This window comes from Neovison vison, chromosome 5 (genome assembly GCF_020171115.1).
Source record: "Neovison vison isolate M4711 chromosome 5, ASM_NN_V1, whole genome shotgun sequence".
NCBI classification, from domain to species: Eukaryota; Metazoa; Chordata; class Mammalia; order Carnivora; family Mustelidae; genus Neogale; species Neogale vison.
Window position 1 is genome coordinate 91,502,808 of NC_058095.1, and position 72,089 is coordinate 91,574,896.

The window sequence follows — 72,089 nt, forward strand, 5'->3', positions numbered from 1 at the left end:
TGTGCTCCCTGCAGCTCAGTTTCCTCATTTGGGAATCCTTGTGAGATTTATACAATGCAATAATTCTATTAATACAAAAAATCCTGGGGAGATGTCATCTCTGTCCCCAACTCCCTCATTTACTCAGCAAATATTTATGGACCTCCCATGAAGCTCCAGGAACTATGCTAACCATTATACTTATCAGTTGTTTCTATAGAATAGTATTTCAGGGTTCAGGCTGGGAGTACCCCAAGAGTGGGCTAATATTGCCAACATCGTGTTCCTCCTTGACCCTGCCTGTGGAACTTCCTTGTCCAGTTTACAAGGGGATGTTATCTTCATAAGCTACGTGTGATTTTTTTCAAAGTTCTACATGAGCTGGTGTTTGCGTAACTCAACTCGGCTCTTTGGTCTTGTCACAATTGTTATAGAACCCAGAGCTGGTGTGGCCAACCCTGGGGTGACCCCAAACAGGGCTGTCAATCCGGGCGTGTGGAGAGTGAAGGGAAGCCTCTCCCCACAAGTTCTTCTAGGGTAATTCTATGGATTCTTCATCCCTGGGGAGTTACGTCTGCAATTAGAAGGGCTCTCTGTTTCGATAGCTTATGTCCTAATTCCATTGTCCCGTGCCTGAGGTGGTCAGATCCAGGCCTTGCAATAAGTCTCCAAAATCAGGGCCAGAGGGAGTTTAATGGGTAAGGTTTCCTCAAGGATTAAAATAAGCAAAGAGGATGGGTTATTACATAATCAATAACATTGACCCCTTGATTGAAAACACAAATGTAATTTATCTCAAAATCATCCTCTAGCTTGTTGTTCTCCAAAATTAGATTACGCTAGCAAGTGTGTTGAGCCTCTTGAACAGACAGTAATTCTCATGTCAATAGCCTCCGGAAGAATAGTCTTCCCAGGCCCAGATTCTCTATGGATGGAATTTAGGGAAAAAAGCACTTCAAATCCAAACATTTGCCCGATAGTTCTTACAGTCACTGAAGGCTGAGAGACAACATGGCCTAATGAGGAAAGCTTGAACTTTGGAATCAGATAAACCTAGATGGAGATACTGGCTTCTTTACTAACCCATCTGTGTGAATTTTGTTCAACTTCACCTTTCAGAATCTGTCTTCTTAGCTAAAAAAATAAAATAAAACACTTAAAAATGAGAATAACAATGATCTACCTTACGGGATTATTTGTAGGTTTCCGGTACTGTATATGGACGTACATGACAGAGTATCTGGCACACATTAAGGCCTCAGTCTATAGTAACTAGTAAGTCTACAAGTGCTTAGTAGAATACAGATCAAAAGACTGAATCGGTTCCAAAACCTGAGGGCTCTGTCTTAATCTTGGAAAGAGAGAGACACATAGCCAGTGGTTCTCAGCTCCAGCAGCTCAGAATCTCCCGGGGGTCTTCTAAGAAAGGCTACTGTCCTGGTCCTGCCCCCAAAGATTCTGCTTCTAATTGATTTGAGCTGAGGCTGGGGGTTGGGATGCCTCGCAGTGCCAATCGGAGAACCTAGCCCACATCTTCATCGCTGGGGCTGGCGGACCACACGTGGGGAAGCCTCACAGAGATGTTTATCAGGGGTCTGGCCTTCAGCCTCACAAGTTCAGAAACCCTCTTATTAGACCTTCAAGGTTATGGGACTCAGACACATGCTGAAAGGGAAACGGAGAGGCTCCTAATTTATCATTGAAAATATACCTACCAAACAGAGCATGTTCTCCCTTTAAGCAAACTCCAAAGGAAGCCAAATGATGGAGAAATGACTCATAGCCCAGGAAGTGGTTACACAGATTAGATGTTGCCTGGCATCTGGTGTTGAGGTCCCAGCAAGGGCTTGTGCCCTCCAGGCAGGCTGGAGGCGCTATCTACTCATGTAGCAGCCCCTTCTCACCTGTGAATGGGGCTTATGGGTCACGTCCAGGTTTTGCCACTGGAACAACCCTTTCTGTGGGCTTCAGAGGTTCCCCTGCCTGCCACCATTCTCAGGTCATTCCAAAGTGGGCCCTGTAATGTCAGTCAGAGCAGCAGAACTGGCTCACATCTGCATCTAACAAACTGACTTGCCAATGCACCAGAGAGGGCAGGGTGTGAACCTCAGCTATGGTCTAATGAAAGCAAGGGTCATACACATGCGTGGGAGTGCCCCAGAGGAAAGGATTTTGGCTTTGACCATCATCCTTCACATTCCACAGGAGGATTTGAAAGCTGTAGCTGAAACGCCTGCGGGATCATAAACATGGGATGTTGCTTTTAGAGCCCATTACTGATCCCACAGTTTCTCACCAGTAGGGAGAGGATCTCAGTGAATGATTGGATGGTGAGGGTGCTTGGGGAAGAGGTCCATAGCCAAGGCCAACATCTGCATCAGCACAGGGGAGATGGATGGGCACAACAATAGGGTTGTTGAGACATCTGGGTTTGGTATAAAATGTTACCAGGTGAAGAAAGCAAGAATCCAATATTAGGGTCATTCTGGGTTCAGAAGTCTACATACCTGGAGGGAATAATTTATTCAGGATCGAGAATCACTGTTCTGTCCTTCTTCCCAGAGAGTGAGAACTATGTTCTGTTTATTAGCTGATGATACGAGATAAATACACCTATCAAAACCAAACTTTCATCATGGCTATAAGCAAACTCCAGTTCCTTTGCACGTTGGGTATTTCCTTGGCCAGGAGAAGCAGAAGGAAATTTCTTGTCCCGTTCTGTTTGGATCCCTGTTGTACTGAGCTGACCTAATTTTGCTTTGCCCATTCTCTTGGGTGGGGTCCACACTACTTTCCATCAGAGCAGCCATGTGCTTGTGCCAGGAGTTTTATACAGCAGAACAGGCTTTAGTTTCCACCCTCCTCTGAGTTGATGTGCCAGGCCCAGTGAACGTGGCAGCCCTCCAGCTCGCTCACACCCCTTTGAGTTGTGTGGTGTCTGTTCCTAAAACAGTTTATTCCCACAGTACATGTTACAGTAATTAAGTGATTTAGTTACCTACTATGTCAACCAACTTAATATTATGTCAACCGATACAATGAGTATGAAAAAAAAGGGCTATTTCTTTGAGAACTAAGTGAAATTATTTGGAAAGACTCAATAAAGGAAAATTGATTTAAAGATTTCCTTTAAGTGTGGGGAGGTTGGGGGAAAATAAGAAGAATATGGAAGAATTCTGTCCTGGAAGTCTTTTTCAGGACTCTAAGATTTCATGCCAACTCTTAAGAAGTTGAAATTTAAAACAGTGGATAACACTTTATAGGTGTGATTTATGCAAAAAAAGAAACAGCAAGGATCCCAAGTGAGGGCACCAGGCTCAAAGAAAAGGCTTTGGTCCTATGTCAAAATGTTGGCAAATAGGGGCGCCTGGCTGGCATAGTTGGTAGAACATGTGATTCTTGGCCTTGGCGTTGAGTTCAAGCCCTACGTGGACGTAAAGTTTACTTTAAAGAAATATATGTTTGTTTTTTTTTAAAGATTTTATTTATTTATTTGACAGAAAGATCACAAACAGGCAGAGAGGCAGTCAGAGAGAGGGAGGGGGAGGCAGGCTCCCTGCTGAGCAGAGAGCCCGATGTAGGGCTCGATCCCAGGACCCTGAGATCATAACCCGTGCTGAAGGCAGAGGCTTTAATCCACTGAGCCATCCAGGCGCTGCAGAAATATATGTTTTAAGTATATATTTTCATCCTTGATTCATCATTTAACATATATTATTGAGTGCCTACTGTGTATCAGAATTCTAGGTTCTGGAACTGCAGAAATGAATAAGGCCAACAAAGTCCCTGCCCACTAATGAATATTCTGGTGAAGGAGATGGTGGCCAACGGCGACTTATAGGCTATAGGTATGCCGCGATGCACATCTGTGAACTCAGTGTAAACTGATTCATGATGGGGTAGACAGGCAGTCACAGAACAAGCCTTGCCAATGAGGAACCAGAGTGGAGATTCAACTCCGTGGGCAGAGGGGAGCCATGTGGAAATCTAGGGAAGACTCCAGGGGCAGAGGGGCCAATGAGGCTGAAACCCCGAGCTGGGCCTGAGCTCATATTTAAGGAACAGCAAGAAGGCCAGTCTGCCTGGAGGAGCAGGTTGGAAGGGGAGAGCCCAGGGGTGAGGGGAGCCCTAGTCCCATCCAGGGCGTTGGGGACTCTGGGGAAGACTTTGGATGTGACTCTGAAGCTGAGAAGCAGCCACTGGGGGCTTCTGAGAAGGGGACCGGCCCGGTGTGATTGTTCTGTTTAAAAGGTACACCTGCTGCTCTGTGAAGAGAACTGGCAATGAGGGGCAAGAGTGGATGCTAAAAGCTGCAAATGAGGCAGACAGGAAGAGTCCGCGATGTGGGCGGGGGCCCGTGGATACCGGCTCCCAGAAAGCCGAGCTGGGGCAGCGTCCCGGGCTCAGTGGGACTGGAAGGTGCTCTGGAGGCCCAGTGAGGCCAGGGGAAAAGCCTCGGGGGAACCAGGGGCCAGAAGCCACTGCAAGGAGCGCCGGGGAGTCTGAGCCCTTTCGAGTGGCTTGAAGGGAAAGGGCAGGAAAGACAAGGGCTGGAGAGAGAAGGGCCCCGGAGAGGGGCAGGTAAGAGGCTGTCGGGAAGGAACCTGGAAGTGGCCCCGCAGGCCTCCCAGAGTCCTCTGCGGGGAGGCAGAGCTTCCAGAGAATTAGCAGAGATGGCTTTGTTTACGGCTGGGAGACAACCAGGCGGAACTTGGCTTCCTTCACCATCGGAAGCAGTTGGCCTGACTTAGGAGCTATTTCCTTATTGTCTTCTGCTCTTCCGGTTTTCTTCTCCCTCCTATGGGGAGGACTGACTCAGGAAGCCCACAGAAGCCTGCTTTTGTTTGTCTTTGCAACAGACTTGACTGGAGGGGAGAGGGAGGGATCTGGGTGCCTGCAGTGGGGTCTGCAGAGTATCAGGGAGATGGCCTGCTGCCCAAGGGGGCTAATCTTGCCCATTTTTGGCAGTCACTGTTAGGGAATGCTACTGGGCAGGGTTCCCATGTCAGAGGGAAAATAAGCTCAAGACTTACATTTCTCAGGCTTTAGGTAGATTCTCCGTGGTTTTTAAGCTTTTGAAAAATGTCTGTTTATGGGAATCTATTTTATATATAGGCATCAGAATCTGACTGGAGAGAAAGAAGTTCCTGGCAGCCTTTGGACCTGGCTGGGCCCCCAGAATGGACTGGAAATGTCCAGGTACGGGGTCACTTTTGAGGATCGGATCTTTCTGGCTGGGGAATGGATGGAGCCTGGTTCTGAAATTTTACCCTAAAGACCTGGTCTGGCCTTAATTTTTCACCATTTTTGCCTCTACCCCTAGGTACTGACTGGCCTTTGGGAACAGATGAAAGAGGGGGTTGATCTTCAGGCTTGAATTCTGCCCCAACACAGCCCTTCCTCCTTTTGAGGTGCCCAACAAAGAGAGGTAAAGGCAAACATGTGCTTTTGATGACAACAAAGCCCAATGTAGACCCTTATAACCTAGTGTTGGCCCATGTGGAGTGTGCCTCCTTCCTGGGCTGGAGGCAGGCCTAAGGCCCAGAGTCAAAACGGGCTAAGTGGACATTCCCTCCTAGCCCACACTAGAAACTTTCAAATAGGCATCCCAGGAAAGGCCTGCACACTGGGGAGTAGCCAGAGTCTGAAGTCTTCCCAGCCAGACCTGTAGTCTGCTACTGTGCCCTAGGCTACCTAGGGGTAGGGGGAGGACTCATGTGGGAGTCATGGTGCACATGTGCCCAGGTTTCTCTGCAGTGTGCACGTAGAATTGGAAGTTCTGGGTTCATATATCCATAATCTTAGAGATAGTGCCGAACTGTTTTCCAGAAAGATGACTTGGGTTGTCCAAGTCTCTGTCCTTGCTGTTTCTTCTCTGTTAATTCCTGAGAGAAATGTGTCAAACCTCCCACTATGTTTGTGGATTTGTCTGTTTACCATGTGTGTTTTGTTGGGGTTCTTCTGCTTTTAGATTTGAAGCTATGTTATTAGATACATAAAATTGTTCTATCTTCTTGGTGAATTGATTGTATTCAAAACAGTTTGGAGGTTCAAGAATGTTTCTAAGAGCATTATGCTTTGCCAATGACACTGAACCACAGCCCCAGATGGGAAATTGTCCAAATGTTATTTTTTCACTAGGAAATGACCTTAGTTGTCTCTGTTGATGCTTTTTGCGTTAAAGTCTATTTTGGACTTCTAACCTTGTAGCCTCCAGGATCTTGGGAGAAAGGGAGCCCAAGGCAAAGTGAAGCTGATACAAGTAGACCAAAGAGGGCTGGAGAGGGAAAAATAAGGCTTACTCCCCAGTGAACCACCCAGCCCCTCTGTGCTCAAGGAAGTTGAGGGATCCTCAGTTCAGTGCCTTGAGGGCACTGGAATGAGGCAACGGAGGAGGAGTACAGCCTTGAGGACAGCCTTCCCATCAGAACACCTGCTAGACTGGGGATCGGAACATGGAAACTCAGCTGTGTGCATACACGGCGTCTTCATCTGTTCACCCTGCAGCTCCGGGGGGTTTGTGGCCAGTGGGAGAGCCTGAGTGCTCTCAGGTGTGTGCGAGGATGTACTTCCTGCCAGCCCACAATAGAACTCCAGATATTTCTGAATTTGTCATTCTCTTCTTTGTGGACGTACTTATCCAATCAACAAAAATTTTTTTTAAAGGATAAAATAAGTTTTTATTTATAGTCTTATAGAAAAGGGGAAAGACTTAACTTGCAAGACAGTTCTTGGGCAGTATGTACAACGTACCTTTTACTTCCACGTGAGGGAATCAAACATGGACTGAGACTACACAGTACATGCTGGAAATCAGCAAATGCCAGGAATGGAGTAGGAAAAAGACAAAGAAATATGGCCTACACACAAAAACCCCTTCACCGGGATCTGCTGACAGAAGCCAGCCTCAGGGCTGGTCACACACTGGGATCGGGTTCCAGGACAGGTAGCAGGGGAGTGGGGTGAGGGTGGGGAGGGGTCTGCTCTGGGGGACAGGTTTAGTATCCGGTCAATTGCTCTTAGTATTTACATACAAAATCAGTTAGCTCTGTTTCTTAGAAATGCACAAGGAAAGAAATGAAAATCTGATCATTGCTTTATGAATTTGCCACTTTGCAATACCGACATCATCAGAAATAGAGACAAGTCACTCAGATACAAGTTTCAGTAGCAGGAAAGTATATCAAAACATTGTCACTGGCCCCTAATCCAAAACCTCTCCCTGACCTGATCCTCCCTCCTTGTCCCACCCCTTACCCTCCCTTGGCGGCTACCATTTCACTGCTGCCTGCTGTCCCCCACACATACCACACGAGTGTCATGCACCACCCCGAGGCTGGCTGAGAGAAGCAGGAGTGAAACAGGCCGATGACAGTGCTGCAACTCTGTCCCCATTTGTTTTTATACCACAGAATTCTTCAAGGATCTGGCCTTTCAATAGGAAGGTAAATAGCTTTTTAGAAGAAAAAAAAATCCTCAAAAAATAGGGGGATTAATTCTGATGACTCCAAACCAGTCATCTTCTTAAAGTAGAGCAGTCCACAGATTCACCAAGTCTATCAAACGGAGGTGAGGGGGGCCCCTGGAGGAAAGGCCTGTTAGGGGCAGGAGTCCTTGGGGCATGTGCCGGGGGTGAGGAGGGGGGCGGCAGTGGAGGAGCTGGCAGCCGGTCGGAGGCCCGGCCATCTGTCCTCCAAAACAAAAGCTGCCAAGTTGGGGTGTCTTGGTTTAAAAATTCCTGGTGGGGACAGAGAATCCTTGCAGGGAAACATAAAAAAAAAAAATTGTTGAGATGGGGAAGGAGAATGAGAGCTGTTGTCCAAGAGCTTCCAAGTGAAGATCAAGTTTGAGAAAAAAGAGGGGGAAAAAAGTCTCTTAAATGATGGGAGGATTCTAGGGAGGAGCTGACAGGTGACTGGGACCATGGAGGAGATGGTCCTTAGCTGGAGCTTAGCTGTCTCCATCTGCAGCTCCTCCCTGCTCTGGGGCTCCGTGCCTGCCCCCAAACCAGAGTCAGAGCCTTGGGCAAAGACAGAGATGGCACTGCCCTTGGCACTGGGGTAGAAGCTGTTGTCTGAGGAGGGGTGGTTGGCCAAGTTGGGTACTGCACCTCACCGTCTCCAGTGCATGGACTTGTTGCTCCAGAGGAACATCCTGCTGTGAGGTCATCAGTGTCTTCCTGGTGTGTGTGGTTTTTCCTTCACATTTCCTGGATGTCCTCTGTGGCTTTGTCTAGGACTTGGGCCCGGGACGCCTTCTGTCCTTGGAGTGACAGGTACTGAGTACCGCAAACTGGGAAAGCTTTCTTAATGTGCTCCCTATGTTTTCATTCTGGGAAATTATGATGAGCGGGCTTGTCAGCCATAGATTGAAACCTCGGTTGCTCTTTGTCACTCTCCATCTCAAGGTCATGTCGTCCTTATGGGTCATTTTCTAGGGTTCCCTCCCAAGGATGGGGGGCACCTCCCTGACAAAAAGCCCAGTCCCCCCACACACTCACTCACTCAATTGTGCATGCACGCACGCACACACACACACACACACACAACATGGACAAGAACCACCTTCTCAGTCTAGTCAGCAGGTACTTATGAAGTGCCTACTGTGTGCAGACACTGGGGTCCATTCAGACTCTTCTCTTTGAGGTTCCTGGTCCCTGTTCAAGGGACACTGGACAAAATCTCCCATCCTTGAAAGGCCCAAGTTGCTCTCTGGGGGCCTGAGTTGACCAGGAAGGCCTCAGCCAGTTAGCAGGGGAGAGCAAGATACTAAGGCTTCTTAATCCCTCAGACCCCTCTCTCTCCTCAAAAGCTAGAACCCTCTGAAATAGACATTTCTTGCTCTGGAAAAGTCCTCTGGTCCTACGAACTAGAAAGACTTATGACTGGGAGATGCCATCCGAAAGCGGCTGAGATCTCTCCAGTGTGAAGGTGGTATGAAATGAGTTTTATGCCTCCAAATGTCCCTTATTCTTTCTCCTCAAAGTGACAAGATCTTCATTAGGCTTCAGCCCAGGGGAAAACTCAAGAATAAACCAACTGCCAATGCCACGGGGCTCTAGAAGTTCAAAAGTGTCACAGCCATCAGCTAGACCGAGGATAGCCATGTAAAGTTGTTGCCAAAGTAGAGCACTTGAGAATGGCAAGGAGTGCTGTTAATATGCGCACTGAACAACCACCAGAAACCCAGACCATCCTGGGCCAGCTGAGAGGTATGGTCACTCACTCTAGATTGGAGTTCCTCAGAAACGAACTGCAATGGAGAAATTTGGTTCCCCGTCAGCCGTCTCAGGATGTGACTCAGAACTCATGCTAACTGAGAGGAATCTTTCCTAGACAGGCCCACTCCCTTTTTCCAGAACACACGGCAGGAGAGCCTCCCCAAATGAGTCTGGGGTGGGCCACTTTAGAGAGCCACCCTGAGGGACCTCGAAGGCAGAGAGGGACACGGAAAAGATGCACGCAGGTCTCCTGTGAGGAAATCGCATCAATGCTGGAAACTTAGGGGCTCTTGAAAATATGCTGGCCAGAAGGAGGAAATTCTTGTAGTCAGTGAGGTTCAGAACACAGGCCTCCGCTCCACACTGACACTTTTCTAGAAGGTCAAAAATGTGTTTGGGCTTTGTAGCTGGTTTAGAGGAAGTTTCAGGCTCTGAGATTGAACTTTCCAGGCTCCCGTCTCTTGTTTCCATGTGGTGATGCGTTTACAGACTGTATTTTTAGAAGAAGATATTTGAAAATGGGAAGGCATTCATGACAGTGGAGTGACTCAGCCCTCATTGGCCGTGCCTCTGTTCTGGATGCCTTGGGATGGGATGGCATTCAGGACATGAGTGGGACTCAGAAGGTCCCAGCCTGTTACTATGAAGTGAGTGGAACCTAAACATTTTAACCAAGAGGCAGGCTCCCCAGTAGACCGGAGGCAGGGATACACTAGAATCCAGACTTACCCACGGGGCTGGAATGGAGCCGACCTGAAGTGTCTCAGCTCCCATCTGAGCGTGAGTGTCCAGCAGATCATATGCGTATGCGCCCTTCTCAAGTGAAAACCTTCCAGATCTGCTCAGCTGTACACCCAACCAATAAGTGTCCTCTCTTCTTTAAGTACTGCAGTCGTGAGATGCGTCACGCTGCTCTCGGCAGAAGAGGGTAGCCCTGCAGAAGAGCTGGTTGCTTTGGACAAGGGTGGGTGTGGGCTGATCCTCTAGGCTGAGGGCATGGCACCAGGGAACAACTGGCTCTACCTTTTTTTGTCTCTAAAAACTGAAAAGGAAAACCCAGGGAGACCAAGAGAATAGACTTGATAATTAATTCTTACAACTAAAGATAGCTATACTAATAATAGCGTTCATGGTAATAATTACTGGGCACAGTAGCCAACATTTACTGAACATGCTTAAATGCAGGGTTTTAATGAATTCTCACGATAACCCTCTGAGGTTGGTATCATTGTCCCATATTTTAGATGGGGAAACAGGCAGAGAGAGGCTATGTCACTAACCTGATCTCCAACTGCTGGAAGTGGACCTGGGTAGACCCAGCCTCCTTGGCAGGACATAATGGCCGTGGGTCAGATGGGAGTGTCCTTGGGCTCCCACCACCAAATCCCATGGCTTTCCCTCTGCTTCTTCCCGTCCTTCCCGTTTCTGATTGGTGAGAAAGGAAGAGGCACAGCTTACCAGTCTGAGGGTCTATCCTCCTGGCCTGGCTCTGTCTTCAGCCTTTCCCTCCCTTACAGGTCCTTCCCATCACAAAGAAATATATGCAAGTCTCTCAGGAAAAAGAACCGAAAACTAAACCCTCTTCTTGGAGCCCATTCCCTTCCACCTCCTCTTCTTTCTACCCCCTACCACTAAACTTCTAGAAAAATTTGTTTGGGTTCTCTGTGTCCACTTCATTTCCTTTTATTCCACAACCTGCTATAACCTCTATTCTGCCCCATCCCCATCCCCTCTCCACCAATAACCTTACACCCTACCCAGCGTCCATCTCTGTCTCTACTGTACTTGCCTTCTTGAAGATTCCATCCCTGTTGGCCACTCTTTCCTTATTGAAGGGCTCCCTCCCTGTGACTTCCCTCCTACCACCTTCTTTTAATTTCCTCCTGTTCCTCTAGCCTCCCCTTTGCTGGCTTTATAGGCTCTATCCTTTCTGCCTACCTGTGATGGTTAATTTTATTTGTCAACTTGATGGGCCCATGGGATGCCCGGACATTAGATTAAGCATCATTCTGGGCATTACTGTGAGGGAGTTGGCCTTCTAGAAAAGGGTCAGGATCAGATTAACATGTGAATCAGTGGATGGAATAAAGCAAATGGCCCTCCCAATGTGGTGGTCCTCGTCTAATCCACGAAAGGCCTAACTAGACAAACAGGCTGAAAAAGGGAATTTGGTATCTCTGCCTGCCTTTGAGTTGGGTCATTAGTCTTCTTCTGCCCTTGGACTTAGACTCGGACTAGAAATTATACTGTTAGCTCTCCTGGGTCTCCAGCTTGCCCACTGTAGATCTTGGTCCTTCTCAGCTTCTAGAATCACTCAAGGCAATGCCTTATAACAGGCCTATCTCTCTCTACCCAGTACTCCTATAATATATATGATGTCCCACTGGTTCCATCTTCCTGGAGCCCTCTGACCAACAGGCTGGAGCCCCTGAGCACTCTTCAATTCTTATCCCCATCACATTATGTCTGTCATAAGAGAATGTGTTTCACATTTTCGTAGCCTAATGAGCTCCTAAGGACAGAGATTGTGTTTTGTTCATCTACCCAATCCATAATAAGTGCTCGGAGTTGTTTGTTGAATGAATGAATAAACCATGAACTTGGACGCACATAGGACTAAGTACGATGCATATAACCACAGGTGAGGCTCTTTTAATGTCCACGTGATCTTCACGTTGGCAGTGCGAACCCGCCATCTAGGGTAAGTAAGCTTCATGTACCTTAAATCCAATCTAGAGCTTAAAGTCCCTCAAATGCATTACCTCTGTCAGGCTTCCTGTGCTTTGGTCTCAATGGCCAGGCATGCTTGTCGGCTCAGTAAACAATCTTTGGGAAGGAGAAGAATAAGCATATATTTTCTTTCTGAACCTACAGACATGATTTCAAAATCTCACCTCCACCCAAGGCCCCAGATTCCCTTTCACTGTGCACTCTGTCACTTTCTTTCTCCACCTGTCCCCTTGCTATCACTCCGTCATATTTGCAAGACGGAGTTCTTGGAGAAGAGACTAAGCCTGCATGCCTCTTGTCTATAGCTAGAAATCATTTGGCAGGTTAACAGTCAGCCTTAGGCCTTATTCTCTGTCTTGAATTTATAGGGGAAGTACCTACACTCCTCAGGCTGACATAAAATCACAAGAACCTGTTTTGGCCTTTGTTGGGGATAAGCAGGGACCAGTGTGCAAGGGACCTGTACAAACAGGGCAGGGGAAATGTTAGAAGGCATGTCCAGGCCTGAGGGCTGCAGGTGGTGACAGCAGGAGAGAGTTTTGACAGAAGCCTATAAAACAGAAAAGGGCAGAAAAACAGGCTGTGAAGGTTCACAGGTCCATTAAGTAGAACATTCCATGACGTTCCTTCTGTGTTTTTCCCAGCCACATAGAACTAAATTCTCCCCTGTAGGTCATATACCCCACTTGGGACCCAAGGTGGGGTGTGAAGTGATAGAGAGGAGGGGTAAGTGCTTGCTTCCAGGATGGGCAGCCTGTGGTATAGGCTTGGACGGGGCTGCAGCAACTCCATCTTTGAAGAGAGGTAGGAAGCACCTGCCTCCAACGTCCACTGACTTCTGACATACAGTGTATGGAGATCTGCTCCTTTCCCCAACGTGTTTATGATCCACCATTAAGGTCGCTGCCTCTAGCTAAAAATTCATATTGAATGTTCATTGGTGAATATCAGTGTTAATCAGACCAACGTAAATCCGTGGAGCTGGTAAAAGCTGAAATACTTCCTTAATTCTGAAAGAAGCCCTAGGGAGAACAGCAAAAATGCCTGCTGTCCTTTGGTACCAATGGACTCCACCTTTTTTGGGCCGGATTTCTCCTGAGTTGTGATCTGTGTGGCTGAGCTAGTTCACTACATCTCTGTTGGGGATGACTCTGAGGCAGCATTGAAGTCGGTCACTTGCAAGTTTGAAGTTGAATGCTTGGAGCGCCCAGTGCCCATACCAAACAGTACAGAAGTAGAGCCTGAGGACCTTCTTGACTCTGGTGACACTGAAGCCACCTCCAGTGACGGCCCCTTCAGCATCAGGCCCTTTGCTCCTTGGGCTTATTCCTAATCAAGACAGATCTTCTCATGGCTGAGACAGTCTGAGCCTGGAGAATTCTCCCTCTCACTCGTGAGGAGCAGAACGGAGGGTTAGAACCCAGTGCCTCTCACCCATTGTGATCTCCCTATTATTTCCACTCCGCCTATTTCCTATGACTCCTTGGGTCTTTTTCATTCTGTTGTTCTTTTTCCAGCTTTCCAGAGAAGCTACAGAGAAGAACCCCTTGCTTGCCTAAAGTGACACGTTCCTGGCAGTCTTGAAAAGCCCAAACACCTGTCAAAGGCCTTTCTACTCAGAGATCTCCTTTAGGCACGTCTGATCCCTTCCTGCCCACTTCCTTGCACATTTGATCCCTTCCTGTCTGCTTCCCTGCACAGGCACTGTGCCCCGGGCTGTGGGGTGCCAGTCAGCAGTGCCTGGCTCTTGTTCCTCTTTGCATTCCAGGGCTGAGCCCCAGCAGAACGTGGTGCATGCTGGGTACGGACTGGACTTTCTCCTTCCTCAGTCCCAGTCCTGCCGGCCTTTCCTCCTATGTCCCAGTGTCCTGACTAGGACACTAGGCTAGAAGTCTGAAATCAAGGTGCTGCTGGTGAGGCCATGCTCTGTCTAGTGGAGGTTCTAGAGGGCAATCTGGTTTTTGTTTCTTTGGTTCCTGGAAACTCCAGGTGTTCTTTGGCTTGGGGTCACATATCTCCAAACTCTGCTGCCTGGGTCCCATGGCCTCCTCTCGTCTCTCTGTGAACTTTCCCCTGGCCTTTATCTTACAAGGACACATGCTGACATTTAGGCCCCACCGGGTACCCAAAAAAAGTCTCCTCACCTCAGAATCCTTCATGGAGTCACTTCTGAAAAGACCTCCTTCCAGCTAGGTCAGATTGACAACTTCTAGGGATCCGGACTTGTCACCTTTGGGGGCCATTACTGAGAGGACCACAATCCTTCAAGAATGGGCTTGGAGGGATCCCAGGTGCAAGTGGGGGCATGAGGTGGGTGGCAGCAGGGAGCCTATCACTTGGAGGAGGAGTGGGGGGCACTGGGATCCGGGGAAGTGTGGGAAAGGAGTCATGGGTGAGGAGTAGGGGCGGGTACTGGTAGGAAAGCGCCCACAGGGAGATTAAAGAGAGTGTGAAATCACTTCTGAGAGAATTAGAAAAGGGACTCGAGACCCGGAGAAGAACTGCCAGCAGCACCGAGGTCGCTGGGGGCTACAGGCCACAGATTTGTAGTGACACCAAACTCATGCCTGGGGAACACTCTCTGATAGTTTAAGCCTGTGTCTGTGTAAAAGAGAGAGAGAAAGAGAGAGCATGGCACAGAGAGCCCACCATGTCTTTGGCCAGGTAGGTTTGCAAGGAGGACAGGGAGTGGGGCAGTTGGTGGCACTGGTTCAAGTATGGGCTTCCCAGGAACACCCAGGAAGGAAGGATCACCATGAAGAGCACAGAAAGACAGGCTAGTGAGTGCCGTCAAAGAGCAAGTGTGGTGCCTGCTGCTGGAATGAGTGTTTAAAGTTTTGGAAAATTGCCAGCTAGGCAGAATCCAAAGTTTGGGATGATGAGGGCACAGGATCGTGGGTATATTGAGAAAAATGGCTGAGATAGGGGGCGGTGGAGAGAGGGATAATGGGGGAGGGCCAGAGCTCTGGGACCAGCCTGCTGGATGTGACAGCCCTGGGGTAGGACTTACAAGGGAGGAATTATGGGCTCATGGTCCAAGGCCTTCCTTGAACACGGGAGGGGTGGATGGGCAGCCTCAGGATATCTAGGGGGCCCGGTGGGTGGGGTGATCTGCCTCCAGGCTGCAAACAGAACTCCAGTCTCTTCAAGGCAGAGCTGTGCCAAGGCCCTGGGGTGGGGTGGTGGAGTATGGGGGTGCTGAGTTAGCCTTGGAAGTTTCTGTTCCTTATTGGCTGATGATGCTCTGTTTGAGAGAGGTAGCTAAAGTTGGCATTCGCTGCTGAAAGGCACTTGCAGAACAAAGGAAGAAGAGATGGTCTACTCTTGGGTCAGGGCCTGATGTCTGTTTTGGTTGCATAGGTTAGTCATTTATTTGCCAATGCTAAGGTCTGTGCTTGAGAAGCCCCTCTAGTCCGCAGAGTTGATGGCAAGCTCCTGCCATCAAGGAGAGGAGAACTGCAAGCTGAAAGACTGCTGTGGCCCTTTGGGGTCTGCCCACAGGGGACCGAACAGCCCCCCTGCCAGAAAACCACCTTTGTGGCTGGACAGACCCACTCTGCTCTAACCTCTATTAGGGGCAACAACCCCTCTTGGTGGAGAGGTGAGGGTCCAGGCACCTCCAGGGACCGGAGGTGCAAACAAGGGACGACTTTGTACTGAGACCTTGTAGTAAAGGGTGGCCTCGGCTTAGGCAGGAAGTGACTTTCAACTCGCATAATTTAAGGTTGTTGCTGCAGAAATAAATACGAAGGAGGAAGACAGGGGCTTCTTTTTTTAAAAAATTATTTATTTATTTTTAAAGATTCTATTTATTTATTTGACAGACAGAGATCACAAGTAGGCAGAGAGGCAGGCAGGGAGAGAGGAAGGGAAGCGGACTCCTTGCTGAGCAGAGAGCCCAATGCAGAGCTTGATCTCAGGACCCTGGGATTATAACTTGAGCCAAAGGCAGAGCTTTAACCCACTGAGCCACCCAGACACCCCTTTTGAAAAATGTTTTATTTATTTTTTTAAAGATTTAAAAAAAATTTGGGGGGGGGACAGAGAGAGAGTGAATCTCAAGCAGGCTCCCCACTGAGCACAGAGCCTGTCATAGGGGCTCCATCTCAGGACCCTGAAACCATGACCTGAGACAAAATTGAGTCAGATGCTTAATTGACTGAGCCACCCAGGTGCCCCTAAAGATTTTATTTATTTATTTATTTATTTGGCTGAGAGTTGCTTCTCCATCGTTGGCTTTTTACTATTTTGCCATGTTCTCTCTCCACAGTTGCCAGTGCGGGGGATTGGCGGAGCACAGTGGGCTTCTCCGTGACGTGTCAGACTGCATGTTGGGTGAGCACTGCCGATTTGGGAAGAAGAATGTTGACTCCCGGCCACATGTGCTATTTGCAGAACCAACCCGGGCTTTCCTCTTAGCTTCCAGATGCCCAAACCTTTGGCCTACCCAGCCTGGGGTGACAACAGCCAGATGTCAGCCCTGGGAGGAGCACACACGAGTGTGAAGTAGAGAATTCTGAATTCTAGTTCTAAAGTAGAGATGTAGAGTTTGGCAAAAGGAAGTGCTTGTGTTTTTATAAACACAAGCAATCCGAAATTGAAGAACACATCCTTCTCTTACACCTGTCAGTGGTGTCCCAGCTGTACTATTATAATCACCTGTTACCTTTCCTAGCTCTCCCAGAAGGCTAGGAGGTCCTTGAGGGCTGAGGCGGTTTTCTCGTATCCCTAGAACCTAGTACCTAATAGATACTCAATAATGAATGAATGAATGAATGACTCCAATGTCAAGGGAAAAAAATAATTCACAGTGCTAAGTAGCCTTATGATAACCAGGTCTTCATGTGTAAATGTGTGTGAATATAATACAATTTTATTTCTTGACCTAAGACTTAATACTCTATTATAACATTTTTCCTGTTGTAAGAACTCAGAGCAGCTTTTCTTAAACCATTGCACAGTATTGAAATGTGTGGCTAGGTCACGTTGGACAGTCAGCCATCCTTCACTGGTGAGCGGTTCCCATCTGCCCCACACCCTGAGACTTTCCACCTGCCAGCTTCTTCCGGGTTTTTCCTGGCCCATCCTGTGCACTCTGCTGTCTCACCATCCAGAAGTTCTGTGATGACTGACCGGATGCTCTCCTATGACCTGGCAAGAGGCAGGCAGTCTGTGAATTCTGGGAATGGAGAGGCGGAGCAAACCCACCCTCGTTCCCCTAAGTGGGTGCTCTCAGGAAGTCTTGCTCGGAGGACTTAGACACTTTGGCCCCCCTGAGGTACAGGAATCACCCTGCCCCACCCTGTCGCTGCTCACCTGCGTTTTCCCAGGGCCCCCTAGCCCAGCTGCTGGCTCTTATGAGGGGGATTGGGTCTGCCGGGCTCCCTATTTGATTCCCAGTGCTGGACATTCGGCCTGGCCTGCAGTAGGCACTCCGTAGTTGTCTGCTCTCCCTCTCTGTGGCTCTCCCCCATGTGTCTACCTCACACACTGTGTCGGGTTATCTCATTACACCAGGGCTCCCCTTTCTCCTCCATGCCCTGTCCCTTGCTGTTGTGACCACCATGGGGCTTCTGGAGACAAATTCACCTGAGCTGCCTTTTTTTTTCTTATTTAAGATTTTATTTTTAAATAATCTTGACACCCAGTGTGGAGCTCAAACCCACAACCTTGAGATCAAGGGTTGCAGGTTCCCCTGACTGAGCCAGCCAGGGGCTCCTCTGAGCTGCAGGTTTTCCCTCCATCTTCAGGCAGAGTGTGGAACCAGTGTAATTAGCATAACAACACGGAGGCAGTTTACAGAGTGGGGGGCTGGTGAGGGAATCTGAGACAGCAGAGGGGAAGCATCTGATGGAAATGGACATCCGGAGGTGGGCAGCTTTCCACTCCTGCACCTTCCACTCTGAGGGCAGCTGGTGCTGTTTTCTGAGATAGAAAGCAGCCCCAGAAGAGAGTCACTGAGCCTAGCCACATCTGTGCACCTGTCAGCCTGGAAGGCCAGTGCATGGGTGGGTCACGAGGTTCTGGGCCAAGCATTCCCCAGTGTGTCCTCTGCAGGAAGGAGACAGCATTTCCTAAGGGCTGGATTCTGTCCTGGGCGGCTGGTTTTTCTCTGGAGCCACTTAGGTTCTGTCTCTGCTCTCTACTTACTGAGTTGGTAACTTGAGGGCTAAAATCAAATATGACTTTAGAAGAATTCTTAGCCTGATACAAATGAACGTATTCCAGACACTACTGATGTAGTCTTTAATATCTTTAATGTGGGCACTATTGATATGAAGAACATTTTCCAAGCTTCTAGGGACTTTCTGGAATTAAGCCTAGATATGTTAAGAAGGGTGTATAAATACACGCTCCCTCGCCCCCCCAAACGTGTACCAGCTTCCAGAGGAGATGCAGCTTCTCCTTTGGTGTTTCTCCTCCCTTCCCTCCTCCTCCTCCTCTTCTCATGCTCTTCTCCACTTTTTAAAGTTGTGGGTTTTTAGTTTTTTTTTTTTCTTTTTAAGTAAGCTATGCCTAACATGGGCCTTGAACTCATGACCCTGAGACCAAGAATCGCATGCTCTAGGGGGCATCTGGGTGGCTCAGTCAGTGAAGTGTTCAACTCTTGACTTCAGCTCAGATCAGGACCTCAAGGTCCTGAGATAGAGCCCCGTCCCTGTTGGGCTACGTGAGGGGTATGGAGCCTGCTTAAGATTCTCCCTCTCCCTCTCTCTCTGCTCCTCCCCCTGCCTTCTCTCTCTCCAAACAAACAAACAAAGCCAAAACCCACCCAAAACCCCCCAAAAAACAAAAAGAGAATCACATGCTCTACCAACTGAAGCAGCCAGATGCCCCCATTTTTAAAAAGATTTTTAATGTCTATTTTTTTCTGGTTAATGAAACCCATATTCAGGAGTATTGTGTTTATGAAATAAAGGAGATCAAAATCAATAAATACTCCAGTGCAATGACACACCATGGTGTTCAGTAGAAAGGAAAGCTCTGTGGGAACAGTCATTTTCACTTACAGTGGGTTCAGCTATGGCACTTGTGAATTTGTTTCAAAGCAATTGATAGATTAGGGAACAATGGAAAATTACACGCATTCTGTGTTTGCCTATGAACAGTGATCTGCACCCAGCTGAACTGAGTTGGGTAGGAACACACAAAACACGTGCACACGTGTGCACACGTGCACATGAACACACACGCGCTCACACCTCAGCTACTAGCTACCTCGGTTCACCACGTGCACTCTCTCAGAAGGTGATCCTTTGTGATGTTTTTGCACATGCGAGCTCTTCGATATTACAGCAAACAAATATTCATCCAACATCCCAAACATGTCTAAGCCCGCTTGCTCCAAACCCCAAAGAGTCCCAGCGGTGAGGAAAGCATTATTTATATACGAAGATCTTAACGGCAATTGCCGAGTCCTGCAGAAGTGACTCCGTCCCAGTGCCAGGAACGGCTCATTTCGTGGTTTCAAGCAAGCATTGCTACAATTTCCAAAGCACTGAGTGCAGATGAGAAAAATTAGAAACGGTGATAGAAAATTGTAAAAGAAGTCTATAATGTTGGATTCGATTTTCCCTTTTGATGAAACCAGTATTTATCAGAAACACATGCTGCAAGGGACCTGAATCTCAAAGGCAGAAAAACATGTCTCAGGATTTAAGGTTACAGAAGGTTACCTCTGATATTTGGTGCCAAGGGAAACCAAGGGCGATAAACCCACCCATCATCAAGGGTGCTCCCTCTTTCTGATCAATTTCAAATAATGCTCTTTCCACTGTTCAGGATCACAGACATGCCACAACCCTTCCGAGCCTCCTCTACAAGTACACCTCAGGGTCCTTCTCAAGGGAAAGTGCCCTATTCACTGTCATGTTTTCTGTTATTTATGAACCACTTCACATGTTCTAACCATCCCTGTTTTTATTCAGGTCCCATCTTCTTTCTTGGAAGAAGTCTTGGTGTCACTGATGGCATTTAAAATCGTGCGGAAATCACATTGACTCCCCTGGCCCTGAGCTGTTTAATTTTGCTTAGTCTGGTGATTTTTAGGAACACCTACATCAAGAGAAAGCACAATGGACTGTATTTGGAAGTGGTTTTTCAGCTGCATTACTTAATTAGACTTAGTAATCTTGCCACATGGCCGTGAGTGACTCATGAGGTGTGGGGCAAGGCGAGGGTGGGGGAGTCTGAGCCAGGGTTAAACTTCTGAGGACCTCACATTTATTTACTTTTTATTATGTGGTTTCCCAAACATACACAAATGTTCCTTTTCTTTTTTTTTTTCTTTATTTCTTTTTTTTTTTAATGTTGGAAGCTATCGACCTGGAGCTTCTAATGTAAAAGATCCTGGAGCTGGCAGAGTCGGCAAAAGACACCAGGGCAGGCACTGCAAACCCAGAGAACCCACAAAACGAACCGAAGATGATTCAAGAAAACGCGTCAGAGAGGTGTGTGATCTGGGCAGACTCTCCAGAAGTGCAGCAGGGTCAGAAGTGTGAGCTCAAAGTGCGGGCTGGCGCTGGTGGGCTGTACATGTCTGGTGGCGGGGGGGTATCCTGGGGAAACAGGGGCAGAGCGGAGGGTGTGGTGGAACAGGTGGGAGGTTACAAGCAAGAGAAACAACACATCTGAAGGGCTGGGTGCGAGAAGGGGGGCCACATACCACATCTGGACAAGACCAGTGACTCCTCTGGGCTCCTGACATCCAGTGTTTGTTTCTGTGAATGATGTCCCCCTTGCTTCAAGGTCTCAGTCAGTCAGAGTGTGGAGCCTTGGGCTCTGCAGCCAGAGGGAATGTGCTAAGGTTTGTGAGGAGTACCCTGGGAATAGCCACCAAATCCCTCACTGAAGGGAGCAGAGCGAGCGCAGAGCTCTTCTCATGGCAGGTCATAGCGGCCTCCTCCCTTCCCTGGACACACAGTTTTAAGAATCCGAGAGAAGCTGCACAAAGCAGGAAGGGCAGAAGGAGAGGTGGAGAGTGGGGCAGGATGCTGACGACTGGCCTCACCACCCAGGCTTATCCCACAGGAGTGACTGGAGGAGCCAGAAAAGGATCGCAGCCAGGAAAGCTCTCTCAGGTCTCACATTGCTCACTCCTTTGTTCAGCTTTTGGGGTGTGGGTAGAAGCAGAGGGGATAATCCCCTCTCAGCTATTCTGTCAAAGCTTCCTCACATTCCTCTGGGTCCTACCACTCCCTCTGGCATTACTTCCTGCTTTGGTCTTGAGGCTAGAGTCCGCTTGCTTGTCTAGAACTGTGGGGGTAAGGACCACCTCTCCTCCTCCATGGGGGTGACGGGTGACACCAGTGTCCTGACAACTCTCCGCTAAGAAATTCTTCCTTCCCACTAACCACCTCCATCCATTCTCCTCCCCACATCCCCCTACCTCAACTGCTCTCTCAGACGGCAAGGGTGTCAGGGGGCACCTCCGAGCAATGTCTGACGTAGGTAGTCCAACATCTCTAGACTAAGTGGGCACTTGTCGTCTGTTATTTTCAGCTGGGGAGCCTCTGTTGAAACACCACCACAGTGAAAGATGTCTTTGGTTACAATCCTCCACACATGGACCTTCTGTGAAATTACTGTTCTCTTCCCTTGCTCCTTTGTTTGTGCCATGTCATGACTACTGTGTTTTTACTCTGAAGACCTTGTTGCATTTCTGATTCTCTAGAAATGTGGCATATCTGCGACCTTGGAATATATTCTCAGGTTGAAAAGAACAGTAGAGAAATCTTAAATTACATTCAGTTTTATTTTCTGTAGTAATATTGGCATTGTAATTTTGAAACTCATGTATATTGTAGGATAAAATAGGCAAATCTGTGGATGCAATGAGTCAAGATTTTCAGGGAGAGAGAAAACACATATAAAATTAAGGAAGAAAACCTTCTTTGTTGATTTTGAACTGATAATATTGGTGTAAATTCACAATTAAAAATAAAAAGTATTTCCTAGCTTTGTCCATTGAAAGGCACCCAAACTATGACACACAGTAGCAATGAGCACATTTGGGTCCAGACCCTGGTTTCTCAGTATTAGGCTGAAAGCTAGAAAATTGTCATATGGTATGGTATGGTATAGTATAATTCAGTCTAATATTGACCTAACTAAAGGAACCAGAGCTTTTAGAGATATGGCTGATTTCAGATCTAGGCAGAAGGATAAGGGGACCTTGATGTGTCATGCGCCAAAAAGTAAGGAATCTGTCAAAGATTAATGGAGTTGTACCAAAAATACACAGATTTGAAGGTGTTTCCTAATAGCCAAATTTGGGACAGTCTGAGCACTGGAAGAAAAAAAAATTAAGGTTGATTATAATTAAATAGATAAATATTTTGTTAATAGTTTAATAAATAAAAATCAATGGCTCCATAATTTTACAGACAAAAAGAGAAAAAGAAAATCATTTCCCACCATGGGTTATGACAGTTACACAAATTTTTTTCTCTACATATCTGTAATTAAAGGGAGAGAATTAAACATGTATCCTGCCTTTTAAGGAGAAAGAGTTTTGCATTTCTCATTGAGAAGAAGCCATTCTGTACAGAAGAATGTCAGTTAATATGGGTAGAAGAGCAATTGAATGAGAAAATTACCATTTGGTGAACACCAGTGAAATAATTGGCTTGGGAAATAACTGAATTCTTTAAAACATGGACTCAGGAAAGTTCCTTCTACCTGTCAAATCCAGCCCACCATCTCTCTGATATTGTATATCCCATGAATTGAGAATGTTTTTTAAAAATTTAGATAGTTGACAAAATCCAAAGGACAGCAATACGTCTTGACACATGAAATTTTTATACAAATTGAAATTTCAGTGTCCGTAAGTAAGGTTTTTTTCTTTTTAAGGTTTTATTTATTTATTTGACAGAGAGAGAGAGACACAGGAAGAGAGGAAACGCAACTGCGGGGAGTGGGAGAGGGAGAAGCAGGCTTCCCGCTGAGCAGGGAGCCTGATGCGGGGCTCAATCCTAGGACCCTGGGATCATGACCTGAGCCGAAGGTAGACGCCTAACGGCTGAGCCACCCAGGCACCCCTATAAGTCAGGTTTTACTGGACCACCGCCATGCTCATTCATCACTGTGTTGCCAATGCCTGCGTCTGTAGTCCAATGGCAGATTCACATAATTGAGATAGAGACAATGTGGTCTACAAAGCGTAAATTATTTAGTATCTGGAACTTCACAGAAATACTTGGCTGACTCGTGCTGCAAACATTTGTAGAAGGGGAACTGAGGAAGAGGGTGTTTGCACAGGGCAGATGTATCATTCTATAAATCATTCATTAATTGCAAAAGGAAAATGCACTTTATAATGGTAAGATCGGGCAGTTGCCCCTTGCCAAGTTATCAGCACTTAGCATCACCAACAGAGCAACAACCTGACGGTCTGTACCCACTGGTGGTGAGGCGATAGGATTCCCTGTACCACCTCAGGAGCGCTCTTGCCAACCATGTTTAATTTGACAATTTTAAAATAGTTTCATCGAGGTAGAGTTGACAGACAATAAACCACACGTATTTATTTATTTATCTTTTAAAAAAAATTTTAAAGACTTTACTTATGTATTTGAGAGACAGAGAGAGCATGAGCAGGGGAAGGGGCAGAGGGAGAGGGAGAAGCAGACTCTCCGCTGAAGAGGGAGCCCCACGTGGGGATCGATCCCAGGACCGCAGTTTTAGGACCTGAGCTGAAGACAGATGCTTAACTGACCCAGCCACCCAGGCGTCCCTAAACCACACGTATTTAAAGTGCATGATCTGATATGCTTTGGCTCTTGTATACCAGTAAGTGAAACCACCACCATCAAGATAATGAACATGTCTGTACCAACAAATGGTTCATCACACCCCTTTTAATTCTCTGTTCCCACCCCCCGCATCTCTCTCTATCTCATCGATCTGCTTTCGAGCACTGCAGGTTAGTTTACATTTTGTAAAACATTAAATAAATGGAATCCTACAGTGTGTATACTTTTTTATCTGGCTTCTTGAAGTCACCGTGATTATTTTGAGACTGAGCCCTGTTGTTTCATGAATCAATATTTTATTCCCTTCCTTCCACCTAAAAATAGGGATATATTATTATATTCATTTTTCCATTCACACGTTGATGGGCATTTGGATAATTTCCCAGTTGGGGCGAGGACAAATAGAGATACTGTGGACATTCATATATAAGTCTTTGTATGGGCAAGTACTTTTAATTCTCTGGGGTAAAGATCTAAGAGTGGAATGGTTGAATCATAAGGTAGGTTTATGTTAAGGTGTTTTTTTTTTTTAAAGATTTTATTTATTTATTTGACAGAGAGAGATTACAAGTAGGCAGAGAGGCAGACAGAGAGAGAGAGAGGAGGAAGTAGGCTCCCTGCTGAGCAGAGAGCCAGATGCGGGACTCGATCCCAGGACCCTGAGATCATGACCTGAGCCAAAGGCAGCGGCTTAACCCACTGAGCCACCCAGGCGCCCCTATGTTAAGGTTTTTAAGAAACTTCCAAACTGAATTCCGGTTACTCTGTATCCTTGCCACCCTTGGCATGATCAGTCTTTTTAGCTTTGGTCATTTGTGGTTTTAATTTGTCATTCCTGTAATGACTAATGATATTGAGTATGTTTTCATGGGTTTTTGCCATCTGTGTGTCTTTTATCCATTAGAAAAAAAAATTAAGTGCTTTTCTTCTTCTTGAATTTTGAAAGGTTTTCAAAAAGAATACATTCTATTTGCAAAAACATGGATGGAGCTTGAGGGCATTATGCTAATTGAAACAATCTAGACAGGAAAACAAATACTTGTTTGACTTCACTCTCATGTGGAATCTAAAACAAACAAACAAACAAACAAACAAAAAAACCCCAGAAACCAAACTCATAGAAAAGAGATCAGATTTGTGGTTACCAGAGTTGGGGAGCTGCAGGGTGGAGTGGGAAACTGGATCTGGGTGAGGTGGTCCAAGGTACTAACTTCCAGTTACAGAATAGATAAGTGCCAGGAGTCTGATGTATATCATGACCTTAGCTAACACCGCTATGTGGTTTAATTGAAAGTTGCTAAGACAGTAGATCCTTAAAGTTTTCATAACGAGGAAAAAAAATTTTTTTCCTTTTTTTTCAAGCATTTCTATGAGATGGTACATGTTAACTAAGTGTATTTTAATTATTTCACAATATGTGTAAATCAAACCATTATGCTATACACCTTGCCCCTATACAGTGATACTTATCAATTATATCTCAATAAAATTGAGATATAAGATTAAGAAATAAATACATGTTCTGGAGACAAGTTTCTTATCAGATATATGACTTTCAAATGTTTTCCCCCAATCTGTCTCGATTTTTAGTCTCTTACTGTTTTTTCAAAAAGCAGAGGTTTTAACTGGGACAAAGTCTAATGTATCCCTTTTTCTTTTATGGACCATTTCTCCAGAGTTGCCTCTGCATCTTTGTAAAAGAAGTTGTCCATATGTATGTATGTGAGTCTGTTTCTTGAATCTATTCTGTTTCATTGATCTGTGTGAGCAGTGCATTCTCTTGTACAGGATTAGGTAAGTCTTGAAATCTGGTAGTGTTAATTCTCCAACATTGATTTTTTTTTAAGAATTTATTTACTTATTTGACAGAGAGAAAGAGATCACAAGTAGGCAGAGAGTCAGGCAGAGGGAGAGGGGGAAGCAGGCTCCCCACTGAGCAGAGAGCCCAATGCGGGGCTTGATCCCAGGACCCTGAGATCATGACCTGAGTTGAAGGCAGAGGCTTAACCCACTGAGCCACCCAGGCACCCGTGATCGTTTTTTTAAAAGTCATTTTGGCTGGTCTGGTTTCTTTGGCTATTCTTCACATGTCCATATAAATTTTAGAACCAACTTGTCAATATCTACAAGAAAGTCTGTTGGGATTTTAATTTTGATTGCACTGACTCTATAAATCAATTTGGAAAGAGTTCATATCTCACAAATATTGAGTCTCCCAACTCATGAACATGGTATACCTCTCTGTTTACCTAGGTCTTTAATTCCTTCCAGCCATGTTTTGTAGTCTTTACAGTGCAAGTTGTGGTTGGCAGAGTTCAAAGATGTACCCCAAGGGACGCCTGGGTGGCTCAGTCAGTTAAGTGTCTGACTTTGGCTCTGGTCATGATCCCAGGGTCATGGGATTGAGCTCCACATCAGGCTCCCTGCTCAGTGGGGAGCCTGCCCTGCTTCTCCCTCTGCCAGCCACTCCTCCTGCTTGTGTTCTGTCTCTCTCTGACAAATAAATAAATAACATCTTAAAGCAAGCAAATGAACAAACAAAAACAAAGATATCCACCAAAATTCCTGTCTCCTGGGATAGGCACCCTGTGTAATCTCCTCCCCTTGAGTGTAGGTAGGACCCATGAGTATAGTGTGTGGGTAGGACCCATTACATGCCTGTAATGAGGTTACTAATGGTTGATTCTGAGTTAATAAAAAGGATGTAATCTTACATGGCCCTAATTTTATTAGGGGAGTTCTTAAAAGAGGATGAAACACTGAAAAGACTTTCCTGTTGGCCTCAAGGACAATGGCTTCCCTGAGGTCTCCAGCTGCAGTGAACTAAATTCTGCCTGCAAGCTGATTGAGTTTTTAAGAGGTCCCCAAGCATCAGAGGAGACCACGGCTTCAGTTGACAGTTTGCTCATGGCCTGGGTGACCCGAGCAGAGGATTCAGATATGCTGTGTCCAGACTCTTGACCCACAGGAACTGTGAGTAGATTTCTAAGCTATTGAGGTTATGATAGTCTGCAGCACAGCAAAACTAACCCATAGGCCTTGAACATCTTCTGTCAGATTTGTCCTTGTTTCAGATTTTCAGAAACAGCTAAAAATGTCAATGAACTTGTTTTCTTAATTTCATTAGATAGAATATGGAAATACAATGGATTTTTGTATGTTGATCATGGATTCTGCTGGACTGCTAAGTTCATTTCACAGATTTATTAGGATTTTCTATATGTAGGATAATAGAAAAAACATCCCATAGAGGGTCTACGTATAGAATAATGTGAAAATTAAAACGTTATTTTGTCCCTTCCAGTTAGCAAACCTTTAATTTATTTCTCTTGCCTACTTACTGCTCTGGCTAGATCTTTCAGTTCAGTGTTGAACAGAAGTGGTAAAAGAGGACATCTTTGCCTTGTTCTCATCTTAGGGAAAGGCATTCAGCTGCTCACTCTTAGTTTAGGGATTTTTTGTATATGTCTATTATCATGTTGAGGAAGTTCCCTTGTGTTCCTCATTGGGTTTCTTTTTGTTGTTGTTGTTGTTGTTTTTAATGAGAAATAGATGTTGGATTTTGTCAAAAATTTTTTGCATCTGTTGGGATGACCATGTGATTTTTCTCCTCTATTCCACCAATATGGTGAATTACATAAACTGATTTTCTCATGGTGAACCAACTTTGGATCCCTGGGACATGTATCAATAGGCTACGATGCATTATCCATTTGCTATATCATTGGACTCTATTTGTTAATATTTTGTTTATAATTCTATGTTCTGGTTTGTGCCTTTCTTTTCTTATAATTCTTTGATTTTAGTAATAGATAATACAGATCTCATACAATGAGATAGGAAAGGTTCTCTCTTCAGTTTTCTGGGAGATTTTGTATAAATGTGTATTACCTTTTCCTTAAATATTTTACAGAAATTACCAAATTCACCACTAGAATTGACTACCTTTGGGCTGTGGTTTTCTCTGTGGGAATATTTTAAGTTACCAATTCTATTTATTTACTTTTCAATAGGTCTTTTAGGGTTTTCTATTTGTTCTTGAGTCATTCTTGGCAATTTTATCTTCCTAGGATTTTTTTTCCATTTTATCTCAGTTGCATCATGTCTTGGTGTCATATTTTGGTTTATAGTAAGAAATCTGTATTTGGTCTTTGGCCTTGCACAGAACTTCTAAAAACCTTGGGGTTTTTCTAAGTAACGAGATTGATAAAGGTGTCTTTTTTTGTGAATAAGGTGACCTGTGGAAAGCCCCTAGACAACCTAAAGATGGGGACTGGTTACCAGGGGAACCAGCCCTGTGATTAAAAGATTCGAAATTTTGGGCCCCACCCCCACAGCACCAGGCACCTCAGGCAAGGGAAGAGGCACTGGAGATTCAACAAGTGGCCAATGATTTAATCAATTGTGTTTATGTGCATGAAGCCTCCATAAAACCCAAAGGAATGAATACACGGAGAGTGGCATAGGAGAGCTGAGCTCAGAGAGGGCATGGAAGCTTTCTGCACCTTTCCCTATACCTTACCCTCTGTATCTCTTTGATCTACACGGAGAAGTGAATCCAAAGCGACGGGAAGATAGACCCCGGGGGGAGGGGCCGGCTCCCAGCAAGCGGCGGAGCAACGGAGCACAAAATCGGGACTTTTAAAAGTCTTGTTCCGCTGAGGGACATCGCTCCGGAGGCTAAACCGGGGCGAAGCCCAAGCGGGGTTGGTGTGACCTCAGGTCCCGCGGGGTCACAAGAGGATCGGGGGTGTCTGAGTGTTGCAGAGCTTGCGTGTATTGGAACGGGAAAGCCGGCTGCAGAGACGGAGCCGACAGTGAGCTCGCAGCTCGGAGTTGCCTTGAACCGGTCACAGGCTCGGTGAGCTCAGAGCGCGGCCGGAGGTTAGGCAGACGCGAGTTACTAGGAGCTGTTCGCTGAGGGTGCACTGGGGAGCGGGGCCCCGGGCTCTCGGCTCCTCCGGGCTGGAGACCAGGAGGCCGCCATTTGTATTCCCGTCCTCCGGAACTCTACGGAAAGCGCTCAGGGAACAAAAGCTCCTGAAAGCAAAGCCGAGCAGATCACTCAGCCCGGCCCCTGCTAAGGGCGGTGCAATTCCGCCTGGGGCAAAGACACTTGAGAATCACTACAACAGGCCCCTCCCCCAGAAGATCAACAAGAAATCCAGGCAAGACCAAGTTCACCTACCAAGGAGTGCAGTTTCAATACCAAGGAGAGAGCAGCAGAATTCCAGAGGAGGAGAAAACAAACCACAGAACTCATGGCTTTCTGCCTGTGATATTTTAGTCTTGCAATTAATTTAATTTTTTAATTTTTCATTTTTTTCTCTTCTTCTGCTAAAATTTTTTATAACTTTTACCCTTTTCTTTTTTAACGTTTTTTAACTAGATTATCTAATATATATATTTTTTTTCTTTTTTATACTTTTCTTTATTCATTTACTTTTTTTTTAATTCTTTTTTTTTCTTTTTTTTCTTTCTTTCTTTTTGAACCTCTTTTATCCCCAAATCAGAAAGAGATCCCAATCAGAAGAGATTGGGAGATCCCAATCAAAGGAGATCCCAATCAGAGGAGATCCCTCACCCAATCGTAGGGGGGAGAAATCCGCCCTCACGATTTGGGATCTCTTCTGATTTGGTTTAAGCATATTTTCCTGGGATTGTTGCCACCCTTTTAGTATTTTACTTGCTCCTTCATATACTCTTAGCTGGACAAAATGACAAGGCGGAAAAATTCACAACAAAAAAAAGAACAAGAGGCAGTACCGAAGGCTAGGGACATAATCAATACAGACATTGGTAATATGTCAGATCTAGAGTTCAAAATGACAATTCTCAAGGTTATAGCCGGGCTTGAAAAAGGCATGGAAGATATTAGAGAAACCCTCTCCAGAGATATAAAAGCCCTTTCTGGAGAAATAAAAGAACTAAAATCTAACCAAGTTGAAATCAAAAAAGCTATTAATGAAGTTCAATCAAAAATGGAGGCTCTCACTGCTAGGATAAATGAGGCAGAAGAAAGAATTAGCGATATAGAAGACCAAATGACAGAGAATAAAGAAGCTGAGCAAAAGAGGGACAAACAGCTACTGGACCATGAGGGGAGAATTCGAGAGATAAGTGACACCATAAGACGAAACAACATTAGAATAATTGGGATTCCAGAAGAAGAAGAAAGAGAGAGGGGAGCAGAAGGTATACTGGAGAGAATTATGGGGGAGAATTTCCCCAATATGGCAAAGGGAAGGAGCATCAAAATTCAGGAGGTTCAGTGAACGCCCCTCAAAATCAATAAGAATAGGCCCACACCCCGTCACCTAATAGTAAAATTTACAAGCCTTAGTGACAAAGAGAAAATCCTGAAAGCAGCCCGGGAAAAGAAGTCTGTAACATACAATGGTAAAAGTATTAGATTGGCAGCTGACTTATCCACAGAGACCTGGCAGGCCAGAAAGAGCTGGCATGACATTTTCAGAGCACTAAACGAGAAAAACATGCAGCCAAGAATACTATATCCAGCTAGGCTATCATTGAAAATAGAAGGAGAGATTAAAAGCTTCCAGGACAAACAAAAACTGAAAGAATTTGCAAACACCAAACCAGCTCTACAGGAAATACTGAAAGGGGTCCTCTAAGCAAAGAGAGAGCCTACAAGTGGTAGATCAGAAAGGAACAGAGACAATATACAGTAACAGTCACCTTACACGCAATACAATGGCACTAAAATCACATCTCTCAATAGTTACCCTGAATGTTAATGGGCTAAATGCCCCAATCAAAAGACACAGGGTATCAGAATGGATAAAAAAACAAAACCCATCTATATGTTGCCTCCAAGAAACTCATTTTAAGCCCGAAGACACCTCCAGACTTAAAGTGAGGGGGTGGAAAAGAATTTACCATGCTAATGGACAACAGAAAAAAGCAGGAGTGGCAATCCTTATATCAGATCAATTAGATTTTAAGCCAAAGACTATTATAAGAGATGAGGAAGGACACTATATCATACTCAAAGGGTCTGTCCAACAAGAAGATCTAACAATTTTAAATATCTATGCCCCCAACGTGGGCGCAGCCAACTATATAAACCAATTAATAACAAAATCAAAGAAACACATCAACAATAATACAATAATAGTAGGGGACTTTAACACTCCCCTCACTGAAATGGACAGATCATCCAAGCAAAAGATCAACAGGGAAATAAAGGCCTTAAATGATACACTGGATGAGATGGACATCACAGATATACTCACAACATTTCATCCCAAAGCAACAGAATACACATTCTTCTCTAGTGCACATGGAACATTCTCCAGAATAGATCACATCCTCGGTCCTAAATCAGGACTCAACCGGTATCAAAAGATTGGGATCATTCCCTGCATATTTTCAGACCACAATGCTCTGAAGCTAGAACTCAACCACAAGAGGAAGTTTGGAAAGAACACAAATACATGGAGACTAAACAGCATCCTTCTAAAGAATGAATGGGTCAACCGGGAAATTAAAGAAGAATTGAAAAAAATCATGGAAACAAATGATAATGAAAATACAACGGTTCAAAATCTGTGGGACACAACAAAGGCAGTCCTGAGAGGAAAATATATAGCGGTACAAGCTTTTCTCAAGAAACAAGAAAGGTCTCAGGTACACAACCTAACCCTACACCTAAAGGAGCTGGAGAAAGAACAAGAAAGAAACCCTAAACCCAGCAGGAGAAGAGAAATCATAAAGATCAGAGCAGAAATCAATGAAATAGAAACCAAAAAAACAATAGAACAAATCAACGAAACTAGGAACTGGTTCTTTGAAAGAATTAATAAAATTGATAAACCCTTGGCCAGACTTATCAAAAAGAAAAGAGAAAGGACCCAAATAAATAAAATCATGAATGAAAGAGGAGAGATCACAACTAACACCAAAGAAATACAAACTATTATAAGAACATACTATGAGCAACTCTACGCCAACAAATTTGACAATCTGGAAGAAATGGATGCATTCCTAGAAACATATAAACTACCAAAATTGAACCAGGAAGGAATAGAAAGCCTGAACAGACCCATAACCAGTAAGGAGATTGAAACAGTCATTAAAAATCTCCAAACAAACAAAAGCCCAGGGTCAGATGGCTTCCCGGGGGAATTCTACCAAACATTTAAAGAAGAACTAATTCCTATTCTCCTGAAACTATTCCAAAAATTAGTAATGGAAGGAAAACTCCCAAACTCCCAGCATCACCTTGATCCCAAAACCAGACAAGGATCCCATCCAAAAAGAGAGCTATAGACCAATATCCTTGATGAACACAGATGCAAAAATTCTCACCAAAATACTAGCCAATAGGATTCAACAGTACATTAAAAGGATTATTCACCACGACCAAGTGGGATTTATCCCAGGGCTGCAAGTTTGGTTCAACATCCGCAAATCAGTCAATGTGATACAACACATCAATAAAAGAAAGAACAAGAACCATATGATACTCTCAATAGATGCTGAAAAAGCATTTGACAAAGTACAGCATCCCTTCCTGATCAAAACCCTTCAAAGTGTAGGGATAGAGGGCACATACCTCAATATCATCAAAGCCATCTATGAAAAACCCAGTGCAAATATCATTCTCAATGGAGAAAAACTGAAAGCTTTTCCACTAAGGTCAGGAACACGGCAGGGATGTCCATTATCACCACTGCTATTCAACGTAGTACTAGAAGTCCTAGCCTCAGCAATCAGACAACAAAAGGAAATTAAAGGCATCCAAATCGGCAAAGAAGAAGTCAAACTATCACTCTTCGCAGATGATATGATACTCTATGTGGAAAACCCAAAAGACTCCACTCCAAAACTGCTAGAACTTGTACAGGAATTCAGTAAAGTGTCAGGATATAAGATCAATGCACAGAAATCAGTTGCATTTCTCTATACCAACAACAAGACAGAAGAAAGAGAAATTAAGGGGTAAATCCCATTTACAATTGCACCCCAAACCATAAGATACCTAGGAATAAACCTAACCAAAGAGGCTAAGAATCTATACTCAGAAAACTATAAAGTACTCATGAAAGAAATTGAGGAAGACACAAAGAAATGGAAAAATGTTCCATGCTTCTGGATTGGAAGAATAAATATTGTGAAAATGTCTATGCTACCTAAAGCAATCTACACATTTAATGCAATTCCTATCAAAGTACCATCCATCTTTTTCAAAGAAATGGAACAAATAATTTTAAAACTTATATGGAACCAGAAAAGACCTCGAATAGCCAAAGGGATATTGAAAAAGAAAGCCAAAGTTGGTGGCATCACAATTCCGGACTTCAAGCTTTATTACAAAGCTGTCATCATCAAGACAGCATGGTACTGGCACAAAAACAGACACATAGACCAATGGAACAGAATAGAGAGCCCAGAAATAGACCCTCAACTCTATGGTCAGCTAATCTTCGACAAAGCAGGAAAGAATGTCCAATGGAAAAAAGACAGCCTCTTCAATAAATGGTGTTGGGAAAATTGGACAGCCACGTGCAGAAAAATGAAATTGGACCATTTCCTTACACCACACACAAAAATAGATTCAAAATGGATTAAGGACCTCAATGTGAGAAAGGAATCCATCAAAATCCTTGAGGAGAACACAGGCAGCAACCTCTTCGACCTCAGCCGCAGCAACATCTTCCTAGGAACATCGCCAAAGGCAAGGGAAGCAAGGGCAAAAATGAACTTTTGGGATTTCATCAAGATCAAAAGCTTTTGCACAGCAAAGGAAACAGTTAACAAAACCAAAAGACAACTGACAGAATGGGAGAAGATATTTGCAAACGACATATCAGATAAAGGACTAGTGTCCAAAATCTATAAAGAACTTAACAAACTCAACACCCAAAGAACAAATAATCCAATCAAGAAATGGGCAGAGGACATGAACAGACGTTTCTGCAAAGAAGACATCCAGATGGCCAACAGACACATGAAAAAGTGCTCCATATCACTCGGCATCAGGGAAATACAAATCAAAACCACAATGAGATATCACCTCACACCAGTCAGAATGGCTAAAATCAACAAGTCAGGAAATGACAGATGCTGGCGAGGATGCGGAGAAAGGGGAACCCTCCTACACTGTTGGTGGGAATGCAAGCTGGTGCAACCGCTCTGGAAAACAGCATGGAGGTTCCTCAAAATGTTGAAAATAGAACTGCCCTATGACCCAGCAATTGCACTACTGAGAATTTACCCTAAACATACAAACGTAGTGATCCAAAGGGGCACGTGCACCCGAATGTTTATAGCAGCAATGTCCACAATAGCCAAACTATGGAAAGAACCTAGATGTCCATCAACAGATGAATGGATCAAGAAGATGTGGTATATATACTCAATGGAATACTATGCAGCCATCCAAAGAAATGAAATCTTGCCATTTGCGACAACATGGATGGAACTAGAGCGTATCATGCTTAGCGAAATAAGTCAAGCGGAGAAAGACAACTATCATATGATCTCCCTGATATGAGGGAGTGGTGATGCAACATGGGGGCTTAAGTGGGTGGGAGAAGAATCCATGAAACAAGATGGGATAGGGAGGGAGACAAACCATAAGTGACTCTTAATCTCACGAAACAAACTGAGGGTTGCTGGGGGGAGGGGGGTTGGGAGAAGGGGGGTAAGGTTATGGACATTGGGGAGGGTATGTGCTTTTGGGTAAATTGGAAGGGGAGGTGAACCATGAGAGACTATGGGCTCTGAAAAACAATCTGAGGGGTTTGAAGTGGCAGGGGGTGGGAGGTTGGGGTACCAGGTGGTGGGTATTATAGAGGGTACGGCTTGCATGGAGCACTGGGTGTGGTGAAAAAATAATGAATACTGTTTTTCTGAAAATAAATAAATTGGAAAAAAAATAAGAAAGATAAATAAATAAATAAGATTTTAAAAAAGATTTTTTTTTCAATTTATTTATTTTCAGAAAAACAGTACTCATTATTTTTTCACCACACCCAGTGCTCCATGCAAGCTGTGCCCTCTATAATACCCACCACCTGGTACCCCAACCTCCCACCCCCCCGCCACTTCAAACCCCTCAGACTGTTTTTCAGAGTCCATAGTCTCTCATGGTTCACCTCCCCTTCCAATTTACCCAAATTCCCTACTCCTCTCCAATGCCTCAAGATATTTTTTAAAGATTTATTGATTTTACATAGAGAGAGAGAGGGAGAGTGTACAAATCAGGTAGGGGCAGAGGGAAAGAGAGAATCTTCAGAGAGACTCACAGCTGAGCGTGAAGCCCAATACAAATCCCCAACAGGGCTCTATCCCAAGACCCTGAGATCATGACCTGAGCCGAAATCAAGAGTTTTCTGTTTAACCGATTTAGCCATCCAGGTGCCCCCTATTCAAGATATTTTAAAATTTGTCTTGTGATTTCTGTTTTGATCCAGGGTTACTTAGAAGTGTATTGTTTAACTTCCAAATTATTGGTGATTTCCCTATTTTCTTTCTGTTTTTGACATCTGATTAATTCTGTGGGGACTAGAAAACACATGTGCTATTAAATAATTCTTCTTATATTTACTGAGACTTGTTTAAGAGTCTAGCATATGGTCTATTCTGGAGAATCCCTAATGTGTATTTGAATGTCTAATTCTGATATTTTGGGGAGGAATGTTCAAGTCTTTATATTCATATTGAGTTCTGTCTAGGTCAATCAATTTCTGAGAAAGGAGTATTGAATTCTCCGTCTATAATTGTTGAATTGTCTCTATTTCCTTTCAGTCCTGTCAGTTTTTTCTTTATGTATTTTGACTCTCTTGTCAGTTGCAAATACACTTTTTACTATGATATTTCCCTGATGGATTATTCAGCATATTTACAAAAATTTTGGAGATTGAAAAACTTACTTGACAATTACTTTTTCAAATAATTTTCCTATTCTTTCTCTTCCTTTCCTGTTTTTCTTAGACTCCCACTGCATGTATGTTGGTGTACCTTGCTGGATTTGAACCTCTGTCTATTTTTCTTCAAATCAATTCTTGCAGTTCTTCAGTTTGGATAATTTCCATTGATCAGCCTTCAATGTCACTGATTTTTCTGCCAACTCTAATCCCCACTGAGCCTCTCTAGTGAGTTTTAAATTTCAGTTATTGTATTTTTTAACTATAAAATTTCTGTTCAAATCTTTATAATAGTTTCTATTCCTCTATTGAGATTTTGTGAAGTCGTTGTATTAATATGTTCAGGCTACTATAATAGAATACCACAGATTAGGTGGTCTAAACAATGTTTATTTTCTCAGTATGAAGTCTAGATGTTCCAGATCAAGGACCTGCGAGATGGATGTCCAGTGAGGACTTTCTTCCCAGTTTGCAAACAGCTGCTTTCTTGCTGAGCTCTCGCACTGGTGGAGAGAAAGAACGAAGAATGCCTCTTCCTCTTCTTCTATGGGTACCAGCCCAAGCCTGTGATCTCATTTAACCTTCATGACAGGATTCCTCACTATCACTATGTCTAAATACAGTCACATTGAGGGTTAGAGCTTCAACATATGCATTTTGGAGAACACAAACATTCAGTCCATAACAGTCATTGATAGAATATTTTCTGTTGATTATTTGACAGTTTCCTTTACTTCTTTGAGCATATTCATACTAGCCCTTTCAAAATTTTTGTTACTGAATCAAACATCTGATTCCTCTCAGAGTCAGTTTCTGTTGACTATGTTCCTTCCCTTGAGTACAGACTGCAACTTCCTGTTTTTAGCATGTAATTTTATTAAGATATTCCATTTATTTATTTGACAGAGAGAGAGAGAGAGAGATCAGGCAGAGAGAGAGGCAGAGAGAGAGGGAGAAGCAGGCTCCCTGCTGAGGAGAGAGCCCAAGGAGGGGCTTGAACCCAGGACCTGAGATCATGATGTGAGCCAAAGGCGCCACCCAGTCACCCCTGCAGGTAATTTTTTTAATGGAAAAACAAACATTTTAGATAATATGAGGATTGTTGATGTTGTTTTAGTAACTGCTACCTGTTCATGTCCTTCTGGTGATAAACCTGGCTTACAATGGTGATGTGTGCCTTAGGATGGAGACCTCATGGTACTGTGTTCAGTTCTTGAGGACACCCATTTAGTGTCCCTCACAAGACATTCTTGTCTCAGATGGATCTTTACTACACTCTCCCCTGGCATTCTTAGCAACTGTCTTCCTTGTTGCAGTTACCCAGTCTTTGAGGTGTGGGGCATTCAGGGCCAGGGGTTCAGGAAAGCTCAGGGGCTAATCAGTTTTCCTTGGTTGTTATGTGTGTCCCCCACTCTTCCCCCTGGCTGCTATTGTTGCCACAAATTTACTATGGTGTTTCCTCATCACAGGGGCTGTAAGGCAGGCATCAAGCACCCAGGTCCTATGGAGGAGAAAGGAACACATATTAGTCTCTTCTCCGGTGGTGGTACTATGCCTGCCTCTGCCCAGGCCGCTCTGTACAAAATGAATACCCCCTCTCCCTTCCCTAAGAGTAAGTCACCATCTTTACTTCAGTTGTTCAACTTTATACCTTTTTCTTGCAGATCTTTGGCATCTCCAAGGTTGTACTTGGTGAAGGGGGCTAGCAATGGGCACTGGTTTGCCATCTTTTCAGGACTTCCTACTTCCTTGATTCATGCCTATCTTCTCTTGTAGACTGATGGCCTCATGAAGGTTGGCCTTGTCCCTCACTGCTGGGGCCTAGAACAGTGCCCATTACATAGGAAATATTCAATAAAAATGTCCCAAATGAATTGCCTACTTCCTTTTGGAAAGGCTCTGTTGTCTCTTGATTTTTTTACTCCTTCTCGGGGCCCTTTTCAGACTCCCTCCTCTCACAGGCCCTGAAATATTATTTCAAAGTTTCTGTCCTAAACTACATCCTTTCTCTTTCCCTGGGAATCTCATCCATATAAATAACTTAAATTACATGATGATGACTCCTGATTCTGGAATTTGTGAAAACTAAATTTCTTTCTTGAATCTAAGACTGTAATCTAACAATGATGGGCCTGGCTCGTGTCCTACCAATGATCCAGGTTCAATGTGATCAAAACTAAATTAACATGTTTCCCTGAAACTGGTATCCATCCTTCCATTCCTGAGTGGAGGGGTCTCTGTGGACTTTTCCCTCTCTGCCATCACTCTCATGTCATGTCTTTTGTGAGCTCATGAAATCCTGTAGACTCAGCCTCCTTTATGTGTTTTGTACTTATCTCCTTCTCCTCAACCCAGTGACCACTGCTTTGGATCTGACCTTGATCATTTTTCACCTAAGTAACTGCATGGACAATAGTCATCTTGCCTTTAGTTATTACTTCCTCTAGTTCAACCTCTGCATGGGTCCTAAAGAGAACTGTTACAAATGCCATTAATTAATTATGCCTTTATGTGATTAAATCCTATATCACTTGGCTCCCTGTGACCTTTTAGAGAACTCCAAATTCTTCAGTATGTATCTAGGATAACTCTGTGATCCATAAAGTAAACTGCATGAGGGTAGGGAGCATGGCTGTCTCATTGCATTCAGTGTCCAGGAAAGTACCTGGCACAGAGTTGCTGCTCGGTAAATATTTGTTGAATGATTGAGTGAATGAATATCTTTGCACACCACTCCAGCTTCATTTCTTTTTCTTTTTTTTAAGATTTTATTTATTTGTTCGAGAGAGAGAGAGAGAGAGACAGAGAGCACAAGCAGGGGAAAGGAGAAGCAGGCTCCCTGTTGAACAGGGAGACCAATGTGGGACCCAATTCCAGGACCCTGGGATCATGACCTGAGCTGAAAGCAGACACTTAAGTGACTAAGCCACCCAGGCGTTCCCTCCAACTTCATTTCTTGATGTAGCCTCCACTCCACTTTTAACTACACTAAAAACTACTATATAGTCACATATAGCTGAACACTTCATCTTGAGACAGCTGAGATCGGGATGTCTGGTGCATAGAGTAAGTGATATCTCTCCCCCACCCACCCCACATATCTATGGCCACTGGTTTAAATGAGGGCAGAGAAACTCCCTGTGGAAAACACTCCAAATATATCTGAAACTGAGCTACACGCAATTCAGGAGTCATGATCAGGTCATGGAGATGTGCTGGTAGAAGGGAGTCACAGTACAAAGAATGGCTCTGAGGCATTTGAGAAAATTCATCAGTGGATCCATACAAGACAGAAGGGGAGGTAGTGTTTTTAGGAACAGCCTGGAGGCTGGCATGTAGAGCCAGCCCTTAGGATAAGATGTGAGCTCTGGGAAGGGAAAGACCATGAGTGCTAAACTGTAGAACAATTCCCTGAACTTCAGCACTTTCCAGTCAAGCAAACCTGATAGGGAGCCATTCTCATTCTCCATTCTCAGGGTCTGCCAAGATGTTGGTTGGGTCACATCAAGTCTGGGATCCATCAACAGAGATCTACAGTGTGGAGCAATGGAGGCTGCACAGAAGAGCTGGGCTCAAGGAAGATACAGGTAGTGAGCAGCACTCTAGATTGCATACGAAGAAGCAACGGACACTGCTTTGGGATTACCAGAAATGAATGGGAGCATGGAAAGGGCCTAATGGTGGAGGTGGGAGCTGAGAACCATGGTTATTTGGATCTTAGTTCTGTTGCTTGCCTACCTATAGCCACTTTTTCTCTTCTTTTTTGCTAAAGAACCCTGGTTTTGTTCAGTTCAGCATTGGTGGAAGTATACATGTAGAAGTTGGGTTCAATTGTGTGGGATCAGTCATGATTGCTTGAAGCATCACAGAACCCTGTTTTTCTTTGGTTCATGGTTCATGAACTGGTAGTGAGTGGGCACATGACTTAGTTCTGGAAAATGAAACAGAGAGAGGGACTGCCAGGAGGTGTGATGCTTAATTTTATGTGCCAACTTGCCTAGGCCATGGGGTGCCAACATAGTTAGCCAAACATTATTCTGGGTGTTTCTGAAATGGTGCTTTTGAATGAGATTAACATTTAAATGAGTAGACTAAGGAAGGCAGATTGCTCTTTCTAATGTGGGTGAGTCTCATCCCATCAACTGAGGGCCAGAATAGAAACAAAAGCCTGCCTGAAAACCTTCAAGTTGAAACATTGGCTTTTATTGCCTGCAGATTTGAACCAAGACACTGGCTCTTCCTGGATTTAAGAGCCCACAGGCCTTTGAACCAAAACTTACACCATTGACTCTCCTTGTTCTCCGGCCTTCGGTCTTGAACGGGAATGACACCATTGGCTCTCTTGGGTCACCAGATTCTGACTACTTCTGCAGATACTGGCACTTCTCAGCCTCTGTGACTGAGCCAATTCCATATAATCTTTCTCTCTAAATACATGTATCTATCTATCTATTTACATACATATCATATATATTTTGGGAGGAAAATTATAATATAATATAATTTATTATATATATAATACATATCATATAATAATATATGTAATATAATATTATTCTGTGAGAGATTTTCCTCTCTGGTAAAAAGAAAGAGGTGAGGAGAAATGCCCTTTGTTGTCTTTGATTCTCTTGTGGGAGGATGGGAGGTCCAGAGCTTGTAATGGCCATCTTTTGATTATAAGAATATAAGATGAGGGGCGAGGTGCTAAGGATGGCAGGAAAGAGAGACAGAAAAGCCTGAGGCCGTGGTGACATTGTTGTGCCACCAAACCCATCATGGAACCACCTGATCCAGGTATTTTGCTGGATATATTAAGGCTTCCTCTTGACGTTCAATTCTTGCTGCCCAAAGTGTGGTCCACAGCTCATAGTGATTATATTATCAATTACGTTCTGCATTTCTTTTTTATTTTATTTTTTAAGATTTTATTTATTTATTTGACAGACAGAGATCACAAGTAGGCAGAGAGGCAGGCAGAGGGAGAAAGAGAAGCAGGCTTCTTGCTGAGCAGAGAGCCTGATGTGGGGCTCGATTCCAGGACCCTGGGATCATTACCTGAGCCAAACGCAGAGGCTTTAACCCACTGAGCCACCCAGGCACCCCACGTTCTGCATTTCTAATAAACTTGGCCCCACCCCAGATCCTCTCACTCAGTATCTTCATTTTAACAAGATCCCTGGTGATTTGTGTGTGCACTGAAGTCTGGAAAACCCTGGCTTGAGTGATTTTAGCTGGGTGTTATTTTTCTCACATCTGAGCACTAATATAATTGATATGACCTCATCTGGATCGACGGACTGCATTCTGTGACTGGATTATATGGTGTTCTGGCTAGGTGGTGCCCTTTCTCTCTTGCTTGTTCCTTTGGACAGTCTGGTCTCTCCCTTCCTTCCACTTATTCATGTACGAACATACCTCCTTCAACACTCTGCAAGACCTCACCTCCACCAGGAAGTCCACCTGACTCCCACCAGGTTGAATCGAAAGCGCTTCTGATTGAGGGTATGGTGTCATCCTTTCTTTGCATTGGTCCTTCTTTGACTCTCCTAGAACCCCAGTACTTTGAGACAATCTTTATTTACTCTTTGTACCCTCCACACCTATCTACTGTCGGGCACATACTAACAGCTGAGTAAGTGTTTCTGGAAGACGGAATGAAGTGTGCTTGGCTGACCTGCTGCTTGTTGCCATGTCCTGCCCCACAGGGCTCTGGGCATCTGAGGTGCCGAGGGCGGGCAGCCCAGGCAGGATTAGAGAATTAGGGGGCCTGCTGGCCCAGCAGCTGTCTCTCCCTCCCCTCCCGCCCCCTCGCCCTCCTGGGAGCACACACATCATAAACAGCTGCTCTCTTTCCCAGGAACAAATGTCACGAGGCACCCTAGTGACAGCTGAGCTAAAGGAAGACCCCACAGATAGGAGCTTCTGGAGCTGGACCGGCTTCCACTCCTGCCTGCTCCCTGGATTGGAGCCTGTGAGTGCCGCCAAGCCTCTCAGGCTGTGGCTGTCATTCTAGAAGCAGAGTGGAGTGGTAATAAAAGCTAACGAGGCTGGGGCCACAACAGCATTCTGCCAGTTACACCGTGAGAGCCTAAGTGCGTTTAATGGCACTTTCTTATTAAGAAATGATTAAAAATGGGATCTTTCCCCCTTGCTAGATGTGGCGCCCCCATTTTTATGGGCTGAGGTTTTTAATCAAAGCAAACTGGCTTTACTGTGGGGTAAGCCTGGGGCCTTGGTCAGGAGCAGGCTCCCAGAGTGGGGGGATGCAGAGCCCAAATCTGGACCAGAGCCAAGGACCCCTCCTGGCCAGGCATCAGTGAGCAGCCTGTATGGCTCATTTCCCGGCAGGCCGTGGCGCCTGTGACCTTGCCTCATTAGCTGGCGTGCCTCGGCCATCTGTGGCAGGCACACATGGCAGGGTGTGCTTGGGAAATCAGCTCCTGAGCTGAGACACACACACACACACACACACACACCCCAGCTGGTGCCTGCCTAGCCCGTTGTGCAGATGTGCTAATGGCCTGGCCTGACTTCAAGCAGGGGAAAGTACAGAGGATTCCGAGTGAAGAAGCATGAGTGTCTTTCCCCAGAGGGGCCCACGTGGAACATTCCTTTGGGAGGCCATGGACATTGCAAAGCCATGAGTAATTCATTGACTTTCTAAATGTTTTTGGAGTGAGCTGCTGTGAGCAGGAACCAGGGTCTGTGGTGGGTCATCAGGATTCGAATCTGGAGGTCATGTTCTTTCCCCGAAAGACCCATCCAGTGGGAAGAGGTGGAAGGAGATGGACAGACTGACAGATCTTATCTGGTGGGCTAAGTGCTGAGATACAGGTGACCCGAGGGTTTGAGGGGAACAAGGAGCCCAGGCCAAGGGGTCTGAGAATGTCCTGAGGAAGGAACACTGAGCTGTTTCTCAAAAAGACAAGGCTGGAGAGAAGGAAACTGACGTCCATGCAGAGCCCGTTATGCAGCTGGCAGCTGGTCTCATCACCCACATCTTGTCCTGTGACCCTCCACAGATGGGGAATCAAAGCTCAGGGGGTGCTCCCTGGCCTACCTGAGGCCACAAGGGAAAGTCTTGAGCCTTATGCCATGACATGCTATCCACCAGTTATGCCAGGGATGAAAGGAAGGGCATTCTAGTCAGTTTAAACCACATTTTCTAGTTTCTGTAGTTGATGTATTGACATCTAGAGCCTTGCTGACCAGAGGGACCAACAACCCTGGGGGTGAGCTGATTCCTAGGAGAGGCAAAAGACGGGCCTGGGAGTTTGCCTTCCATATGCAAACCAGTCAATCAAGAGCCCACAACCCACCCCCTCTTATTGGCTCCCTCATTCGGGGCCTCTATCCACCATGCTTGAATTTATTTAAATTAAATTAATTAAATTTAAAACACAGGCAAAAGGAGTTGCTGGTGAAAGGGGACTTACAAAAGCAAGTCATACACATTCCATGAGCTATTTGTGGGGCTGGAGCCCAAGGGTGTGGGGGCTTAGGAAGGTGGGCAGACACTGGTGGCCACGCTGAAAAGAGTCTTGAACCCAGAGGCGTGGAAGTGCTGTTGAGGTTGGGAGACAGACCGTGCTTTGTCATAATCCCTTCCTCAGCAGCTAGGAGAATGGTCGGGAGAGAGAGACAGACAGAGAGGTGAGGACCCTGTGTAGTAATCCCAGTGTTAAAAGAAGGGAGATTTAACTGGGACCATGTTGGTGGGAATGAAGTGGAGGCGACAGACCTGAGAACCATGGAGGAGAACACAAGGACGAAAGCTTGGTGACTAGTTTGGTGGAATAAAAGGGAGGGCATGAGTTTTGGCAAAGACATGAATCAGTGGTGGCTCTTTATCACGATTGGAACCGCTGAGTCGACCGCCGTGGACATCCATCTGGTGGGAGCCATAGACCACTGGGCCTCTGGAATCAGAGCTCAGGGAAGCAGATTAAACCAGAAGATTTGAGTTACATGGGAGGTTTGTCCTTTTACATAACAATGTTAAACTCCTTTATCTTTTGTAATTGGTTATTATTAAGCATTTCTCACAAAAACTGAACAGAAAATCTAATGGAAGGAGCTTCACGTATCTTCACACAAGGATCCCCAGAACTGTTAATAACCACGTGACAAAGAACAAATGTTCCTTATATAGTCTAGTTAGGGAACCGCTATGTTCTACATAGGGAGTTCAAAGGTGCTCTTTGTCCGCCATCCCTTAAAAGACTGCCACCACCACGTCGAAGGAGCTGGGAAAGCAGACGTTTGGGAGGCAGAGAATTCGGATTTGCAATCTGAGGTTGATTGGGCAGGCATCCAATATTCTGGAATCACAAACACTCAAAGGTCAGGCAGGCCAAAAATGACTGATAAAGAAGAGAAACATCTGTGTGCTGGTTGGGGATGAAGGACCCGTGGTAGACACTCGCCGCTGGGTTCCTGTTCTGCACCAACTGCCAAAGTGCTGTAGGAGTCATCCAGCCCTGGCACAGGGATCAGGTGTGATATGGGATCCTGGGAACCTACCTCTAGGACCTGGGACCTGGTGTGGAGCTTCCCAATAGACCTGACAAATTAAAAAACGTGTGTGTGCACAGGTGTTGTGGGGGTAAGCGGGTGCTCATGGAATGTTTTCGTACTAGCAAAAGGGTCCACAGCGAAGAGCCTCCGGTACTTGGTGCTTGAGAGATCCCAAAGCAGATGATGCGATCCTATTCCCGAGGACCTTCCAGGTCCTCGGAGGGCCCAGTCCTTCGTGAAGGACCTTCAGACATCTCCAGGGTATAATAAACATGAGTGTGCGGGATCTGTTTTGTAGCTGGAAAGGCCAAAGAAATCAAAAGTGGGAGCATATCCCCACGGATGGCCCAGGGGACGTGATGGAAAATGATGGACTTCAAAGCAGAGCGTGGCATCTTTATTACCCTCACGTCCTTCTTGGAGGGGAACCGGGCCCTTTGCAACAAGGTCTCTGGCCTCAGATGAGTTCAGGCCCCTGAGAGCCTGAGCTGTGAAAGTGTTATTTATAAGCTCCTGCACCTGTAGGGGACAGTAGAGTACCACGCAGACCCACAGAGGACATCGTCCACACCTGGGCCTCGGCCAGTTGGAGTGGATTTTGCTTGGTGCTTTCTGAGAGTTGTAGGGAGGCACACTAACGCTTTTCGGTCTCCTGAAGAATCACGGAGTTCGTTTGGTACCTGGAAAACAGAAAAGACAAAAGTAACCATAAACAAAATGAGAAGGTGGACACACTAGGGAACAACACTGGCTGGACAATGACAGACGAAGGCTGAGCATCCTTACTCTGTAAAGCTCATGCAAATGCTCAGAAAAGTAACAAGACTGCAACAGGGCCATGGGCACAGGCATATGTGGGGATGTCTTTTCCCTGCTGGGGAAGCCCACTCTGGAGGTAGAGACAGAGAAACGCCAGGAAGCCTCACTTGCTTCTTGCCTAGCAGATTCATATTGGTGTGTGTCCAGTTCTGACCGATGAGACATCATGATGTGGACTCAGGCTTTGGGGAAAGTACAGGAGAAAGAGGGGCAAGCGGGACTCCCTTCCTCTTTCCATCTTGCTGGTGAAGCGGGCTAAGTCAAGGGTTCATCCTCTGGCTGCTTGGAGGGCCCCAGCAGGCTGTGACCGTGAGGGTATCCCAAAGAAAATCACAGAACATTTGACCACAGCCTTTAAGTCACTGATGCTCTGAGCCAAGTTTCCAACAAATGTGAGGTTTTTCAATAACCTTATGTTGCTGAAGCTGTTTTTAGGTTAAGTATTCTGTTGCTTGGGATGGAGTCATCCTAACTAATAAAAGATGAAATAGGTAATTTTTGGAGGAGGAAATGACAGTCAGCTCATAAAGATATGCATAGTGTTTTGCCTCACTAACAGTTAAAGGAAATCCAAACCAGAATGATGCTGTTATTATTTGATTATCAGATTTGCAAACATAACGATGTGTGTGTGCCAGGATGGCTCCCTTTCCACACGTGATGAGAGAGCTCATTGGCATGATGTGTTTGTGAAGTTTTATGATATATATGACGATATAAAAGTTCTTCCTCTTCGAGTCACTATTCTACTGCTGAAAATCATTAGAGATTCGAACAAAGATGCGTTGACTATTTGACATCTTCATGTACAATGTTTTATGGGCGATTTTAGTTTTCTATTGGTACTATTGAAAATGATCACAAATGTAGTGGCTTAAAACAATACAAATGTATTATCTTATTGTTCTGAGGTCAGAAGTCTAAAGTCAGGATGTTGGCAGAGGCACCTTCCTTCTGGGAGCTCCACAGGAGGATCTGTTTCCTTGCCTTTCCAGCTTCTAGAGGCTGCCTGTGTTCCTTGGCTCCTGCCACTTCCTCCTGTCACTTCGACCCCCACTTCTATGGCCACAGCTCCTTTATCTCCAGGTATCCTGCCTCCCTCTTAGATGAACTCTTGGGTTAGGGATGCCTTGGTGGCTCCCTGGGTTAAGTGTCTGCCTTTGGCACAGGTCATGATCCCTGTAGCCTGGGGTCCAGTCCTACATCGGGCTTTTTGCTCAGTGGGGAAGCCTGCTTTTCCCTCGGCCTGCGACTCCCCCTGATTGTGCTTTCTCTACCTGACAAATGAAATCTTAAATAAATAAATAAATAATAAATAAAATGAACCCTGGGCTACGATGGGCTCACCTCAGTGACATCCTCATCTCTAGACCATTAACTTAGTCACACCTGCAAAGTCTCTTTGCTGTATAAGGTCACAGTACAGACTCTGGGGATTAGGGTGTGGGCACCATTGGGAAGGCATTGTTCTGTCTGCCACACAGGCATTTCCAACTTAAAATATAAGAAACGTCAGTTCTGTGTTCTTTTTTGCCCCAAACACTGCCTCTTCTTTTTGCCTCAAATCTCTGTGCCATGATCTACACAGTGGTCCAGCCCAGCAAACTGAGTGTCAAACTGAGTGTCAATCCTGGCTCTTCCCTCTCTTATCCCCCATGTCCTGTTGTCATCTGTGAGTGTCACTTGTGTAGCCAGCACTGTTCTAGGCACAGAGACTCAGAGATGAGGGGACACATGGGGTCTCTGCTCAGAGGTGAACACACAAGGAGATATCACTGAGCTATCAATGCTTTAAAAAATAAAACCGAGGCAGTGTGATGTGTAGATTGGCTGGGGAATAGGTGGTCAGAGGAGGTCTCTCTGAAGGTGAAGGATTTAGTCTGCGATTTGATAAGGAGTCAATCACACAAAAGTCTCAAGGTGGTACAGCCCAGGTTGGGGAAAGAGCTTGAGCCAAGGCTTGTGGTAGGGACAGGCTTGTGTTGCTCAGGGATCTAAAAGAGCAGAGAGATCAAGGGCAAAGGAGAGATGAGGCCAGAGTAGAAGGTAGAACCTAGTAGACCAGAGCAAGGACTGTGGACGTTATTGTCAGGAAGTAAGCCTCTTGCTTCTATCTTACCTCTGCCCTCGTAACCTGACCCACAGCCACCTCTCACTCGACTACCATCATTGCCTTCCTCTTGGCCTCCCTCCTTGACCTTTGCCTCCACTGATCATCTTCTACATGATAACCAAAGTGATACAGGTCTTTCGCAAATTTAATGTCTGTCCCAACATTCTCCCACTGTCTATCTATCTGTCCTGCAGCGGCTTGATAACTGAAGACCCTATTTCCCAGACTCCATGCATCTTGGCTTCCAGAAGCACCTTAGGCTCAGCTTAAATCAGATGTACTGGTGGGCCATGTGAGTTAGCTCAAAGAGAGGCAGGGAGAGAGACACACCCCATAGATGTGGGTCTCCCAGGTGTGGCTTTTACAGGTGTGTCTTGTACATGTGGGTCTAGTAGGTGTGGCTGACACAGGTGCAGAGAGCCTCTGCAGCTACAGTGGAAGCTGTGGACGTGGGATTGCTGCCTCCATGGTGTGTTCTGGAACCAGCAGGTGCTGCCTCACTTGCCAGATTCCACAGCTTCCTGACTGCAGCAGACGTAATGGCTTCCCTGGTGGGTGAGCTCTGTGGTGATGTTCCAGAAACCCCTCCTCGAGGCCCAGTCCACAGGCTGTCCTTCCAGCCCTTCCAATAATCTGCAGGCAACTAACTCCCCGGGTTAGATTTCTTTCTATGTAAAAGAGTGAGAGTACTTTCTGTGATCTTCTGTGGATCTTGGAATACAAAAGGACCACCCTGATCGTATCACTTACCTGCTTCTCGATCAGAGAATAAACCCCAACATCCAATGCCTATGAGACCCCTCATCTTAATTTCAGCACATTCTCCTTTCCTCTATATCTGTCAGGTCCCGGCTTAACGTTACTTCCTCAGAGAGGCCTCTTGCGTCTAGGGCTGCTATAACCAAGTGGCACAGATGGGGGCGGGGTGGGCAGCTTGAATAGCAGTAATGTATTGTCTCGAGTGCCAGAGGCCAGAAGTCTGCAGTCAAGGCACCAGCAGGACTGGTTCCATCTGAAGGCTGTGAGGGAGAATCTGTTAGGGTTCTCTCCCCTTGGTTGGTAACCTGTCTTCATGTTCATGCGGCACTCTCCCTGTGTGTGTCTCTGTGTCCAAATTTTCCCTTTTAATAAGCACACCAGTCATAATGGATGTGGCCCCCACCCAAACGCCCTCATCTTAATTATATCTGCAATGATCTTTCTAAATTCTAATTTCATTCTGGGGTCCTGGGGCTTAGGGCTTCAACGTATGTATTTGGGTGGGGAAGCACAACTGAGATCCTGGCAGTCAGGTTTCCAATTATAAGCTGTCGTCAAACTCCACTTTTTCATCCAAGTGGTCAGTGCAGTGTACAGCAATGTAGGCATTTGGCTGGCTGATGTCTTGCAACCAGACCATAAACTCCATTGGCTGGGAAGATTGTGTCTGCTTTGTGGGTTTCTGCATTCCAGCACTTTGCACAGTGACTGGCGCATAACAAGTGAGCAAAAATGATTCATCAAATTAGGAAATTAATGAATTGATAAATAATGATTATCTCTAAGAGCTAATGAAAGATCTAAAAGCCTAACGATAGGCAAATGGGCAAATCAACCAAGACACAGCTGTTTATTACATAGCTATTATACCTATTTATTACGTGGTTGTTAAAGTCTGTTTCTGAAGATTCCCACCCCCCCCTTTCTGGTAACCGTCAGTTTGTTCTCTGTATTTAAGAGTCTGTTTTTTGGTCTCTCTCTCTCTTTTTTTTTAATTCATTTGTTTTGTTTCTAAAGTTCTACATATGAGTGAAATGATATGGTATTTGTTTTTCTCTGACCGGCTTATTTTGCCTAGCAGAATACTTTCCAGCCCCACCCATCTTGCAAATGATGAGATTTCATTCCTTTTTATGGCTGAGTAACATTCTATTGTTAATACGTACCACATTGTCTTTATCCATTCATCTGTGAATCGACACTCAGGCTGCTTCCATATCTTGATTATTGTAAGTAAAGCTACGGTAAACGTTGGGTTGCATGGATCTTTTCAAAGTCATATTCTTTGGGTAAATATGCAGTAGTAGAATTACTGGATGGTATGGCATTTCTATGTTTAATTTTTTGAGGAAACTCCATACTGTTTTCCACAGTGGCTGTACCAGTTTGCATTCCCACCAACAGAGCATGAAGGTGTCTTTTTCTCTGTATCTTCACCAACACCTGTTGTTGCTGAAGAATTTTAACAATGTAAGGAAATGCTTATTATTTGTCATTGAGTGACATAATAGAATGTAACTATTTGTGCAATATTATTTGAAAAAAGAAGAGGAAAATGAGGTAGAGTCCAGCATTGACCTTTGCAGTAATTAGAAACCTTGATACAAACTAGATTCAAGTTTCTAAGTTTCCATATAGAATTTATTCAACAATTCTGATTATTTGCTCAGTGCCTTCCTGTCAGAGCAAAAAAATGATTCAGATCCTATTAACTATCCTATATTATTGGGGCTTAAAATATGGCGCAATGAGGAAATAAATAGGGCCTTGATGGTACTTATCTGGGCTAAGATAATCTTACTTTTAGTATCTCATTCTGTCATTAATAAAATAATGTCTGATTATATGTAAAAATGATGGGTTTGAACTCCTTAGGTTGCATATTTGTTCCTTAAAATTAAAACTTTTTTTCTGATTTCAGAACTAATATGAGCTTATTATCAAAGAACTAAATGTCAAAGTAAAATAGAAATTGAAGTATTCTAAAATTCTGCCTCAAAACAATAATCATTGTATCATAATCCTGGTAATATTCTTCCAGAATGTACTCTAAATATACATATATGCTACATTAATAGCACACAAGCACTGTGCAGAAAGGAACTCACACTATGTGATGGTCTGCAAATTGCCTTTTCATTTTGAAACATTTCTTGGCCACTGTTTCATATCAGTTTCCATGCACCTCTCTGGTTCCTTTTATCTGGAGAGTCTCAGACTTTGACTTGGTCACTTAGGGTCTGAGAAAATGAACAGGAAGCAACTGGTTGTCTTTCCAAGAGCTGAATGGCCAGGGTCCAGGTGCCCAGATTGGTTCATACTCTTTTGCTTATTGCTTTTCCAGGCATGGAGGCCATGTTCACCAACCACATGTGCTGGTGTGATCGGAGGAATCATGTGTGGAGTCCTTTTTGGGTGGAAGCTATTCCGTAAAGTAGAAGAACAGAGCCAGGGCTATCCTGTGCCTGCTGCAGTTAAAATCCTACCACTCTGCAGAATTTTCTGGAGCTTCCCAAGATTGGAGGAGTTATTTTACCATTGTTCAGAACTGTGACCCAGTCTGTGAAACTGTGTAGTGGGGCTAAGAATACAGTCAATATCTTTTAAGTGGTGTGTGATGCTACGGGATGTGGGTTGTGTGTGTGTGTGTGTGTGTGTGTGTGCATATGATCTCAGCATCATGAGATCGAGCCCTGTGTTGGTCTCTCATTTGGCATGGGGGTGGGAGTCTTGCTTGAGATTCTCTCTCCCTCTCTCTCTGTCCCTCACTCCTTTCTCTTTCTTTCTAAAATAAATAAATCTTTTTAAAAATAGAGGTTATTATACTCTGTAAATAGAATTTTTTCTCACAAATCTGGAGTAACATGAAACTCCAAGACTGATTTTCTGCTCTGTTTTCCCATCTCCTCTCTGAGTAAGGGCTTGTGCTGGGAAGACCCAGTATCACCTTTCCAGGGAATGATGAATCCTATGACACTCAAGGTAAACAAGGATGTTATCTTCCAGCTGTGGGAAGACAAATCTCTGTGGAGAGGAAAACTGCAATCTGAAGGTGTTGTGGGTTTTCTTTTTTTATGATTTCATTTCCTTGCATTAAAATATTACATAAGACAATCTATCAATTATCTCATATTAGGACAGTTTTTCACCAATTTAACAGAGCAATTCTGTTCACTTTTTTCAGGGTATAGTACAAAGCTTAACAGCCAACAATTAGGACAAAGAGGTTCTGGGGAGCCTTATTTCTGTCCACGATGCATACATCACCCACGTTTATTCGCTTCATCCCCGAAACTAAGCTAGGCACCAGACATGTCCTTTTAGGTCTGAATCAGGAGATACATTTCCTGGAGCAGCGATCGCAGATTATTTCATGCCATGGGGACTTACGTGAAGCAAGTGACGAGGGTACACAAAAAAGGACCTTGAGCCTGACCCTTGATTTTGAACCCTCACTGACACATTATGATGGTATTTTCCTTGTCTAGCCTCTGGGCAGCAGACCGCTGGAACCTGTCTGCTGACCCATGTCCTGGGATCGCTCCACAGTCCAGCTTACAGCGAGCTCTGGGGCAGGGAGGGGAGCACTGTCCCGGTCAACCTGCACCTGGAGCAAGGTTCTGAACACAACAGGAGAGTGCTTGGCAAACGTTGCTCTGTCACTTAGACTTAACTCACTTGGAATTTCTTTCTGTTTCTAGTGTGCTTTCTGGAAGGAGTTCAAGAAACAGAAGCAATTTGAGGTTGGGGTTAAACCTGGCTCCGTCTTCACTGCAGGTATTACTCTGTATGTATTTTTTTTAAGATTTACTTATTTATTTTGGGAGGGGGAGGGATGGAGACAGAGGGAGAGAGAGAATCTCAAGAGGGAGACACCTTGCTAAGCACGGAGTCCCATGCAGGGCTTGATCTCATGACCCTAAGATCACGACCTTAGGATCATGACCCGAACCAAGTCAAGAGTTGGGTGCTTAACCTACTGAGTCACCCAGGTGCCCCTCAAACAGTTCTTTTTCTTCAAGAATAATTTGGAAAGTGCAGGGAGAGTCTCCTGGCTTTGATATTAGGCAGAAATGATGACTCTGATTGTTACCTTCTGTTCAGGGAGTGGGGTGGAGTCGAAGATGAAGGAATGGCAGACAGTGTGCAAATGTTGGGACTGTGACAGTGGATGAGAACACATTGCATAGTTCAATGGAAAGTGTAGGAGCCAGAGTTGAATACCAGCTCCTGGTGCCACCTTTTCTGTTTCTTTCTTTTTTAAATATTTTATTTATTTATTAGAGAGAGTCAGAGAGAGTGACAGAGAGCATGAGCGGGAGCAGAGAAAGAAGCAGGCTCCCCACTGAGCAGGGTGCTTGATGCGGGGCTCATACCCAGGACCCCAAGATCATGACCTGAGCCAAAGGCAAACGTTTAACCAACTGAGCCAGCCAGGCACCCCTTTTCTTTTCTTTTTCCTTTTTAAAGACTTTATTTTCATGGTGCCATCTTGATCACTGACAACCACAAACCTTCTTATGTGGCAGAGCTGTGGTTTGAACACAGACTTGGCTATGCCAGCCTAAACTTGTTTATGCTGAGACAGGGCCAATAAAAGCTGAGAAATTGGCTTAGTCTTCCTGAGGATGCAGGCTACATTATGCAAGTATATCATAGTTGTTACTTTTGAAGAGGCAATAACTCATTAAAGGAATTTTTTTATCATTTTATCTATCATTTTCATTTCTTTGATCTCTTTTATATATTTATATGTTTCTATATAAATACATATTTATATATAATAAAAATTATATATTTATCCATCATTATTATCATGGTAATATATAATAATATAATGATATCCATTTTTATCACTAATCAATATTATTAATGGAAAATTTTAATCTATAACTTAACTATATTCTATGCAAAGTGCTTTCTGTGCCTTATCTCATCTAATACCCACATGTACACAAACAGGATCTGGTAAAGCAGATGCAAGCATCATCCCCATTTTACAGGTGACAAAATTAAGGCTTTAAATACTGTATAGCCCAAACAGTCTTGAAAAAGAATAAAGTTGGAGGACTCCCATTCCCTGACTTTAGAACTTAACTACAAAGCTGCAGTAATTGAAACAATGTGGTTCTGGCCCAAAGACAGATATGTCGACCAACAGGATAGAATAGAGAGCCTAGAAATAAACTCTTGTGTTTTTGGTCACATGAACTGTTGACAAGGGAGCCAAGAGACACGCAATGAGAGGAAAGACCATCTTATTGACACTTGCTGCTGGGGAAACTGGACATAAGCTTGCAAATAATAACCTTTACCTAATGCCAGATACAAAAATTAGCTCCAGTTGGAGCAAGGATCTCCACATAAGAGCTACAATGATAAAACTCTTAGAAGAAAACAGGACAACAGCTTCATGAGGTTGGAGTTGGCAATGACTTCTTGGATGCAACACCAGAGGCACAGGTAATTAAAGAATTGTACAAACTGGACTTCATGAAAATTAAAAAATTGTGTGCATTGAAAGACACAGTCAATGGAGGAATGAGGCAAGCCATAAAATGGGAGATGATATTTTCAAATCCTAGCTGATAAGGGATTAATATCCAGGATAAATAAATATATATGTATATTTATGATTAAAACACAACAACAGGAAAACTCAAACAGCCCAGTGGACAAAGCACTTAAGTAGATCTATCTCCAAGGAAGATACACAAATGGCTGTTCTTCACATGAAAAGATGGCACTAATTAGTAGGGAAACACAGACAAAACCCCAATGATATGATGCTTCACACCTGTTATAGGACGGCAATTATCAAAAAACAAACAAACAGAAAATAACAAGGGCAGAAGAGGATGTGGGGAGATTGGAGCCCTGTGCCCCATTGGGCACGTGTTCCAGTCACTGTGCAAAACTAGTCAGTAGTTCCTTTAAAAACTAAATATAGGATTATCATAAGGTCCAGCAATTTCACTTCTAGATATATATATATCTAAAAGATCGGGTGAAATCTCCAAAGATCCTTGTTCACTCATGCTCAGAGCAGGATTACTCATAATAGTTAAAAGGCAGAAACAACCAAATGTCGAGGAACGGGTATACAGAATGTGGCATACGCATATAAGGGAATATTAATCAGTCCCCAAAGAGAAGGGAATTTCAACATATGCTACAGCATGGATAAACCTTGAAGACATTATGCTGAGTAAAGTAAACGGTGAACCAGTCACCAAAGGGCAAATATGGTGTGGTTCCCCATATGGGAAATGCTGAGAGTAGTCAAATTCACAGAGACAGAAAGTAGGACAGTTGTTGCCAGAGGCTGGGAGGAAGGGAGAAGAGGGAGCCAGTGTTAATGGTGTGATGGTTAATTTTATGGCCACGGGGTGCCAGATATCTGGTTAAGCATTATTTCTGGATGTGCCTTCGAGGCTGTGGAGAGCCCGGACTAATATAAATGGATACAGGGTTTCTGTTTTGCAAGGCAAGAAGGGTTCTGGAGATGGATGGTGGGAAAGTCTGGATCGTGTATAATGCCACTGAACTGTGCCTTGAAAAACAATTAAAATGCTAAATTTTATGTTATATGTATTTTCCCATCATTTAAAAAAAATGGGGGAACAAAAGAATAGCGCAATTTGCTCTCAGCCACACAACTAGCAAATGATGGAGTTTGGATTTAAAGTCGGATCTTTGGAACACTGAATAAAATAAAATTAAGATGTTTAAAAAAAAATAAAGCCATGGCTTAAACAGCTATGTAAAAAAAAAAAAAAAAAGTTGGGTCTTTGGGATTCCAAAGTTCTGATTCAACACCAGGCAGTGGGTCTGTCTGCGGGACTGAGGCTGATCATATTTTGCCTTATAGAATATTTTTCAGTGGTGGTTCAGTTGGACTGTCGGATCTGTGGACCGTGGCTGAATCTCCCCTAATTCACTCGTCCTCAACCCTGCTGATGTTTCACACCGGCTCGTGCGAAGGGTAGACATCTGAGATATCCAGGGGGCCAAGCAAGCCATTCATTTCCCCTCTCTTCATCCCTCAGGAGGACAAGCCACTTTAATTGGAAGAATCACAAATTGCTGTGTTGAATCGAACCCGTATAGTAAGTAGTCTTAGTAGAGAAACCCTTGTAGAGTTTAGCTTAAATGGGCCTTTCAGTGATTTTGAATTATGATTCTTGTCACAGTATAGAGTAATTCAGCTTCTGAAGTTTTTTTTTTAAGATTTTATTTCTTTACTTGACAGACAGAGCCTCAGTGAGAGAGGGAACACAAGCAGTGGGAGTGGGAGAGGGAGAAGCAGGCTCCCTGCTGAGAAGGGGGCCCGATGTGGGGCTCCATCCCAGGACCCTGGGATCATGACCTGGGCTGGAGACAGATGCTTAACTGACTGAGCCACCCTGGTGCCCCCTGAAAGTTTTTAAAAAGCATCTGTTTGTTTATTCATAGAGCAAACGTTTGCTGAGCACCTAGTTGGTGTCAGGCACTATGCGGGGTCCCGTGGCTGGCCCTGTAGCCGGTCAGGGACCATCCGCCCTTGCAGAGGGCCACTGCTTAGGGCAGAGAGCCAAGTAGGTGAACCCTTGCCGGAGGGAATATGCTCTCCTGGCAAACATGAGTTGTATGGGCGGTGTAGCTAGAAGGAATCAGGACTCCTGAGAAGGTGTGTGGAAGCCAGGTGTCTGTGTTCAGACCTGGCAGGTGACTGGGAGTTAGCGAGCAGCAGGAGGACAGTGTTACAAGCAGAGGGACGTAAGTGCCCAGAGGTGAGAGAGAACATGGCACCCACTTCAGGGACTGAACTTCATTGTTGGTGCTGGGGGGCATGGACGGTTGGGAAAGGGATAAAATGGTGAGAACTTCTTCTGGAGAGACAAGCATGAGCTAGGTGACCAAAGGCAGAGAGAACCTAGTCAGAAATTTGGACTTTTGTCCTGAGGCCAATGGGGAGCCACTGAAAAGCTCTTAGCAGGGAAGTTACGTGATCCAACTGACATTTTAGGAATATTATTTTGGCTTCAGGATGGGAAGTGGGTTGGAGGTGGTGGGGAGAGTGTGGGTGGGAACCTGCTTAGGAAGCCATTGGAGGGATGTAGTTGGAGGTCTGGGAGCCTGAACCAGAGAGGAGAGGGAGCCGAGCGGGCAGAGGGAATATATTTGCAGCATTAGACCGACTATGGGAGGGAGAAGGGGTGGTGGAGGGTGATCCCACAACTTCTGTGTGAGCAGATGGATGGAAGTTAGTGTGATTCTCCAGGAGGTGGGACACGAAGAGAATCAGGCTGGGGTGGGGGGCTGGGTTGCCATGGGGAGACGTAGTTACACTGGTTTTGGACAGCTGAAGCTCCAAATGATAATGTCCAGAAGGCAGGCAGACCTTTTGAAGCCACGGGAAAGGATGGTGAGGTCCATCACCACAAACCTAGTATCTAAAGACATAGGGACAAAGGTGCTGGCCCAGGAGAATGGGTGCATGGAGAAGTGGGGAGACAAAGGCCTGGGACAGGACTTCTCAACACCAGCACTGCTGACACCTTGGGCTGCATAATTCCATGGTGGAGAGTGTCCTATGCATTACGGGGTGTTTAGCAGCATCTCTGGTCTCTACCAGTAGAGCTCCCTACTTGTGATAGACACGATTTCTTCTGGTCATTGCCAGATCCCTCCTGAGGCCTGAAACTGTCCTCTCTTGAGAATCATTGGCCTACGACAAAATAACGAGAAACATGAATTTTTAGAAAATGGGAAGAACCTGAAAAGGAGAAAAGGAGGAACCTGGGAAGGAGACTGGGAAGCAACGGCCAGAGAAGAGGGAAGAAAATCAGGAGAGTTTGAGAAACTAGAAAGTATTTAGAGGGGGACGAGTGGGTCTGAGCTGTCAAATATGCTGAGAGGCTGGGGACGAAGATGAGGACCCCACCAGAAGTAGGGTCAGGAAGTGGCCCACCTGTGTGCCAGGAGCCGCAAGAGGAGGTGGCCTGAGTGGGGCAGTGGGCGGGAGGGGGACAGAAATCAAGATGGTGAGGCTTTCCTGTCAGGAGTGGGGGGGGCAGTGGCTGGAGAGGGTGACTATGGATGGCACTTTCAGGAGGTGGGGCTGGGGACAGGAGACATGGCTCTGAAGGCGGTGAGGGATCCCAGGAGCTTTTGGTTAAGATGAGAGAGACTTGTCCATGGGCAGTGGTGCTGGGAGGGGTGGGCGATGAACGTGGGGAGAGGGGAGGGGGTGAAGCTGCAGGAGCGATGGAAGCAAAGGACAGGAGGGGATGCGAAGCCAGACATGGGGGAGGGAAGCCGCCTCTGTCTGGTTTTGGGAGGGGAGGATAGGAAGTACAGAGGTTGAGGACATTCCCGTATGGAGGCTTCTGTTTACCAGAAAAGCAGATCAGCTCATTTGCTGGTGAGGCCACAGAGGTGTGAGTGAGCAGGAGAGTTGGAACAGCTGTTATTGGGAATGGGTGAGAGAACACAACAGGAGACCAGCGTTTGGTGGGGGGTGACGGTGGAGGGTAAGAGCTGAGAGGCAGGTGAGGCTGGAGGCTGTGGCTTTATGGAGATGCCAACCTTCAGAGTCTGCAGCTTCCTCTAGCACAGCTCAGTTGCCTAGGGCTGGGGTTCCATGGAGGGACATCCGGCAAGGGAGCAGAGGCTGCTGATAAGAGGGGTTGATGGGATCACTGAAGAGTGTGAGCTCCTGAGGAGAAAGTATGCCAAGGGGTCAGACTGTTCCTGTCACCCCACCAAGGACAGAGGGCCCCAAGGGAAGCATTACCAGTCCAGGGTCCTGTGTGCTGTCTGTCCCACTCTGGAAGAGCCGGGGTCAGAGGGGACTGGGGCCTATGTTAATCATTGGGCTATTCCAGTTGGTTTCCCAATTTTATAAGATCAGTTCTGCTTCATGATCCAACTGGTTCACCCCTGTAGGTCACATCTGAAGACCCCACTGGCTAGAGGTGTAAGGGACTCATTCCATGATCTCAGCCTGTCGGATGACCCGAGAGCTGTGACCAGAACCAAGTCACGTCTCAACAGCCTGGCCACGTCCAGGGTTGTGTGCCCCAGTGCCTCTGTATTGAAGCCAGAGGGATTGTTCCAAAAGCACTAACTGGAAGGTGCCCGTTCACCACTTCAACCCTCCTGTGGTTTCCCATCATATCAAGAATGAAATGCAAACCCACTGTCAGGGTTTCCCTGGGCTTGGGCTCTGCTTCTTTTGGAGCTTATCTGGCCTACTCTCTGCCTCATAGCTGTACTGGCATCCACTGCTCAGTCCTCCTACCCCAAGGCCTTTGCATGTGCTGATTCTGCAGGCGGGGACTACTCCCCCATCTTCCCAGGACTGGCTCCTTTTCATCATTCAAACTGGCTCACATGCCATCTACTCAGAGGTTTCTCTACTCAGCGTCAGGCCATTCAGAGCTGTCCTCCGCAGCCAGGCAATCCTGATCACATTTCTTGGCTTATTGTCTTTATAGCATTTACTGTGGTTAAAATGACCTTGTTTTGTGTTTGCTCATTTACTGATCCTCTGTCTCTCTCATGGGAATGTCAGATCCCTAAGAGCAAGGACCACGTCTAGTTCCATGCTTTGCCCCTAGGGGGCAGCCCAGCTAGGATCACTTAGATGGTGAATGATACTTTGGACAGTGTCTCGCACACATTCAACATCTGTGGGGCGGGGGGATGCTGAGTTATTAAACAGGATTTCCTAGAGTCCAACTGCAGCTGCTTTGGAATAATCACATTTCCTATGATAGCTTTGTGATATCTTTGAAGCTTTGAAGAGCACCCATGAGCATCTCGTCTTCCAATGTTCTCCTGGAGGGTGGCTTGGAGGCAGGTTCACTCAGGTGTGAATGAACGGTCAGTCTTGCAGAGGAGACTCAGCGCTGCCCTCCCGCCAGCGTCCTGTCCCCCAGGCCTGTTGTCGTTGCCCTGGGAGCAGGCTGGAGACAGGGGCAGTTTGCCAGGAATCTTAGCTCCAGCCTTTTGCCGTCTAACTCAATGCATCCAAAGATCAACAGAAATATCACCAAATCAGAAGCTGTCCTCAAATCCAAAGCTCACAATTAGGGAAGGTGAAGCTTCCTGAGCTGCGTTGGCACAAGGTCTGGAAACAGCCCTGAATGAAGCCACCTAGTGCCCGACAAAGGCAATCGTTTCTACCCAAACGAAACTGGAAAGATCCGCCAACTGCAGTGCCTCCGTCTGGTGCACTGACTGGGTGCTCGGGTTCCAGCAATCTTAAGTCCCAACCCAGCCTTAGATGTGACCTGCCCTGCTAAATGAGGAGACACGGTTAAGGGGCGGAAATCGCTTCCCTCTGTTGGAGGGCTCGAGGGTGCGCCTGAGATTATTAAAAAAATGACAAAGAGCTGTACCATCCCCTGCACTCTTGACCGTGTGTATTGAGAATGCTTTTGCCCTCCTAGATCATTTGTAGGAACAGAATCTGAATACTGGGAAAGCACACCTTGGGAGAGCTATTGATCCCTGAGAACCCAGGAGGACTAGCATCTTGGGATGAACACCCAGTGAGGCGCCCCCTGGGCAAGTGTCCACACCCCATCCCACCCCACCCCGCTTATGCCCAGCACTGGTTCTGAGGGTTCCAGATCAGCCGCGGCTCTCTGTTTCCCGCCTGCCCACAGGACGAGACTGTGAACCCAGAGGCTTTGCGTGCTGGCCAGGGCTCTCACGTGGCTGCGAGTGTGCTTGCACGGAGCTGGGAGGGGAGGGCAAGGCATGCCTGCGGCAGCACGCAGCTGTTCATGCTAACTCGTCAACCCTGCAAGTGGGGTAGCGGTGGGAATTTCCTCCTTCAGTGGGTGGGAACGCAGTGTCCCCGGGGCTCTCAAGACAACACTTGGGGGTCCCAGGTGAGGAGTCTTAGCTGTTGGGTGTGGCCCGCATTAGCTGGACTGAGTGGGGGGAGTTAGGAGAGGGACCAAGGCGGACCCTCTCCCAGGAGGGAGCACTGGGGGAGACCCTGCTTAATTGGCCTCGGGTTTGGGTTCATGTAACTGGATTATTGCCCAGGCTGGGCCTTGTTAAACCACAGAGCCTGGTTCCTTTCCTTTGTCACACTGGGGAATGACCCTAGAGGAATGTGGAAACTAGATTAGCAACAAGGTTCAAGGTTGGGGAGAGCAGTTGCTCACATAATTCCCAGAGAGTGAAAGAGGGGTGGAGGCTCTTTGTTATTTTATTCCATTTCCTTGTTTTCACTTTGTCCACTCTAGCCCCAACTACACATACGAAAAGGGGTGGTCTTCTCTTGTTTTTAACCCAACAGATTACAAACTGGAGGGCAGGGATGCCACTTTCCCGGATAGGACTGGCACACAGCGATGGCAAGGGGTGTCTGGCGCCATGGGGCAGTGACAGGCCAGGCAGCCTGGTTTCCTGCCCCAGCTCTGTGTAGTTACTGGGCCACTGGTGGGCTGTTATTCTGCCAGCCAGCCTCAGTCTCCTCATCTGTGAAATGGTCCTAACACCTGCCCTACCATCTCATAGGACGGCTATGAAGATCATACTGACCAACTGTGAGGTGTCGGAGGTCTCGCCAAGGCTTCTGCTTCTTCTAGACTCCTCCCAGGAAAGTGATCACCCAACTATGCTGTGATTCGGAGTACAGGGCTTTACAGAGTAGAAAGCCAGGATGTAGCTTCACGGTTTTCAGCCATTTTCCCTAACTGATGTCTGGGAACTCTGAAGCATTCGGACCCCACCTAGCCTTCTGCGGACCACCGGGATACTGAGATCATGCTGTCACACCTGGGATATCACCCCACTTCACCCCTTGAACACTTTTAAGCCAGGAATGTCCCAGACAGGGGTAGACACCTAAGTGTTTCAATCATGCATCTGTCTGTCGATGGAAACTTTGCAGTAGGCTCCTTCGGGTAGGTGCCTCCCCTCGGATGTATCCATAGCCCCATCACCCGCATAACTTGTTCCCACCCTAGGGCCAAGGGCCAAGACTCCAGTCCCTGACTAAGGGATTTCATTAAAAATACAAAGCCTAAGTTCTTGAGAAGCTATTACCCAGCCCTTTGTAGGTGGGGCTGTCGTCTTCTGGGACTCCAGAATGTGAGCACCGATGAACACATGTGTGCACACAGGAGCGAGTGTGCTTGTGCACACAAACACTCACACCCCAGGAGGGAATGTGGGGTGGGATGTGATTACTAGTAGATTCCAAGAAGTTGATAGGAGGGAGGAAATTGGGAGGTATTTCCTACCTGTGACAGCACTCCTCTAACATCATAGCTATTATCCAACCTATGCCTGTGGACATCTGATAGAAAGACATGCTGGAATCATCCATATTTTGCAGAGAAGACCATCCCTGTGAGGCACAATGGCTTATCTAAGGTCCAAACGAGGTAAGCATAGAGACTTGTGTCTGAAACCAGGTGTGTTTGCAAGCTGGGGCCCTGGCTGCTCCCCGACCTTCCCTGGGGGCCTGTGGAGAGGGGTGTGTTGGGGTCACTGTACAGATAAGATGTGGCCTTGCATGCAGAAGGGGGATGAGGAGATGGCAGACGGGAGCACTGTTCATGTAGGGGTCCAACCAGGAGTGGGCCCTGGGAGGGGATCACAGGCGGTGATGTCACTGCCTGGATCACAAAGGCCCACAACTTGTAACCCCTGCAACCAGGACCCACACTCTAGTCCGGTATCAGGGCTATTTGGACAGAAACGTCTGACACAGAAAGATGTTTTTGTGTTGTCTACGTACATCCCGGGGCTCTGGGGACCAGAACCCCCAGGAAAATGACTTGTTCCCTTCCTGGAGACATTGGCTAAAACCACCCCCACGATGCCTCAGGGCGTTTCGAGGGATATGCCATAAGGTACTTACTACTGAGGAGACTATGCAATGCTCACCTCTCTGAACTGTCCTAGGGAAGCCCCAACACTTCTTCTGGAGTTTGAGGGGAGGAGGGATATGTGGGGTTTCCCGTTAATGGGCTGGAGGAGGGTGAGCACAGTGGATACCCTGGTGATCCCTTCTTATTCACACCAATGTCATGGTGGGCCGGGTTCATAGGGCATTCCTGAGGTGCCTCTTAGCTGTGCCAGAGCACATCCAAGGCCCTGAAGCTGGGCCACGTTTCTCTCCTTGGGGGAGGGGTCTGCATCCTCGGCTGTGGTGTGTCTAGAATGGAGCGCCCTGGGTCTGAAGACCAGCAAAGGCCTCCAGACAGGGCTCTAAGGCCTCCTGCCTGGCTGCCGGGCACTGTCTTTACAGAACGCTCCAGAGGACATGGTGCAGGAGCTGAATGTTGACATCCCCTGCTCTCCTTCCTCGAAGGACAAGAAGCCGCACAGGGCCAACGGAGTCTGGCGCTGGCTCAGGGTGAGTGCAGGTGCTGGGGAGACCCGACCCCTGAGGCGCCGATGCAGCACCAAGGGCCCCACTTCCTAGAAGCCAGCCTGGCCTCCTAGAGTCCTGTACTCCCATGAATCTGCATCCCATCTATTCCCCAAACTGGCCCTCATGGTCCTGCCCACGCCTTCGACAGAACCAGGGTCATTGTCCACATACTTATAGGAATATCATTAAAGAGACTTTAGACCAGATCTCATCCCATTTATCTAGACTCCTTTTGCCCTGTGCTAGGCATTTTCCTAACTCGTGCTCCCAGGGGTCCCCATTGGCCCAACAGTTCCTTCCTCAGGTTATACAAATCTTGCAAATGATCATTTGCAAGAGTGAGTTGAGAGACTCTGATCCAAAAGGACATGGGGCCCATGGTACTCTGTCTCTTGCTCTGTGCTTTTGTTTTGATGGAACACATCTTTGGGGCCCCTAGGGTGAGGAACAGGGGCCTCACTGCACTGCACGGCAGTCCGGAAGGCCAGTCATCTATCACCGGCATCGAGCCCTTTACAGGGACAGGACTGGATATAATCCTCTTCTGTGGCCAATGAATAGGCTGCATCCTATAGCCTACGTGCCCTCCTATCCTAAGCCCTCTCACCTAAAACGTCTGTGTTCTCATCTCAAGAATGAGATGTGTTGGGTGCCGGGGTGGCTCAGGGGGTTCAGCCTCTGCCTGCATGCAGCTCAGGTCATGGTCTCATGATCCTGGGATCGAGGCCCACGTCGGTGTCTCTGCTTAGCGTGGAGGCCTGCTTCCCCCTGTCTGGCTGGCTATCTTTCTGCCTACTTGTGACCCCTCTCTCTCTCTCTGTCAAATAAATAAATAATCTTTCAAAAAAATAAAAATAATGGGCTATGTCATGAGAAATTACAGGATCCATGCCACTCCTGCAGGGACGTGCTACCAATACTCCGCTCACAAAAGAACCTGAGATACTAGCAAGTTCAGACATCATTTTTTTCAATTCTTTGTATGGATATCAAGAATATTTTCTCTTTTCCTTTAAGGTTTCTTTCTTTCTTTCTTTCTTTCTTTCTTTCTTTAAATTTCATTTCTTTATTTGACAGACAGAGATCACAAGTAGGCAGAGAGGCAGGCTGAGACAGAGAGGGGAAATAGCCTCCCCACTGAGTAGAGAGCCCGATGCGGGGCTCGATCCCAGGACCCTGAGATCATGACCTGAGCCAAAGGCAGAGGCTTTAACCCACTGAGCCACACAGACACCCCTTCCTTAAAGGGTTCTTAATTGATTGGTTGATTGATGGATTGAGAGGGAGGCAGGGGGAGAGTGGGGAGAAAGAGGGAGAGACAGAATCCTCAAGCAGACACTGCCCTATGGACACAGCCCTACGAGGAGCGCATTCTCAGGACACGGAGACCATGACCTGAAGCAAAACCAAGAGCCTTAGGCTGAACCCAATGAGACACTGAGTCAGGCGATTGTTTTTCGAACTCTGGGCTCTCTTGTCCCACCTCTTGCATAAGTCCCTGAGATCTGGGGGCTCATTCTGCCCTCCAAGCCCCAACCCTCCTGGTGGCCACAGCACTGACTCATGTCTCCTCTGATTCACCTCAGGGGAAAAATGGTTCAACGAGGAAAAGGAATAAGACCTCGATACTATGGAACACTCGGGCCAGTTCCTTGGAGGCCATTGTTGATTACCTGGTGACTGCCGTCATAAAACAAGATCTAAACTATGTTCATATGTTTCTGGAAATATACCGCACATTTGCTACCACCCAGGAGGTGCTGGCACTCCTCTTTGCAAGGTGAGCACCCTCCCCTGCCCCTAACTGCTCCGTGGGATTTGGCCAATGCCTGGATGTGAGACTTTGGCAGGACCCCAAGCTTCCCCAAGCTTCCCTTGCTCCTAACTGGGGCAGAGGTTTTATAGGGACTCAGGGCGGTCTTGTAGGGAAAGAATACTTGGGAGACTGCGCCAGTGGAAAAGTCTGCTGTTGGGCCTGTGGGCATGCTCTTTGAACATTCCCGTGTCCCTCATGATGAAGCCTCTGCCTCATCCCTGACTCTCACTGTGATCTTGAGCTGGGCTCCTTTGCCATTGAAAGGGAGATCTGAGATTCCTTCTGGGGTCTGTGTCTGGGTGAATCCAGAGCAGGCATCCCTGAGGGTGAGCAGGGGCCAGGCCGACTCAAATATCGGTGATGGGCTGGTTGGGGCCCTTTCATTCAGCAAGCATTCAGGAAGCCCCAGTAGGTGGAGGCAATAATCTAGGAGCTGAATGGGGTCCCTGCACAGAACAGACAGCACCCCGGGGCTGCAGGCTAGTCGAGGGTCAGGCGGTGAGAGCCAACATCCACAGACATCTCACGCGATGCCCCCTGTCCTCCTCTAGATTCGGATGTGTTTACTCCACGGATGACGAGGTTGGCGGGCCCCAGGAGCAGCACAACATGTGAGTAAGCTTTGGCTGCTCCAGGAGGGCCTTCCCTCTCCAGCAGGGTAGTGAGGGTACTGTGAGTTCGAGGGGCTGCTGGACCTTCACGCACACCTCTGTGATTCCTGCTTTACGGTAAAGGTCTGAGAGCTTCTGCTGGAAACTGGGAAGGTGCCCTGGGGAGCTGGGGTAGGTGTGTGAGCACTGTGGGAGAGCAGAAGGGGATGGAGGACAGCTTCAACCCCTGAGAGGGTCATGCTCCATCCCTGCGCCCTCCCAGCTCTCTCTCTACCCCAATTCTGGGACCCAGAACGCAGGATTTAGGAACCATCGCACAGCATTCTGTTGGCACCTGCATGCTGGGTGCTCAGAGGGGGCTCAGGGAGAGTGGTGACCCAGTAGAGCTCAGGGAGCAGACATCCCACACCCTGTGGGAGGTGAGTGTCAGTGGAAACAGACCTAAAGATCACAGGAGAGTCCATCCATACCTAGTGAATGGGCAGAGGAGGTAACGGTGGAGGTATGTGGAGGGTCCCGGGAAGGCCTGGCTAGAGACAGAGTCCCTTTGTTCCCTCCTTGGTTGGATCTTCATGGAGCAGAGGCGAGTGCAGTGAGGATAATTAAGAGGTCAGACACTACCCCTCCCTGGGCACATGCAGTTGAATTCAACTGGCACGTGGGCAAGGAGACAGACTGAGGAGTGCGTCCAGCTCCCCTAAGAAGTCCAGAAATGCTCACCCCATTGATCAAGGACTCCCACTCCTAGCGGCTTTTGGCCAGCCTGCTGTGTGGGAGCAGGCCTGTCTCGGAAGGACTGCCAGGTCGCAGGTGGACAAGGAGTCCGACAGGTCTGGGACAGGAGCTGGAAGCCCAGGGGCCCAGGTTCCCACAGGGGTTCCCGGGAATATTGGTTTGGATGCGTACCCTGTGCTCTGACTTCTCTGCCTCCATGTCTGTCCCCAGGGCCGTCTATGCCATCCTGGATACGTGGGTGGAAAGGTATCCAGGGGATTTTGTGCAGCCTCCGGACTTTCCCAGCTTGCACGCGCTGCTGGCCTACCTGCAGGTCAATGTGCCGGGCTCGGACTTGCAGCGCCGTGCCCAGCTTCTTTTGCCAGAAAGGCAGCGCGCTGAGACCACAGAGCCAGAGGCTGGGGGTGAGGAGGACTGGGGGTGACTGATGTGGGCCTGAGGAGGAGGCAGGGTGGGCCACCCTGAGGAAGCCTCCGTAGATTGTCGTTGGGCCGAGAGAAGTGAGACGTCTCAGATCCCTGTCCCCATGGGCCTCCATTGGGGACAACTTCCAGGGGCTGGGTCTTGAAGGCAGACCACGCTGAGTGGTGGTGGGGAAAGGGAAAGGCAAAAGGGAAGTCAATCAAGCTGACGATGCTTTCTCTTCTTGGAGCTACAGCACCGGCCCCAGAGCCAGATCAGGTTGTGCCTCAGGAAGTCGTTCCAGCAGCCACTCTGGCACCCGCTGCACCTCTGGGGCCTGAGCTGGCCCCTGCCTTCCCTGCTTCGGCGGATCACAATGGATCTGGAAGACCAGTGACCCCCTCTGACCCGTTGGGGCCAGGGCAGATGGTCATCAGGGCCCTTGTTCACTTCTCTGCCACGGAAGAGCCACCTGGCCTTAGGCCATTCCTGGATGACCAGCAGGGTCCTGCCCCCGAGCTGCCGCCCCCTGCCTCCGTGGAGCAAGCAGGCTCCGCTCCCGAGCTGCCGCCCCCTGCCTCCGTGGAGCAAGCAGGCTCGACCCCCGAGCTGCCGCCCCCTGCCTCCGTGGAACAAGCAGGCTCGACCCCTGAGCTGCCACCCCCTGCCTCCGTGGAGCAAGCAGGCTGGGCTCCTGAGCAGCACCTCGTGCTTGTTACAACCAGAAAACATGTTTTTCCTATTCCCCTCATTGCTCTGTTTATATTCCTTCTGTTTTGTGTATATGTATATAATTACATAAGAGATTTAATTGAATAAAGTAGAATTTGAGTTTACATAAAATTTGACTCGCATCCTTTGCAGTGGGATATGAAGGTCTCATTCGGTCCATTCAGAGTGTTGCACAACCAGGTCGTTCTACAACGTTTCCGTCACAGAGACCCCCGCGCTCCTCATCGCTCACTGCTCAGTCCCTCCCCCAGTCCCTGCAACCACTGCTCTTCTCTCTGTCGCGGCCACTTCATCTCGACTTGGATTTTCCTCTGCCTGGAATCCTACAATATGGCCTTCTGTGTCTGTCTGCAGAACAGAAGAGTGATTCCCCTCCTTTCCAACTTCGTTATACAAATAACATTTTATTACATAGGACTGTTCCTGAAAGAACAAAGATCACGGGAAGCCCCCAGATGAACTGTTTTCCTTATCTGTGCTAGGTTTCCCTTTTAGAAGCATGCCTGGAAAAGCAGAAACCACGAGAGAAATGTCTGGGTCCATGAGACACCTTTACATGCTTTCATTTTTCTGGATAGTCTACGTTTCAACTATTCTAATGGGCATATTATCAAATATTAAAATTATATCTTAAATATTCTCATTTCTTGCTAACAAGTTAGGTCGTAAAAGAGTTCTTTAGGCTTTATCCAGAATGTGTTTATTTATTAAATAATGATTTAAAGATGAAAAAAGGAAGGCATGTTCCTTCTACCAATGAATAATTCCCTATAATACACGGCGTCCTTCTCTGCCTTTCCCTCTAAGTGTAGTGTGTGTGTGTGTGTGTGTGCCTGCGTGTGTGCACATGTATGTGACAGAGTGGGGCAGGGAAGGTTCCGGGGCTGTGCTCTTGTTCTACCTTTAGTCCCGTCAGTGGGCAGACACTGTCGCTCTGTCCCCTTGGGCATTCTCAGTGACAGCATTCAGGAAACCCCTCTGTTGGACAACTAATTCATTTCCAGTTATTTGACTCTCATAATGTAAGCGATAAGCATGTCTGTGACATACATGCCTGTTTCTTTAGGAATGATTCCTATAAACACCAACACTGGAACACGCTTTACCCACATTTTTAGGGGACTGGCTGCTGGCTCCTCTATGCTGTCTTCATTAGGGAGAAGCATTGCTTTGGAAAGGAGGGATTTAGGATTCTATAGATGAGACCTGAAATCATGAGGAGGACAAGCCAGCAGTGCTGACGTCAGGGTCCTGGGTGTGACCGTAGAGCATTGGGGAGGCTGCCCATAGCCCGCCTCATATGTGTTCTCCCAGACGCTCCCCTGCCCCGTGTCCTGGAACATACCTCACCCATGCCCTGTCTGGTGACACGCTCCAGGCACTCCAGCCCCCCGGGCTCAATCACCCAGACTCTAACTGGAACGACCAGACCCTGCTCCAGGCCAGCAGAGGGGCACAGGCCAGGCCACTCCTCTCGGCTTGCTCCCTGTCCTTCTTGGCTGAACCCCATCCTCTCAGGGACTAACCTCTAAGGATGGTGCCGGTCAGTGGGTTACAGACAAGTGTTCATGCAGATGGAGTTTTAGTGGCAACAGCAAGAGCCACGTGAACTGTGTGAGCAAGAGAGGCCTTTATAAAGCACATCGGCTGCTCATGGAAGCTGCAGGATGGACAGAGCCTCAACCAGGGCCTTTGGCACTGGACAGAGCTCATCCACAACCTCAGGATCCTCTGGCTGTGACCCCAACCCTGCCAACCCCAACCTTGGTATCCCTCAAGTTAAGCTTGTGTGAGAGAGGGGGCCGGGCTTCCTGCTGACACCCCTCCTCTCCCACAAAGTCCGGTAAGAGGGAGTCCCCTTGTTCTGAGTCTCTAATAGAGGTCATCGCCAGTAACTCCTGTCTCGTCTGCCAGAAGATGGAGCTAACCAGGCACAGAAGATAGATCCTCAGAGAGAGGACATTTGGGGCTCTCCCTGCAGGAAGAGAGAGAAACACCAGCGAGTGGGACTCAGTGAGAAAGGGGAGTTCTGAGCACTAGGGGAGGGGCTGCCGTGGGCTGGGCGCTGCCTTACTGGTCAGGGGCTCAGGCTTCGTGTTGGCTTGCAGGGAGTGGCCAGGCTTCATCCCACCAACAGGTCCATCAAAAACCAAATTGACCTCCATCAAACATTTTCAACTCCAGCCACGAAAAGGCTCTGGGGCCCTGGCAGCCAAGGAGGCCTAAGACGCTATGTACCAATGACTCCACGTTGGGGGAAATGTGGGACAGGCATGGTGGTACTGGGGGCAGCTCATTTCCCTGCTCTGGGGAGAAAGAGCCGCATCACAAGGCACCCCAATATTTGTTCTAATAACAGGTGGCTGCACAGCGGGCTCCAGCCTGCCAGTCTCCACACGGAGGACTGTGCATGTCCAGGACACTAGCTCTGGGGGACTCTCTGCCCCAGGGCTGGCCTGGGTCTGATGGGTGAGCACCAGTGTAGTAGGATCCCATACTGGCAGGCAGGAAGGCTTTCTGGAAGGACAACTGGGTCAGGGGAGTCTGGATTGGCAGGCTGAAGGGACACAGTAGGGCAGAGGCCCAGAGCCCATCATGGCAACGTGCTCCCAGGGGGCTACTCTGAGCAGGTCAAGCTGAGGATTACTGAGTATCTTTTGAGAGCATGAATCATGACAGTCAATCCCCCTAACAAGCCCATGAGGAAGGGCGAAAGGCTGTCTCTGTTTGACTCCGAAGGAAACCAAGGCTTTAAGAACCCGCCCCTTTCCATGCTCCCCATTGAGTCACAGGCAGGATTTGAACCCAGGGCTTGCCAGACTTGTGGGCCCGACCTCACAAGAAGGTTGCGTCCAGATGCTTCAGAAGGGACTTCTCAACTCTGAGGTTCCATGACCCTTTGTACCCAGGGAGAAGCCCCCTCCTGCCCAGACAGGCTGGTTGGGACTGGGAGAGTCCTCAGTGCCAAGGCACAGCGTCGTCAGACAACAGACCCAGACCAAGCCCCAGTCAGAGGTGGCACCACTGCCCCTTGAGTTCAGGGAGGTCTCCAGGCCTGGGGTTGGATGTGGAATTTTGTTTCCAGCGAAATAGACTGCCCGACAACAGGGACGTTTTTTCCCAGCTGAAAACATCTCCCTGTTGAGAGAACATTCGTGGAGAGGTGACTGGCTGTAAACACATCCCTTAGTCGGTCCGCGTCACAGGACCTGGGGACCTGAGAAGCATGCCCGGCAAGGCCAGGAGTCAGCGCAAACATAGCACAGACTCTCTGTGTGAGTCTAACATCCCTGCCTGGGTTAAGCCCCTGGCGGGCCTTGGGTGGGCCGTGGGGCTCCTGGCACAGACTAGACCAGAGGTGACTCTATCAAGAGCTTGACAACCAGCTTTCCGGGGGTGCAGCCCGGGCTCTGGTCCCACCACCTCCCCACCCCAGCCCTCTCCTGGGAAGGGTCTTACCTCTAGCTGCTCCTACTTCTGGTCACCTCCACTGTTCCTACTGGGTTTCTTGGCACTCCCATCACTTGTACTGAGTCCCTGCTCCCATATACAGGGTTGGATGGGGTGATCGACGGCACAGCTGGTTGCAGAATTGTGCACCTAGAGATGTTTACCTGTTTGGGTCGCCTGTGAGGACCAAGAATGAGCCAATTCCCTTGTCACCATCCAACATCTGATGTGGCCGGGCAGCAAGGAGAAGACTGAACCTGCAGCCTGGCGGGCCAGACCCTGAGTTGCCTCAGCCCATTCCCCGACGGCTCCAGCCGCTGGAAGGAAGGTCCGATCCGTCCCAGCCGCTTGACAGTGAGAACTGTGCTCCAGGCATGATTCTTTTCACCTCTTCTCATAGATGGGATTTCCTGCTGTCAAGAAGTACATGTGGGGGGAACCTGGGTGGCTCAGTGGGTTAAGCCGCTGCCTTCAGCTCGGGTCATGATCTCAGTGTCCTGGGATCGAGTCCCGCATTGGGCTTTCTACTCAGCAGGGAGCCTGTTCCTCCTCTCTCTCTCTCTCTCTCTCTCTCTCTCTCTCTCTCTGCCTGCCTCTCTGCCTACTTGTGATCTCCCTCTGTCAAATAAATAAATAAAATCTTAAAAAAAAAAAGTACCCGTGGAAAAGGGCTTCCTAGAAACATCATGTATCATTGACAAAAATGTCCATTCTCCAAAAGTGCGATCTGCTGGACCTCCCCTCCTGTGGGTCAGATGACACGGGGCCTGGGGCCCTCGGGGGCGAGGAGCAGGCACAAGTCTGTCCCCCTCAAGTTTCATGGCTATTCCGCCAGAAGCCGGCTGACCCTCTCCTTAGCCCATGTGTGTGTAAACTCCATGCGGTCACAGCGTCAGGGCCTGCCTTGGTCAAAACCTTGTCCAGGGTGGTTTTTGGACACATGGTGGGCAGTGGGGAGCCAGGAGGGACTGACAAAGCTCAGTGTAAGTAAAACCCCAAGAAGAAGACAAATGGGCAAACAAAACCCCAAGATCATGAGAGAATCCTCAGCCATGGTTTCTTGCCTGCGGCCCCCAGCCTGTCCTGTCTCTGTTTCGTGTCCATCCCTCATTTCCTTCACTTTGGTCCCTGTACTCTGCTGTTTGGTTTTTGCTTCCCCAGCCTGAAAACGACACTGCTTTGAACCACGCCTTCGTCCTTTCCTGGATCTCCTTCCCACAGCTCTTTTCTGCTGCTTTTTGGCCAGGTATGCAAGGGGTCCGTGGCTGAATTTCAAAGGTCTGACCCCGTACTTCCCCCGCAGGGGAACAAGGCAGCCCCTGGTTCCTTCATTTCCATCCTTCTCTCTTCCCTTTCATATCTGATCCCCCCCACACCAGCCCTGTGGGGCCGCTCACTCTACCCCCTGTGCTCCTCTTACACCTCCCCCAGCGCCCCTGCCCCAGATCTTGGGCCCCTCAGAACCCCCCCCAACATACCCCCAGGGAAGGCCCACATTAGTTCCCCCTGAGCTTTGTTCTCTTTTTATGTTTGTTTGCTTGTTTGCTTGTTTGTTTGTTTGTTTTTATCATACTACACCTTCTCACCTGGGTGAAAGTTCTCGGGGTAATTTGAGGCCAGGCACCAGGACTTTGCTGTTTCTCAGGCCTCTAAGTTCCCTGACCCAGGGACGGTAGAGATCAGGGCTCAGCCTCCGTGGGGGACGAGCCCCCTGGGAGCGGCTCGTGGTTTGGGTCCCCACCTGCAGCCTCGGCCTTCCTGCCCTTCCTGCACCTGCTCCCACCGGCCCCGCGCATCTTTCTCTGATGGGCTGAATGCAGGGCTGGTACCACAGACTCAGGCCTCGCTGCCCTGTGTGTCCCGCTCAGCTTCACGCCTCTTCCCGGTCCATCTTTGTGCCCAGGACAGCCCTCTCCATTCTAAGATTTCCACGAGCCTCCCCAGCTGAGAGCCCTCCCCTCTGACCCCAGGCTGGCACCCAGGATCCTCCCCATGAAGAGATGAATAGCGAGGTTCAGGATGGTTGCTCAAACGATTGAGAACTTGAAGAGAGGTGCTCTCCGAGGAACCACGCAGCTTGACACTCTGTCCTCTGATTTTAAAGCATCCTAAGCATGGTGATTCAGCTCAGTGGTGTGCAGGAAAATGTCCCAAAGACTAGAGGGGG

General features: G+C 46.9%; 1 pseudogene; it reads right to left on the reverse strand.

Annotated features, from left to right (window-relative positions):
* Positions 1-7,577: 7,577 nt before the first annotated feature.
* Positions 7,578-37,306, reverse strand: LOC122907424 (annotated as a pseudogene).
* Positions 37,307-72,089: the final 34,783 nt, after the last annotated feature.